The sequence below is a fragment of the Protopterus annectens genome, chromosome 6.part0 (assembly GCF_019279795.1).
Source record: "Protopterus annectens isolate FY-2018-M chromosome 6.part0, PAN1.0, whole genome shotgun sequence".
In the NCBI taxonomy this organism is placed as follows: domain Eukaryota; kingdom Metazoa; phylum Chordata; order Ceratodontiformes; family Protopteridae; genus Protopterus; species Protopterus annectens.
The window spans coordinates 1,850,798,587-1,850,870,675 of record NC_056737.1 but is presented as its reverse complement, the minus strand read 5'-3'; positions in this window follow the sequence as shown (position 1 = coordinate 1,850,870,675).

Sequence of the window (72,089 nt, the reverse complement as noted above, 5' to 3'; positions counted from 1 at the left end):
TCATTTACCTTACATCCTCACTGAAGTAGAGATTCTCTGTCACCAGTGATGACTAACTACTCCACTGTTGTAAGTGCAAATATAGCTTAAGGCCTTTCGATATTCATTTACCTTAATTCCTCACTGAAGTAGAGGTTCTTTGTCACCAGTGTGAGCACAGTACCATTGAGACCCTGACGTCCTATACTGACCCTGCTCCCCAAACTTCACTCTGAGATCTCACTACCCCAATAAAATACTATATAACTTCCTGCAATTAAGCAGAGTACTTTCCAATATCTTTAAAAAAATCCTGAGCTAATCTGACAAAGGGCTGACTGATAGTTTTTTTCACATTCAGCAGCTGCTCAGTAGGGCCCCACTCCGTTCGCCCTTGCTACGCTCGGGCTCACTTCGCTCCTCTTTCACCCCCATTCTCACCCACCCCCATATCATTCCCCTTATACTTATCCACCTGGACCACACCCCTTCCAGCTCCTCCCTTGCCCCTCCCAACTACTTCCTTACTGACACACCTCTTCCCCTATAGTACCTTCATACACCTCAACTTTCCCACTTTCTACACATACTCTATCTTCAAACAATGCCTTTCAAACCTCAAGCCTTACTCCTGATACCTATACTTTACTTCTTATACCTCCTCACATCCTATCACACACATCTACCCCCACCCTACTTCTACCCAACAAACAGTACTTTACATCCAAATACCAAACCCGAGACTCCTCTGCAAACCAGTCCTCCTAACCCAAACTATGCCACTCCCCTTCCTAAAATAAAATTATCTCCCTCCCTCCCAACCACATCAAAGCAGAAAAAGAATGTAACTGAAACCTGGCTGAAACCATGTAATATAGATAGTGAAATTACCCCACCTGGCTATAACATCCTACGACTTGATAGACAAAAGAAAAGAGGAGGAGGGGTAGCCATACTCTTCCATGACCACCCCAAGCCTCCCTCTACCCACTTTTTCTACAGCTGAACTCCTACTTACCAATATTAAACTTAACAACTTTACCACAATAAGTGTTGTAGCAATCTACATCCCCCCTGACGATAATCTTAGTATACTGGAGATATTCCTACACCACCTCTCACAGACCATCCTTAATGAAACCATCATTCTAGGGGATGTAAACATAGATTGGCTTACAATTCAAACTCCCCAAACTGCCTCTTGTATCAACCTACATGGATTTGAGCAACTAATCACTTCCCCTACCCATATTAGCAAGTCACACCTGCCACAGTCTCTCCTGGACTGGATTTTGGTGTCTCATCCCCAAAATTACCACAACCCTCACGCTCTACCAAATTCCCTTAGTGACCACTGCCCTATCATAGTAAACATACACAATCCCTATTTCACCAGACCTGTCAGGTTTATCACCTCTTGCAAAACCTCATCCTTTAGTCCAGACTCTTTCATAGACCAACTCTCTAGTATTAACTTTTCCCATCTTGCTACACCCCCCTTAGATGAGGCTGTCCACTCTTTCAACTCTACCTTTCTAAGCATCATCAACTCCCTAGCTCCCTTCCGTACTATCAGAATCAAAACAAACACCGCTCCTTGGCTGACCAAACATACCAGAGCCTTGATGAAAAGACGTGACAAGATATGGAAATTATGGACCAAAACAAAGACCCCTTCTCTTCTACAGACTTACAAAGAACTTAGAAATCAAATAAAAACAATTATCAACAAAGACAGGATCAACTTCTATGCAAACCCTCCCACTACCCTAAAATCTGACCCTAAAAAATTCTGGAACTCAATCAATCATATACTGCATCCAGGAAACCCTTCCCCTCCCAATCCATGCCCAAATAAAACTTTTGCAAAAACTGCCACTGAATTTAACAATCATTTTATTAATTCAATAACTACCATAATTAATTACCTCCCCACTAGTAAAAATACTAAAAAACCCACTTTCTCATCTTCCCCTCCTTCTCCTTCTAACTCTTTCCCTCTTACATCTGTCTCAACTAAATATATTAAACATCTACTCTCTAAACTCAAACCCTGCTCCCCCTCAGCTGATAACCTACCCTCTTACTTCCTACATATAGCTGCTGAACCCCTAGCCTATCCAGTATCCATCCTGATCAACCAAGCTATCTCTGAATCATACATTCCATCAATATGGAAAACATTCTACACATTACCCATACATAAAGGAGGTAATTGTTCTGATATATCAAACTTCAGACCAATTGCTATACTGTCTCCCATCTCCAAGATTCTTGAGAAATGCATTCACTAGCAGATAATGCAATACCTTCTCCATCAGAACCTTCTAACACACACAATATGGATTTTGACCCAAACACAGCACTACAACTGTACTAATATCCTTCATTAATACTGTATCACTGGCCCGTGACAATAATAAACTAGTCTCATGTCTATTCCTTGACCTGTCCAAAGCCTTTGACACTGTCTCCCATCCCCTCCTCCTAGACAAACTCTCTAACCTAAGATTCTCTCCTCCCACCATATCCTGGTTTTCTAGCTATCTCTCTAACCACCAGCAAGCTGTTAAATGGCACTCTGCTCTTTCTCCCCCCAAGCGTCCCAATGGGTGTCTCCCAAGGATCCATACTGGGGCCACTGCTCTTCAATATTTTCACCAACCTGCTTTACACGTCTTATCCCAACTCCACACTTCTACAATACGCTGATGATTCTACAGTCATCACCATTGCTGACAGTCCATCTGACCTCCACTCTACTACCCAAGCATCATTCAACACCATAGAGACATGGCTCTCTGACAACAAATTAATTCTCAACCCTAAGAAAACTAAGTTCCTACTCTTCCTCCCAAAAAACCTCATCAGTCTCAAAACAACATTTTCCATCCTATCTAGCAATAACACTGTCATTACCTCTGACCCTAGTAGTAAACTGCTAGGAGTCATAATAGATGATCAGCTTAAATTTGATCTCCAAATCACCACCTCTATCAAAAAGACTCACCAGAAACTCAGACTCCTTTACTGAAACAAAAGACATTTAACCAACTAAGCCAGAATCACTCTCTCCTATGCATTTCTTCTTCCCACCCTCATTTATAGCTCTCAATTATATACAAATCTTAACACCACACTCATAACCAGACTTGAAACTATGCATAATAAAGTTGCCAGATTTGCTGCAAACCAAATATACAAATCACACCATTGCCTATCTCTTAAACAGTTGCAGTGGCTTGAATTCCCTCATTTGCTGCTACTACAGCAACTGTTAATTATCCACTCCATCCTCTATCTACCATCTTTCTGCCCTAGCCTTCAATCAATTATAACTAAATATTCCCCAACCAGGACATTATGTAGCTCAGACCAAGACTTCCTACAGATCTATAAACCCAAAACCAAATCAGGGTGTTTACTTTATAACTATAATCCTACTACCCCTAAAAATTAGGTCCCTTAACCAAACAAAACATTTCAACCTAGCCACTTGGGAATATCTAATAAATAAATGGTCCTGCCATTGTAGTTATCCTCCCTGTAACTACCTAACCCTAGCTTGTCTCTCATTCCTCCTTTCTCTTCCACTGTCTGTCTTAATATCCATCTACCTCTCTGTCTTGTTGCTTAACCTCTACATTACCTTACTACTCCATCTGTACCAATACTGCATATAACTACTTAGAAATAATGAACACTCTTTTCCCTACATTGACATTGTACCTAAGTTTTTGTTGTAAAAATTCTGACATTGTACTCTACTGCTTTTCTATATGATCTGTTGTAAATGCCTTTTGCAGTTTGATCTCTAACATTTATAACCAACTGTTTTCCATAAAATGTTATTGTAAAATGTTATTTCTCTAATTGTTTTAGCTGCCAATGGAATTTTCTTGCTGACTTCATGTAAAATGTTAATACTGATTGCGGTGCTTTTCTCCTCGGGTCTCCACTGAAAACGAGCTAATGCTCAGCTAGACTAACGCGGTTAACAAATGTAAAATAAATAAAATTAATAAATAAATAAAATGTCAGTCCCCTTTACACAGTCTGACAAAACTGACCAAGTCTTATTCCTGTTTTTAGAAGTTAGTATAACTTAACATGGAATTTCTTCACCAGCAGATTCTTCTTCTTTCGGCTTTTCCCGGTTAGTGGAACACCTGTCCGCTCATGATTGGCAGTGGAGTTTTACAGTGTCAAGTTGCCAGCCCGGTGCCCAACCTTCCACAGAAGGCACACACATGCACACACTCATGCCTAGTGCCAATTTAGAGTGTCCAATCCACCTACAGCATGTCTTTGGGATGTGCGAGGAAACCGGAGCACCCAGAGGAAACCCGCGTGACCACAGGGAGCACATGCAGACTCCACACAGAAGGCACCCCAGCTGAGAATCAAAACAGAGAGCCTCTTGCTGTGAGGCAACAATGCTAACCACTGCACCACCGTGGCCAATTATGTATTCCAAAATTATTGCTCATAGTCTTCACGTAGAATTGAGCATACCAAGCTGGCAGATGTGGAAAAGTAATGAGAGGTGGTGATAACCTTAATGTTAGTACTCCCCTCCTAGCTTCAAAACTACTCTACAAAAGTACCTTTCCTCAAAGTGGATTTGTAATTGCTCTTCCTGGCCTCCTACTCCACACTATGCCATGACCTGATGTCTCTACTCTTCAGAAATATTCCTGCTCGTATACTTGCCCCACTCTCTATTTCACTCTTCTCTCTCACTTCTTATGTTTCACCTCAGCCTATCTGCCCTCACTAATAGTAATCCTTTGTAGTGAATATTCCCTTTATGGAATCCCTGTTCATAAATATTACCCTCTGCAGACTACATTTTTTTTCTATGATACATTGTAATCCTTCTGTACTCAATTATACTTTATTGTGATAATTTACTAAAAATTTCACAGAAGTCGGATACTCATGTTTACTTTTGAAATCAGTGAATTAAGTTTCATCTTAAGCTGTACATATGTTACTTCAGGATTATGCTGATTGTTTGCGTCTCTGTATCTTGTATGTGTTATGCTATTCTGTATCTTTGTATTCTACTGCTTTTGTGATACTGGAGCTTTTCTCCCCAGGCCTCCACTGCTAATGGGCTCATTCTGGCCTAGTGGACTTTCCCGGTAAACAAACAACAATAAAATAAAATAAATAAATAGTAGATGCACCACAGCGGTAACCAGCATAAACATAACAAAAAAAACTTTTGTGTGTCCTGCAGGCATAACTCATATTAAGTTAATTAATGCAATTATATTTACAACAATGATAGCAGATATTAGCCAGAGTCAACAGTGATAAACCTTACTAACCCAGATTGATGCTGTTACAAAACCATTGTGCTAAACTGTGCTAAGCCAGGTTACCCAAATAAACATACAATGGAGTAAGTTATTCTAAAACGGATTAATGGAGTTAACTGAAACAAAGGTGTGATCCTTGACAAACCAGATTGACATACTTATGCATACCACATTGCTCACCTATTGAAGTCATTTGTATTACCGAGATAACCATGCTAAACTAGAGTATGAAGTTTTGCCTACCATAAGGAAAAACCTGTAAAACAGAATGCATGATTGTCAGCCAGCAGAAAGAAGTCAAATAGCGTTGAAAGTAATGATAGTTGCTATGCCACTCAAACAAACATTACCCCGTAAAGAAGCAGTACGTAAAAGACTGGATAACCTGATTAGATAAGGACCTGTATCACTTTAAGCTGAAGAAACTTGCTGACAAGTAGAAAGAAATTGGTTAGAACTGGTTCAAACAAAAGTCAGAAAAATACTCTAAAACAAAATTCCCGTTCCTCAAGCAAGAAGGGATCACAATGAGGCTTTCTGAATTTTTGTAAAATCAACTGGTTTGAGAAATATAGACAGATATAGGCATACATAGAGAGATACAGATATAACTAGATTGATAGATATAGGTATAGATAGATGTATATGCATTTTGAATAATATTTGTCAAAAGGAATGAATTTTACAGATGCAAATAATATCAGTTATCAGCCCATCAGAACAAAATAAATAAGGATATCAGACTAATAAAGATATAAGGATGGCACTGCAAACCTTGTGATTTCTGTAGACACACACACACACACACACACACACACACACACACACACACACACACACACAGTGGTACTGAAAGTGAGAAGCAAGAACATATAAACTACAGTAATGATTGCAATGCTAGTATGCAACTTCACCAATTTGTTCAGATGGTCCCATATGTAGTTATCTGAGAAAAACAATTCTTTCAAAATAAGCTAATATTCTATTCACTGAATTAATAACTATGTCTACACTGTAGCAGTAGGTGTTATAAACTACTTCATTTATCTGATCTTAACCAGGTAGTGCCTATTTTTAGGAAACACCTAGAAGCCTTGCTCTGGTCATAAGTGAAGGATCAACCCAGGTCTGTATGATGTAGCTTGTTTATGTTGTAATCAGATATCTTGCTAGTAGTCCTCCAGTCTGGGGATGAATCTTACCACAGTTACACACATGGATCCTCTAATGATGCAATAATCCTGTCCTGGAACCAGAGGTCCAGCCACAAACAGATCAAATGCTTTCATGGGGGACAGCAGCCTACTGGTTGTGGGTTCTTTCCTTTCCCTTACTCTGTCTTTCCAGTTTAAAAAATAAAGCATTCCTTTTCAGAAAAAAATCATTCCTTGAATGGAATTGTTGTAAGAATGAGAGTGGTCGATGGACAGAATCTCACAGCTTGTGGCAGCCATATTTGTTTTCTTCAGGTATGGATGGTATTTGAATATCTTTGCACTGTTTTCCTTGACCACCACAAGATTTATGAGTGTAACAGAGACAGAAACAGAATCAATTTTGGAAGCTAAGAATCAGACATTGAAATACAGGTGCCTGTCTAGCAAAGCTGATATTTAATGGTTATTTTTCAGTTCTGTTCAGTGTCAATGGCTCAGCAAATAATACACTAACCTTCTGATGCCACAAAGTCCAGAAAGCTGTGGGTTCTATATAAAGCATGGGAGAGCACATGCTAACTGCCTGTAATGGTGGCATTTCATGTGGATATTAAAAACTCCATGACACTTATGAAAAAGAAGCAGAGATCATGCAATGATTTAAAACATAACTTAAAAAAGATCAAACAGAAACATCAAAACATTAATATAAGGGAACACAAGACTGTATAAACAGTACCAAATATAGTAAATTCTCAATGCAGTCATTAAAACCTATTCCTATTGTTCTGTACATTCATTACCAAGCTTATGGCCTAATGGTCTTCTAGAAACTTGATGTATGCTCTCTTCTGTTGAAATGTGTGTGTAACAGATATTTATTAATGTCCCTTTTAAAAGTGTGAAAGGAATGGCATTATTTTGAGGGCAGGGAAATTTGCTTAAAAGAAAAGAGTGCCACTGAGTGATTAATAAGTCACATTTTCTATTATTTAAATGAGGATTTTAAATAGGATTTCCTTTGCATGCATACTGGCCCTCCTACTGGTATGCTTCATTCAGAGTGTCTGAAAGAAGCAACGGTCTTTTGTGGCCCAGAGATAAGATATCATTCCCCTTCAATAGATTGCATAACAGCAACAGTGACAATCTTTGAAGTCTTTTTGGATAACCCAGGTTACCAAGCCTATCGATCTTTTTAGCGAGAAACCTTTGAACCAGCTCCAGGTAAAGCAGTTGCTTGGTGAAGACTATAGAAGGTGACATTATATTCAGTGATGAATTGTAGAGGGTCATTTGCAAGATCCTGAATAGTCTGATAAAAAACTTGGCCTTCTTGATGTTCAGTAGACATCCCAGGCTTTGATAAGCTTCTGCAAATATTTACAATGCAGCTTGGAGGTCACCCCTCATGTCTGCAAGAGTGGCAATCTTCATTATACTGAAAGTAAATGGCAGGTGCCCATGAAATTTTGGATTTTGAACAAATTTATCCAAGACCGAAGGACTACCTATCCATTAGGTCACTGATATTGAGCAGGCAGTCTTAGATGTGGGATAACTGCATAGAATACAGAAAACACAGTTCTAGCTTGCATGGATTTTATATATTATGAATGAGTCTGACTTTGAATGGTTAAAGAATACTGATAGTCATCTCAGCATACATCAACCTCACTGACTTTGTAGGGTATCCGATACATTCTTCAAAGACTCATGACCCACAGAGTCAAATGCCTTTGTCTGGTCACTAAGAAGCATGTATAGGTCCTAATGTTGTTCACAACACTTTCCTGGACATGTCCAACAGTAAAATCATATCTACTGTCCATGTGTTCTGAAGTCACATTGGGATTCTAGCAAGATTTTTTTTTCAACAATAGGAAGATGTTTCAGGGAATACAGGTGAGGATTGTCCCTAAAGTGAAAAATAAGAAGCTCTTCCTCTGATAACATCCTAATGTCTTTCTTTCTTTCTTTCTTTCTTTCTTTCTTTCTTTCTTTCTTTCTTTCTTTCTTTCTTTCATTTATTTATTTATTTTTTGGGGGGGGTTTTCTTGTCTAATGTCTTCCTGTACAATTGTGGTAATTTGTATAATGGGTAGAATAATGGGGAGGTCATTACAAAAAGTGCCTCAACGCTGTAGGGGATGATGCCATACATGGACAATCTGATCTCCTCTCCACCACCTCCCACATAATCTGCCACTTGCATGGCACCAGTCCAACGGGGTCTGAAAGGACAGATGATGACATCAGCAATAAAAGAAGAGTAATGTTGCTAGAAATTAATTCATCTTCAAGTCTTGGTGAGTACCTTCATGTGGAGGAGCCTGTTTTCACAAAATCTCGCCAACATGGCACTGATATATAGACTGTATCTTAGATAGTATAAATCAAGGAGAGAGGTAGGTTAAAAAATAAAAAAGACAGCTGGGTGCACAACTCCCAGGATAAAACGTGCCCAATCGTTGTGTGTGCACTGCTGCCAAGAATGGAAAAAATTACAGTGCAGAATCCTCGAGACATGGAAACATTCTTAAAATGGACTTAGTCCAGGTTTGGGGGAAGATGCCTCCCTGTTGTAGAAGGAAGCAGTAGTCCACAAAAAAAAAAAAATACAAAAACAGGTAGTCCAAAAAAAGAGCTATAAAGATAACAGAGTGGGCTATTGGTGATAATGAATACATTATGTATTGTTTCTATTGGTCAAGAAGCCCAGAATTTCCAGATATAAGATATTCAGAAAGATTTAGAGAAATTAGTGGAAAGAAAAAATACTTGCACAAGAAAAACTGTCAAAAGCTTAAAATACAAATTTGCATTCATTAATAAAACAGGTCCATGAAAAATGCTACATATTGCAACTGTGGTCCCACTTCACAAAGTGGTCCCACTTCACAAAGGCGGTGCCTCCACCGACCCTGGAAATTACCGGCCCATTAGCTTGACAAGCCTTATCTGCAAAGCCATGGAGAGGATCATAATGGACCTCATAAATAAAGACATAGGGAATTTGCAGACTTTGGATCCATCCCAGTTTGGCTTTGTCAAAGGCAGATCATGCCTTCTAAACTTGGTTGACTTTTTCGAAACAGTCACCAAAGCCATTGATGAGGGAAAGGCAGTCCATACAGCCTACCTCGATCTGGCAAAGGCCTTCGATACAATACCCCACTCGGGTATCATTGAAAAACTCATCAGCTTAAATGTTAACCCATACATCACAAGATGGGTTGCAAACTGGCTGAGTGACAGAACCCACAGGGTCAGAGTTGCTGGCGCCATGTCAGACTCAAAGCCTGTCACAAGTGGTGTACCACAGGGCTCAGTCCTGGGCCCACTCTTGTTTGGCATCTACTTTTCCGAAGTACAAGCAAACACAGGAGGGTTATGGCTGACAAAGTTTGCAGATGACTGCAAACTGGGCCATAGTAGAAAACACATCTGACACAGATATCCTTCAGAAGGGTCTCACAGAAACAGATAACTGGTGCCAGAGCCATGGCCTAAAGTTAAATGCCAAAAATGCATAGTCATACCCTTCGGGAAAAACAAGGTTACCCCTAGCTACCAAATAGGTGGCAATCCACTGAGCACAGAAGAAGTTATCAGGGACCTGGGGACCCAGGTTGATAGTAGTCTGTCATTTGACACCCATGTAGCTAAAGTAGTTAGGAAGACCTTCTACATTGCCCACCTTATCATGAAGGGATTCTCATCTAGATCAAGGGAGGTCATAGTCTCCCTATACTCATCACTCATCAGACCAATGATTGAGTACAATGCCCCATTCGGAATGTATCTGACCCGACACTTGCAGCAGCTGGAGAGGCCACAAAAGTTCCACACCAAAAGGATAAAGGGTCTCAAACATCTGTCCTATGCTGCCCGACTGAAAGAACTCCAGCTCTATTCAGTCGCTTACCGCTTGCTCAGAGGTGACCTTTGCCTAACATACAAGGCCATGTCAAACCCAGATTTGATGAATATGCTTCAGCTCAAAAAATCTAGATCCGTCAGAGCCACAAGGGTGGGAGACTTAAACCTCGACACGGCTATTAATAGGACGTGCTGGAGGGATAGATTCATCACCCAAAGACTCCCTATGCTGTGGAATAAAATCCCGGTATATGTGAGGCAGAGCACCTCGCTGGCCTTGTTCAAGAGAAATCTTGACCAATGGATGGGAGATCGCAGATATACCCCAGGGATTACCTCAGTGTCACTGCTCGACAGAGGCACAGCAAAATAATGGGTATAGTTCCCCATACTAAAGGGGTGGCGTAAGCCACAAAACTATGGGCTAGGCTTGTAAATGCCCTCGGGCAGATAGCCTAGTATGAACCTATGAACCTATGAACCTATATATGAAGAAACCTTGGGTTGCCTGAAAAAAGAAGTAACAGAGGAAGGTGAAAATATAAAGAGCAAATCTCTGAGATTTTTGAATGGTATAAAAAAGAAACAATAACATGGGGAAAGAAAAAAAAGATTTGCTGTAGTGCAATATTTATGCAAAGGAGAAAGCGAAACTAATCAATGCAAAAAACAGTCCCAAAGATATTTGAAGAGAAATATTTATTTATTTATTTATTGTTTGTTAACCGGGTTAGTCCAGCTGGGTTTGTGGCCCATTTTCAGTGGAGACCGGAGGAGAAAAGCTCCGAATACAAATACAGACATTTGCAACATTACAAAATATAAGTACAGAGTTTTGTAAAACTTGGAAAAGGCAAAAATACAGAAAGTTGCCACATTAGTAACAGATAATGTGAGTATCTTATGTCAAAATTATTATGTACAGGAAATAACAGTTTTACATTAACAGATACACCGCTTAGCAATTAAGAGGGTGTCGGTTTGAGAATATGTGTAAGGCAGGCTAGAGGGGGGCATGCAAAAGAAATAGGAAAGATGTATAATAATAAGAATGTATAATATAAAGAATAATTTGGAAAGATGTAAAGAGAAAGACCTATGACATATTGTTAAATTTTGCAAAGAAAAATGATTTAGGAGTGTAGTTAGTGGTGTGGGTGTTTTAGGTGGGAGCATGTGAAGGACATTCCCATTTGGAGGCGAGATGGGAGTGAAGCATGGATTTATAGTTGTTATGGTTTGGTATGTTACGTAGTGGTGTGAGGAGAGCATTCCACAGTTTGGCTATGGTGTGGGATAGCAATAGTTGGCCAGGTGGGTGTAGGGTTTTGTGTACATGTAGGAGGTTTTGGCCTTTGGATCTCAGGGTGCGTCCAGGTGTGTAGGGTGTTAGAGATTTGGAAAGAGAGGGGCATTCTGTTGGTTTAAAGATGAGTTTGTGGGCTGTTGTAAGTTGTAGGTATTTTAGGTGGTTGTGGAGTTCAAGCCAGTTCAGGGTGTGAATGGAGTGGCAGTCATGGGAGGAGTTCTTAGAATTGGTTGCAAATTTTCAGATTTTATTGTAACAAGCTTCGAGTTTGGAACGGAGGCCAAGTTGTAGGTTGGAGAATAGGGGAGCACCGTACAAGTGAGAGGGGAGAAGGAAGGTTGATGCAAGGGTTTGATGGGAGGAGGGAGTTAGGAAGCAGTTATGTCTGTAGAGGAGACCAATTTTCTGGTTGTTTTTTTTGATTGCAGAGAGGATGTGGGAATCGAATTTTAGGTTTTCATCAATAGTAATGCCAAGTAGCTTGGTACTATGAACGATTTCTAGAGGGGAGTTATTGTGGCTTTTGATGGTAAATTGGTCATTTTTGAATGGTGAGGTTTTGGTAGGAGTGAAAATCATTAGTTTTGTTTTGTTGGCATTTAGGGCTAGGTGATGAGACTGCATCCATGATTCTGTTTTGGAGAAGGCTATTTGGATATTAAGTAGAAGTTTGGAGGGGCAGGAGGTTGAGCAGATGATGGTGGAGTCATCAGCATATTGGATGACTGAGGCATCAGGGATGGAGTGGTGGAAATTGTTGATGAATAAGTTAAAGAGGAGTGGGCCCAGTACTGATCCTTGAGGAACTCCAGTGGATGTAGATAAGAAAGGGGAGGTTGATTCTTTCCATTGTACAGCCTGTTGGTGCATGGAAAGGTAGCTGGAGAACCAGGCTGAGGTTGAGGGAGATAGGTGCAAGTGCAAGAGCTGGGAGAGGAGTAGGGAATGGGAGATTGTGTCAAATGCCTTTGAGAGGTCAAGTAATAGAGAAGATACGTATTTGCCGTTGTCACGTGCTAGGTTGATTGTTTCAAGGAAGGAGAGGAGGGCTGTCATGGTGCTGTGGCTGGGGTGGAAGCCATGCTGGGTGGGAGAGAGGAGTTTGTGTTGGGTTAGGTAGGGCATTAGCTGAGAGTGGATGGTTTTCTCGAGAATTTTTGAGAGAGGAGAGAGTATAGCTATGGGTCTGAAATTGGTAGTGTCTGTGTTCTTACCACCTTTGTGGAGAGGGATTATGAAAGCATAACACCAGATGGTAGGTACATAGGATTCCTGAATGGATCTATTTATGAGAATGGATATGGGATAGGCTATAGATTCAGCTGACATTTGAAGAAAATTTGCTGGGAGGTTGTCAGGGGCATTGCAACATGGTTTTAGCTTTTGGAGTAGTTGTTTGATAGTTTTGGTGGAGACAGGTTTAAGGGCGAACAGGGGGGAGAAGGAGGGTGAGAGGGGAGGTTAGGGGGCAGGGTGAGGGGGTAGCATTGTTGGGTGGGCTGGGGAAAGTGGAGGATAATTTAGCTATGCAATCTATGAAAAATGTGTTGAATTCAGTGGTTGTTTCAAGGCTTGAGAGGTTAGGATTGGGGCTGGGGTTGGTATTATTACCAGGGTTGAGTATTGAGGAGATGGATGTCCATAATTTTTTTGGGTTGTTTGAGTGCTTGGATTGCAGGTCGCAGTAGTAGTTTTTGTGATCTTTTGTTATTGATTTTTTGGCTAGGTTACATAGATGTTTATATTCTTGGAGGGTGCTGGTGTTTTTGTGTTTTTGATATAGTTTCCACTTCTTGTTTCATTGATTCATTATTAGTTTAGTTTCTTGGGATAGCCAGGGGCAGGGATTAGTTTTGATGCATTTGGTTTGGAGAGGGCTAGTTTATTAAGTAAAGTAAGGAAAGTTTGGTTAAAATATGAGACAGCGTTGTCTAGTGGGAGTCTTTTCAGTGGAGACCAGTTAGTAATATTAAGGCATTCAGAGAAGATTTTGGGGTTGAAGGAAGCTAGGTTACGGGATTGCTTGAACAGGTGTTGTTTTTCTATGTGAGAGGGTAAGCGGTCTATGAAGGCTGGTAAGTGGTCGATTAGGGGGTCTGGTATTAAACCGGCTTTGGAGATATTGTTGGGGTGGGTTGTTAATATCCAGTCTAAGATGGTACCAGAGATACCTTGCTTATTTGGCCTGGTTGGGATGTTTATTAGCTAGATAAAATTGTAGAGGTTGATTGATTGAGTTGGGGTATCTAAGAGGAGGGGGGCCCAGTTAATATTTATGTCACCTAGAATGTAGGTTTCATTTTTGATGTTTGAGCTAAACCATGAGAGGATGTCTTCTAGAGTTTTGGTATTTTCTCCAGGTGGGATGTAGATGGAGTAGATGCAGATGGATTTGTAATTGTTAGGTTTTAAGAAACCCATGGTCAATTCTGCATTGGCAAAAGTCGGGATGGAGTTGGTCAGAGGAGTAAAAGTGAGAGTGGAGGGATAGATAATAGCTACGCCACCTCCTTTTCTATGAGGCCTATCATTGCGTATGATATGATAGCCTGGGGGAGGATTTCATCATCTCTTATGGTAGGTTTTGGCTAGATTTCAGAGACTGCAGTTATGTCTGGCTGGTTGTGATTGAGCCAGGCATGTAGGTTGGGGATTTTATTATGGAAACTTTGTGCATTTAGGGTTGTGAGGCGGATAGTCTTGAGTTTGTGTGGATTTGAATTTGGATTAGGGATAGTAATACTGGGGCTTGGACCTGGGTTAGGGTGGATGTCACCTGAGAGAGAGAGAGAGATAGAGAGAGAGTGAGATATGGGGGAGGAGCTGACTGAGGAGGAGTAGAGAGGATAGAGAAATATGATTTTGCTGGGGGAGGGTTTTCTTAGATAAAGCAGTTAGAGTAGGGTGAGGTGTTGGTGGAGTGGGGGGTATGGTGGGTTTGAAAAGATGGGATGGGTTGGAGGAGTAGAGCTCAGGGGAGATGTGTGAATATGGGTGTGATGTATGTGGAATGCTTGAGGTGGTAGTATGTGTGGTTAGAGTTAGGTGTGTGTTGATGTGGAGGTTAATTTGGGTAATATAGGTTAGGGATAATAGAAGTGTAGTAGTTAGTAGTAGAGTTTGTAGGGGGAAGGTAGGCATTGTTGTATGGGTGTGTGAGGAGTGGAGTGTGTATGGGAGAGGGTGAGGTGTGTGTGAATTGGTTTGTGTATGAGAGTGGGAGGGGTTTGGTATAGGGTGTTTATGATTGGTGTAGGTGATTGAGGGGGTGTGGTGTGAGGAGGTATAAGAGTAGGAGCAGTGTAGGTGGGTGGGATTTTGGGGTAGGGTAGGGGAGCAGAGTGAGCCCGTAGGGTGAACGGAGTGGGATAGAGCAGAGGGAGAACCAACAGCAGAAAAAAAGTATCAGCAACTGCTGTTTAAGTAGTAAGGTAAGCAGTGGTAAGTGGATAAGAAAATAAAAGGGAGAAGTTATTTGCAAAGATAAATGTTCTAATTCAAGTAGTTTGTGCTTTGCAGGAGGGGGCTAGATTATTACAAGCCTTTTAGAGAGTAGTTGCTGGGATTTGAGATATTCAGTCAGTTTCAGAGAAAATGAAGCCCTACTGAGAGTAATGTTGAACGGACTTGAGGTTGTTAGGTGCTGCCACCTGGTGGTAGTATGGAGATAGCAGGCAGGAAAGGTGAGCAGGTTTTATTAGTGGTGCACTATGAAATGTCCTAAGACACTATTTAATTATCTAGGACATAGAAGACCTGGAGGGGGGAGAGTAACTATTAGTCTGCGGTAGGCTGCTAAATCACTCACACAGGAAGGCAGACATATAAGGTGTAGTAGTTACAGTAATTATTATAAGGCAACATACATTCAAAAAGTTAGTTCTGGGGAGTCCTCACAGTAGCTCTATTGGCTCAGGCTAGCAGGCAAAATCCAGGGAAACTGCTGAAGTTTTGCAGGAGGTAATCTTTTGATAGACATAGAAGCAGGGAGTGAGCTTCCCGATTGAAGAAATTCAAAAAGTTAGTCCTGGGGAATCCTCACAGTAGCTCTATTAGCTCAGGCTAGCAGGCAAAATCCAGGGAAACTGCTGAAGTTTTGCAGGTGGTAATCCTTTGATAGATATAGAGGCAGGGAGGAAGCTTCCCGAGTGAAGAACGGGAGGATAAACAACAGCACTACCGCAGGAGCCAGCTCAGGGGAAGGAGCAGTATGGTCGCTTCTGACCGGGAATTAAAAAATACAGGCAAAGGCTCACAGATATGGAACATTTCACAGTACAAAGGATAAGAAAACAAAGGGGGAAGTGTAGAACAGAGGATTAGTAAAGCAGAAGGTAAACAAATAGAAACTGAAGTTATGGAGTACCTTTGAAGTGAAGGATTTATTATAGAACATCCAGCACAGGTAATGTCACAGTATGAGGGAACAACGACTCCCTAAATTAAGGAGAAACAAGTGGAGCTAGAGACATCTGAACAAGAAATACAAACATGGAAAAGAAAAAGAGATTTATATGGAACAATAATTATGCGAAGGTGAAAGCAAAACTTATCAATAGGAAAAAAACAACACCAAAGATATTTGAAGAATAATACGGGCAAAGTCACCTGGATATGGATAATTTCACAATACAAAAAAATAAGAAAACAAAGGGTGGAGTAGAAAAGATAATTAGTAAAGGAGAAGTTAAAGAAAGAGAAACTGAAGTTATGGATTAGCTGCAAAGTAAAGGATTTAGTGTAGAACATCCTACACAGGTATTATCACAGGATGATGGAACAATGAGTCACCAAACTAAGGAGAAACAAGTATAACAGGAGGCATCTGATGAGTTCCCAGACTATACACTTGATCCTTCCGTAGAAACTGGTACAAACATTCAGTTGGAGTTGCACAGCAAGGGAAGGAGCAGGAAAAGTGGCAACTCTGACGCAGGCAACATTGTAGAGTAATAAGTCAATGAGTTCCCTCATGAAGGTGGAACAAATGACGCAGGATGCAGCTGAACAGGATATTTCACAGGAAGATGTTTTGGAATTTCTGTAGAATGCCCCACAGGAAACAGAGAGCAAATAATATGTTCTCACTTTACAAGAAAATGATCTAAGGGAAAAGAAGAGTTGCTTAATATAATAGAGATGGATATACATTTTAACATCAATGAAAGAAATATATTATAGGAAGTAAGACCCAAATGTTACAGGTCTGATAAAACAGATGAACACAGCAATCAAGACTAATATCAGAAATTCATGCAAAATAAGTAAATAGGATATATTAATGTGCTTCTAAATTAATAACAGAAAAACAGATCAATAAGGGAAAGGAAGGGAAGGAATAAAATGTCATCATGAAGTATCAAAAAGAGAAAACTATAAAATAATCAAGACAAGAAATTTCAATGTTAGAAGAATACAGAAGAGGAAACAGACAGACAAAAATTGTAAAAGCAATGTACAGTATCAGAAAAGACCAAGATCTATCATACACTATTGCAAATAATAAACTAAAACTATCCGCACAGGCAGAAAAGCTTAAAATATATGCATATAGGGGTTCCCTTTAAATCATCGAATGTTCAGAACATCGAAGTTCTGATCATCGAGACCAGAACATCGATGTTCAGAACATCGAAGGTTTAAAGTGGAAGTGCCAGGTAAGTGAGATTGTTGAATGTTGGGTGTGTATGTAGGGCAGCAAGATGCCCTGCATGTTGTGTGTGTGTGTGTGTGTTTGTGTGTGTGCCATCTGAGTGTTGGCATTGGAGGTGGGGTACGGGAAATCTCCCGTTTAGCACTACCGCATATAGCGATAAACGGGAGATTTCTCTTACTCCACTGTAGTGCGATCTCGGAGTTGGAATATTAAAGTAGGGGGGGTGTGGGGGTCACCGCCCCCCACATGGGGGGTGCAGGGTGGGGCAAAGCCCCCCTGCATAACATAGTGTTTGTGATTTTTTTTTTTTTTTTATGGTTCATTTTGAATTTTCGATGTTCTGAACATAGATGTTCTGGTCTCGATGATCAGAACGTCGATGTTCTGAACATTTGATTATTCAAAGTGAATCCGCATATAGATATAGATATAGATATAGATATAGATATAGATATAGATATAGATATAGATACAGATATAAATGAAAAGTATAAAACAAAAAAATCATTGACCCCCAGAAAAGTTTTATAGAGAACTGGGACACAAAGCAAAAGGAATAGAAACATCACCAAAAAGAAGAAATAGACACATTTGGACAAATATTTATGAAGACACTGTGGAACATAAAAAAAAGATGCTGAATGGATAGACAACTTAAAAAAAAAAGAAGTCGAATGTATAAGATATGAAATGGGATGAAGCAACGGGAAGAGAAACTGAAACAAATTTAAGAAAACCTCCTAAATGGAAAACCCCAGGACCAGATACAGTACCTACCTTTTGTCTAGAAGTAGTAACATCTTTACACAAAGATTTAGCCTTGAGTAAGAATTACTTATATGTGCATCCTGAACAGATACCAACCTGGTTAACAACAGAAAAGCAATATTCATCCTTAAGAGTGAACCTGTAAGCCATCCTAAAAACTATATACCAGTCACTTGCCTTCCAGCTATGACATACTGGAATTGATGCAGACAGAGTTTATAGTCGTTCAATAAAAGCACTCCATCATAGCAATGAAACAAAAGGGTAACAAAATAAAGTTATATAAAACAAAGGATCATTTGTTGCTTAATAAAACCATAATAGAGAGTTGTAAAAAAAGGAAGAATCTAAGTATGGCATGGATAGACTACAAAAAAAAAAAAAAAAAAATTTGACAGCATCCCACATTCGTGGATAAAGTAGTGTTTGCGGATGTATAAGATACATCCTACATTGATCAGTTTACATTACAGTAAACAAGAAACAGTAGCAGATCGATTTACAGTTAAGCCATGACAAAAGGCAGGTTATTATCCTATGGATAAAAATTCAAAGGGGGATATTCCCAGGTGATTTTTTTTTTGTCACCACTGTTGTTTTGTCTTGCCCTTAACCCATTAAGTTGTTTACTTAACATACTGGGTCTTGGTTACAATTTGGCTCCCAGAAAACAAACTTGCTTAAAGACTTCTCATCTAGTTTTTTTGGATGACTTAGAACTGTATAGTTATTAGAGGAGGAGTTGAAAGCACAACTGCAAGTAGTTAAAACTTTCTCAGATTATATATGAATGTCATTGGGTCTTGATAAATGTGCAAAAGCAATGTTTAAAGCAGGAAAGTTGCAGTGCCAAGAAAATCTTATTCTGGGACAGGAATATGATATAAAGCAACTTGAGCAGGAGGGAGTGTATAAATATTTGAGAACTGATGAAAGATTTGCAATAAGACATGAACAAATGTGAATAAAACTCAGCAAGGAATACTTCAGAAGACTAAAACCAATGCTGAAAACAGCCTTGACATCTAGGAATAAAATCTAAGCTGTAAATCAATTTGTTCTTCTTGCACTATCTTACAGTTTTGGTGTGACTGACTGGTCCCAGAAGGTACTGGATCAGTTGGACAGGAAAACAAGAAAAATGTTTCATACTTATCAAATGATATATAAAAATCAGTGTATACCAAGATTATACTGTACATTTCTCACTCTGAAGAAGGTATGGGCCTCCTCAAATCTGATTACATGTATAGATCTGCAGTCATGGGACTGCATACATATCTGCTGACCTCATCAGATCCACACACAGTGACAATTTTAATACATGAGGAGAAGAAGTCTAAGATGACCTGTCTGCTTAGTTTAGCAGAACCATTCTGGTGTTAAGTGGGAACAGAAATCGAACCAGAAGTAGACAAAAAAAATCAGACTGTAACTGAATGTGCCAAAAATCAAAAGAAAGAATATAAGGAAAAGGATCAGGTGACAAGGAATGAATGTGGAAAAGACATAAATATAATGACAGGTATAGAGATCTCCCAGAACAAGCTCATGTTGATCAGGATTTGATGCAAGAATGGTTAAGGAAAGGTGGGTCAAAACAAAAAGATGAAAGGTTAATAATGGCAGCCCAGGGTAGTTGACCATGTACATGTCTTACTGGGTGTGATACATTCATGGCAGAGCACATCTTTCTATCTAGCTGTCTATATATATATATATATATATATATATATATATATATATATATATATTTGGTCAATAAATACATTGGTTGACACATACTCCATTGGCCACATTCAAAGAAAACTACACTTAACTGCATCACAACTAGTGTAAAAGAAATTATCACAAATGCATCCAACTTCTTTATATTTGTGATGAGATACTGCATGTACAAAACCCCCTTGTACCTAAAAAAACACTGTACCATTACACCACATAACTCCAGCCCTCAATATATATATATATATATATATATGTGTGTGTGTGTGTGTGTGTGTGTGTGTGTGTGTGTGTGTGTATATATATATATATATATATATATATATATATATATATATATATATATATGACACACCAAAGAGTGCACATATTATAAAGACTCTCCACAATGGTGCACAGCTATCCATTAACAAATACACAAAGAAAGCCAGCACACACTGGTGCTAGTATTTGCTTTATAAGTACTGATAAGCAGATGAATGTGGGTCAAACTGTTAAAAGTAAATTTAACTTAATAAGAAGGAAAAGTAATGGATTATTTCTCTAGGAGCATTGTTTTAATGAGGGTTAAATGAATGTGTTTGACTAATTAACATTATGTCTCTCTCTCTCTCTCTCTATATATATATATATATATATATATATAGTTAAATTTTTTATTAGTTGTGATGACAGTGATAGTGGACTGCAAAGTAGTAACAAGGGAATTCCTGCAAAAGGTTTGTGCATGGCACACAGCTGTGCAGCAAAGAGGTGATGTCTAGTCCACCACTATGGCCCATGACATTAAGGTAATGGAACCTTTACTTTAATATCGCATAGATTAACTTGATGCATGCAGTGTTAGCTGTGGGCTGTGCTGTACATAAGACGGTCTTACTCTTATGTAAGTTGGTTGTTTTTTTATGCTGAATTCATTGTATTAGTTATGTTTGTTGTAGCTACACTCTGATACCAAAATGACAAAGGACACTTGTTATTTGTGAAAGGCATAAGGACAAGTGTGATGATCAATTTAAGTGTACAGAGCTATTCAGAAGCACTATATTTTTATATCAGGCATGGATCAGGACTGTACTTCCTGTCAGTATTTCAGGCTACATTGAAAGTACTGACATAATGAATGTATATATTTGAATGTGCTGGAAAATGTGCTGGAAATATTATCATGTGAAATACTAGTCATTAATGCATGGTGTTTCCTCAGGTGATGCTGCATATCAGATTAGGTAACTCTTTCATCGACATAGGTGCCGGAACCATAGAGCGAGGGAGAGGGATTTCTCCCCCACTTTTAAAGCTGTAGAAGGAGGAGGACCCAATGGAGGACTCATGCGTGATGCTAATGTGAATTTGAACTGCGCTGAAAAACTATCTTTTTAAACACAGCCTGCTGCCAGAGTCAAGGACATGTTTTATGTGCTGTGCTCCATTTACTTAGCTGGTTAGCTACAAGTTATTGTGCTCCGTTTAGTTTATTTAGCTGGAAGGTATTGTGCTCTGCAAGAAGTTGTGCTCCGTTTGTTTATTTAGCTGCTTAGCTGCAAGGTATTGTGCTCCATTTGTTTATTTAGCTGCTAGGTCTGTTTGTTTATTTAGCTGTTTGTTTATTTAGCTGCAAGGTCTGTTTGTTTATTTAGCTGCAAGGTCCATTTGTTTATTTAGCTTCTAGGTCCGTTTGTTTATTTAGCTGCAAGGTCTGTGTGTGTGTGTGTGTGTGTGTGTGTGTGTGTGTGTGTGTGTGTGTGTGTGTGTGTGTGTGTGTGTGTGTGTGTGTGTGTGTGTGTGTGTGTAAAAATAAATTACCCAGACTCATACCCTGTATCTTAGATACAAGGGGCTGCATTCTCTACCCATACCACCACTCAGTTAGCTTTCAGTGGTCTAGATTTTCACAGAATATTTGGTTCATACTTTTGGTCTGTTGCTCTTAAAATTTGTGGTTTTCTGGCAAATCAGTGAGAATGGAATTCACTAAATAATGATAGCCCTTTGTTTGTCTTCCTAGCTTTTTAGGAAAAACATGGTAACACAAAACACTATTTTAGCAACTTTCTAAGATTATACATAAACTGTGTCCCTGGATTTGGGCCTTTGCCCCCCCCCCCCCAAAATACATTTTGGCTTTTTCCAGATTTCTTCTGCTGTGAATTGAGCAATTTAGTTGTGTCAAGTGGATGTGTAGTTGTAGTATTGTTACCTCACAGCAAGATGTTTTCTGGTTTGATTTTTGGCTGGAGTGGAGTATGTCTTCCCTGTGTTTGTATGGCTTTCCTCTGGGTGCTCCAGTTTCCTTCCATGTTACAAAAACATGTGTCTGGAGCATTTATTCCTGTGCCTCTGCTGAAAATTGGCTATGTACCAAGTCAGACTTTCCTGGTAAACAAATGTTAAATAATTGCATTTTACAAGGAGCTTCAGGGGAAGAGAAGTTTAGTGCTCCTTATTCCAAGCCTGCTTCTATTGTTAGTAGCACAACAGGTAGTAGCCTTACTTTGGATGCAGAAAGCTGTGGGTTTTACTCCCACAGCATGCAGATGGATCACTCTACTGTGTTGCACTTTAAAGGGAATGGATGCTGCAATCCTATGGATGTCCTCCTTTGGAGGAGTTACCTAGTAACTATGAATCTGTTATCTGTTTGCCATCCATTCCCTATTGCAATATTACTAGCTTATCATTTTTAATGTAACAAAAGCAATTTATTCTTCAAGGGCAACAGCCACTTTATTTGTAGATGAAACAATGACATATAAAGTTGTTTCCTAGCAGCAACCTCTTCATTAGTTAGAGATCCCTTTAATGTGGAGTTATTTAGATGACTTACTTCTGCAGGGATTGTGCATATTTACTGATATTAGTGGATTGTAATGACAGAAGTTTGAGTGGCCTTTTATGGTTGAAATTTTCTGAAATGGGTAGTTTTGTCATTATTGGTTCATACATTTTGTTTCATTGCTTACTAGAAAACTGTGCAAAATTACAAATTCTAACAACTGGTGCTGTATTATGCAAGGAATATAATTTAATACAATCAGGAAGGTGAATCAAAGAATGCATGCATGTATGCATGGCCCCAAAAATGTGTCTGAAAACAGCCCAGAGGAAAGTGTGAAAGGCTCAAAATTATGGGCAAATTTTAAGCTTTACTCTTGTTACCAAAGCAATGGATGAAGGTGAAACAGTTCACACCACATTACCTTGACCTGGCCAAGCCTTTTGACATAATCCCCTACTCAGGTGTGGTACAAAAGATGAGTAATGTAGGAGCAAACACTTGCATCACTAGCTGGATTGCCAGCTTGCTCACAGGATGCAGGAGATCAAAATAGGGGAAGAGACCAGTCACCAATGGAGTCCCCCAGTGTTCGGTGCTGAGACTTTTTCTGTTTGGCATATACGTCTCAAAAGTAAAAGGAAATACCAAATGTCTTTGGCCTGCTAAGTTTGAGATGACTGCAAGCTAGGAGCAGTTATTGAATTCCCAAATGATTTAACCATCATGCAGGAAGGTTTGTCCCAAATAATAACTGGTGTCAAAATCATGACAATGCCCTCTGAGAACTGATCTTGTTGTTTGCCATTTGGGAACTTGTGTGTACAGTCACCTAACTTTTGACCAACATGTGCCCAGAGTCATAAGAAAGTATTTCTATATTGCATAGCTTATAAACAAATTGACTGTGACTAAATCTAGAGATGGTGTTGTTCCCCTTTACAAAACTGTCATTAGGTCAATTCATTTTATATAATGCCCACTTTGGCATGTATCTGTCCAGCCCCATGCAACAATTGGAATGCCTTCAGAGATACCTTACTAAAAGGATACAAGTCCTAAACAATAGGTGTTGCATGGACCACCTCAAAGATTTACTACTATACTCATTATCCTACAGAGTGCTTAGAGGTGATGTGTCTGGCATACAAGGCATCCTCTGACCTAATACAGATGGACCTACTGAACATCAGCAAGTCAAATGGCATCAGAAATACTCAGTCCAGGTATCCAAACTGAATGTTGTGGAAAGATAGATATATATATCACAGAGGCTGCCACTGTTCCAGAACAGACTATCCGTAACAATAAAACAAAGCTCATCCACCCATATTCAAATGCAACTTGGATCTAAGGGTGGGTAATAGAAAATGTACTCCAAGATTGCCCCTCATGCCACTAATGAATAGAGGCAATTCCTAAATGATGCATCCCTTACATGGGTTCCCTCAAATTATCTATGGTATGTTCACTAGGACTACTATATAATTATCAGCCATGGGATAGTTAAGACCAATCAGAAAATGTTAATTCAAGCACCAAAAGGGAATTGGCTAAGCTTAAAATGTCTTCCAAATGAACCTATGTTGTGATATTAAATAGTTATAAAAAATTGCCCTTTCCAGATAACTAAGTACCCCTCTCACACCCCCCCCCCCCAGTCTTCAACAGCTTCCGGCACCTATGTTCATTGACACCCACTTCTGTGTTTCTTGAGAACTATAGTAGTTATTGTGCAGTGCTTAAGGTGAAGTGGCAACAGTCTTAGTTTCACTAGCAGGGGTTATGACAGTAGCAAATGCATATCCCTTGCTGTACTTCTTTACCTTCATTACACACTTAATTGTATACATTATAATATTAAAATTAGTATTTTGCAAAACTGAAAGATTCCCCCACCAAAAAAAATGTTGAGTTTTTGATATTCTACACGGTGACATCACACCTTTCACACATGTATGAAGTAGTTGTGTATTTCAGTCCTTGCCTGTGTTTTATCTATGTATTTTTTAATCTAATTACATATCATACACATTGTCCTATAATGATAGTGTTGGTGATCGTCCTAGTGATTGTGAGCAAATGGTGACATGGTAGCTTAATGTTGAGTAACTGCGATGCTGTGACCTGATGGACGCAGGGGAATGTATAGACACCAGACTGACAGTGCGGCTGGACCAAAATCTTGACTATGATGTTGTACCACATATTGAAGAAGGTTAAGAATTCCTGTCTGCCTTCTTTTGTGTTATGTCCCCCTGTATGGGGTTGTAGCATTACCTTGAGAATCACATGTTGTGCAGGCTACTCTGCCTCTGCATTTGAGACCATGCCTCGTTAACCTCCAAACCTGTTTCCTACTTGATTTTAGTAAGTCTACTAGCGTACCTATGGAGGTGGACATGGATGCTGTGTGTGCCACCATAAAGAGCATAAAGATCATCGTGGCATTGTCCCTGGCCTCTGACATAATTCTTCATGCATAACCTGCAGTACCCTAACTATCTCTACATAACTCTGAACCTGAACAGTGTCATGAAACATCTGCTGCTGGGCAGCCATAGCGTTGTGTGAGTACAAAGCTAGCTGGAACGTATGTCTACCATTGGCATGCCTTTACACTGGTGTCACAGCTGGTAATGCTAACTCTGCAATGGTAACTTGTGGTTCGCAAGACACTGGTGATGAGCAACTTGGTGTCTCCTCATTTTCATGATGTAATGTTATGTTGTTATTGAGTTAGTTGTGTGAGCCAATGTCACAATTTATAGAGATACGTACCTGCTTTGGGGGGTTCCTGCCAGTATGCTTTGCAACTTTGAGCACTAGCCTCAAGTTTTGTCATAAATATGAAAGTCATGTAATTATTATCATCAATCTGAGAGTTATGTTGTGGTGCTGCAGTGGATGTGTTTGTTTTTTGTGATGAGCCTGTGAAAGAATTATTGAAAAGACTTTTAAGCCCTAGCAACTACAAATTATTTATTTATAAACACACAAATTATTTATTTATAAACACACAATGCAGGCATTGAATTTTCTTGCATGCCCAATATAGATGGGACTCCTACTGAGGAAATATGTGATAGGCATTGCTAAAGTGGACTGTGTGTTATCTGCATTAACTATTTGAGCCCAGGGTAGGCAAAGGCAGGTCAGGTAAACCCAATGAAAGAGGAGAAAAGAGGAAATAGTAAGCTGATGGGCAGCTGCAGGGAAGGAAAAAAATTCTTATAAATGTAGCATTTTTGCTATGCCATTGTCACCAAGGTACATCAAGAATTTCAGCAAACTTTTAAGTTACATCAGCATGGAGATAGTTGAGGATGTGTCCATAGACTTTAATAGATGTACCACTGTAAGTGTGCAGGAGTGCATCCATTAAAGTATATTGACACCTCTCATACTATTCATATGGTGATGTTGTCATGGGATACAGTAAACTTTTTTCCAGCCATTTTAGAAAGTTATTTGTTAAGAAATGTCCCAAACATATCTTGATGGGGTGAAATTCACCGAGGACCCAGTGATATAAATACAGTCAGTGTTTGGACTCACAAAGAGGTTCCCACTGTGCATCAGGATTCAAGTCTGAGACCACAGCTGTTCCTTCTGTTGGATTACATTAAATTAACAATAAAGTCAGAGGGAACAGATCAACTAAGCTGCTGTACACAGATGATGTGGCATTATAAGCAGACTCTGGGCAGGAACTTCAGCAACTCAGGCATCATTGACAAACTCACCCAACTAGGCATCAACCCTTATATCGTTAGATGGGTCACTAACTGGCTCACTGATAGAACTCATATAGTCAAAATAGGGGAATCCACCTCCAACAGCAGACCTGTAACCAGCGGTGTTCCACAGGGATCAGTCCTGGGACCTCTACTGTTTGGAATCTATTTCTCTGAAGTACACGCAAAAACTAAAGGTCTGTGGCTGACAAAGTTTGCTAATGACTGCAAACTGGGAATGGTCATCGAATCTCCAAATGATGTCAATTCTACAATAGGGTCTTACACAAACAAACGATTGATGCCAAAGTCATGGCCTTAAACTCAATGCAAAAAAATGCATTATCATTCCTTTCAGTAAAAGCGATGTTCCTGCTAGCTACCACATCAATAGCAACACCTTAAGTATGCACTCGGTGGTGAGATACCTTGGCACACAGGTTGACAGCAACCTTACGTTTGACCACCATGTCTCCACAGTGGTAAGAAGGGTATTCTATAGTGCTCATCTCATAAGTAAGGACATTGCCTCCAGAAAAAAAGAAGTTATAACCTCCCTGTACTCTTCTCTCATCAGGCCAATAATTAAGTACAACACCCATTTTGGTATGTACCTTTCTAAGCACCTTCAGCAATTGGAGAAACCACAAAAGTTCCTCACAAGGAAAATTCAAGGTCTTCAGCATCTGTCCTATGGGGATCGTCTGAAATCACTGTCACTTTATTCTGTTTTATACAGACTACTCGGAGGTGATCTCTGTCTTGCATACAAGGCAATCTCTGACCATGCATTAATGAAAATGCTGCATATCTATAAGTCAAATCGTACATGGGTTACTCACCCTAAAGACTTTAACTTGGTATGCAACATTAATAAAACCTGCTGGAGGGACAGACTTGTCTCCCAGAGGTTACCACACCTTTGGAACAGACTCCCACTTCATGTCAAGCAGAGCACCTCACTAGCCCTCTTCAAATGCAATCTGGACAATTGGATAGGTAATGGTAACTTCACCTCAGGCATTCCACCTGTGTCGCTCATGGACAGGGGAAGTAGGTGCTGATTGTGGAAATAAGGGTAAGAACTTGGCTAGGCTTGTAAGGACCCTAGGGCCATTAGCCAAATAATTTCCTATGATCTTATGATCCTATGATAGGGAATGGAAGTCTAAAAGAGGAAGTCAAAGCTAGAACCAGAGATGACTCAGCCAACTGGCACAAGTGTCAGGTATATTGTGTGAAAGACGAATACCAGAAAAGCTGAATAGTAATGTATACAAAACAGTGATACAACCAGTACTTAAGTATGGTACAGAAATCTGGGCAGTGAAGATGGAGCAGTTGAGGAAGCTAGAGATGATGGAGATGAAGTGCCTGAGATGGGTGGTAGGATGCACACTGTGGGATAGATAAAGAAATAATGTCAACAGAGCATAAATCAGGGTAACACCAATTGCAGAGATCATCAAAGAGAGCAAATTAATGTGGTTCAAGTACAAGGGTAGAAAAGCAGAATATGATTTATTGAAGATTTAAAGATTTGTGAAAGAGAGGAGGAAGGCAAGAGGAAAAGATGATGTCCAGCCAAGAGATGGATGGCTGGATTATGTGAGAGAAGACCTGTAACAATCAGGCATGACTGTCAAAGATGGTAGGAAAGTTGCATTATGTTAAGAAAGATGGTGGCAGTTGACATGATACCATAACCCCATGTAAAAACAAAGAGAAAAAGAGAATTGATGAGAAGAACAATGATGATGATGATATTATAAAATCCATCCGTCAATGCACTTAAGCTATTTATGCAGGGATGTATATGTGAATGTTTGCAAGACTCTTTAATGGCAGGGCAACTCTTCTCATGAGAACTATACCTGCTTTCTTAATTAAAAAAATACAAACACCTCCAGCTTGGATCTTCATATGGCTTTCTTTTTCATACCCATTATTTTTACAATACATCCTTTCTTTATTTTTAATTTTTCCCTTAACGTGAATCATATTTTTTCTACATACCCCCTTTCCTCAAATAATTGCTAACTGTACGCAAGTTATGTCATTCACTCTACACATATTCACAACTTTTGTGTTTGTGTGTGTGTGTGTGTGTGTGTGTGTGTGTGTGTGTGTATGTGCACGTGCAAGAGTGTGCATGTTTCTTTTTGGCACCCCACTGCCTGCTGACCATCAGCTCCCATAATATAATCTTTTGCCACATTTGTTCCTCATGGAGCAAGAGACATTCTCAGCCCATTTGTTCCCTGTGAGTTAAAGCTAATTATGGAGCAGTCATCCCGATTGCCATTAGGTCATTTTTTGGTTATGTGGTTAACACCACATCCTGGTGGTGATGCAAGCTTCTGTCGCTCTGCAGAGGAACTACCTGTGCCCATAATGCAGAGGCATATCTTCTCTTTGACATGCACCCACAAGAGCTATTGTACTGGCACAGCAGACCCATGCACATCCCTCCCTCCCTCTAAACCCATAGACTATTCTCAAGGAGAGTGGCCACTCCCTTGGAGTGCCAGGTCAACACATGGGGAAGGGACACCACAGACCTTCCTCTCTCTCTATCGCTCTCCCTCCCAAGAGAGTTTGCTGGCATTGGCCATGCATCTCTCACCATCACCTCCACAGCTCTTCTAGCTTCACAGACACTAATTGATCTTGCATCATCTGGGTCACACTCTGGCCAATGTGCAGCATCCACCGCTTTTCACAAGGCCACATTTGTTTCTCTTAAAAGTTCACCCCTTGTTTTATCATTCCTTATACAGAAAATTACTCTAGTCCCTTATTAAAGAACCATGCAGCTCACCAAATACACATTTGGTTCTAATCTTCACCTCAGAAACATAAGCATCTATAGTCTCTGTAGGACCTTCCCACTTGTAAAGAATAAATGTCTAATAAATAATATTTTTGGTGGGTGTAGCAATAATTATTGAATTTATCTCAAGTGCTGCTATTTTCTGTTTCTCCTACTCAAAAAAGCTAAAACGTTGAATGCATTCATAGCTTCATGGCAGCAACATGAAGGAATGCTGCACTCTGAACTTTTTCAGCTGTTTCAGTTCATCTATGCAATGCTCAGTCAATTACATTTCTGTATCAAAAGCTTCCATTTTTCTAACAGGTTTCTTTGAAGCACAAATATTCTAGATGAGTGCAGCTGGCATATTTCCAATGAGAATTCTACTTCTGTAGTTCATAAACTTGGGATTTTTAAATGCAAATATATTCCTTCAATTCTGAAGATTCATTTCTGCAGTTCCAACTGATATGTCCTCCATTCTAAGGCACCATGTCATGTTAGGAGGTCTAATAAAATAACAAGGAGACAGCAGATGTCTTATAACCTCCAATAGGTCTGTAGTCAAACTGATTTTTCTAGACCTTCTGTGTACCACATGACATGCTGAGTCACTGTAATTGGCTCATTAGTATTAAAGCTCTATACTCCTATGCAAAATACACAGTATGGCCTGATCAGAGCACAGCAAAACAAAAGCATTAACACTTTGCTTTTGTTTGCTGCTGCGTCTGTCCTATCATTTTCTTCTTAGTGATCTAGTCCAGGTTTGCTCAATTCCCTCAGATCCACTGCCTACTGTGTTGCTATCATTTCTACTCCTGGCCCCAGATGATATTTCACACAAAGGTTTATTCTCCTTCTTCTTCTTCTTTCTTCTTTTGTCCCAAGCTGGTGACCAGTAGAGGTGGTAGACCCCATAGTCGGTATGTTGCTGTGGGTGTCACTGGATTCCAGACTTTCTTCATTATGCCTTTCCATGCTGTTCTGTCCATGGCAATGTTTTTGGCCTCCTGCAGGTCGAGTTACGAGCATCTCAAGTCCTCTTCAACCTGTTTATCCCACATTTTCTTTGGTGCAGATTTGTGAACTCTCCAGTTCACAGGGCGCTCTCTCCATAATAGTCTGAATAGTAAGTGTCGGGTTGTCCATCCTGCACATGTGTCCAGACCAGCTCAGCCTCCTGTTCTGGATCTGTTCACTGATCATTGGCTGCTGATCACATCTAGTCTGGATGTTCTCATTTCTATTGCAGTCACAAAGTGAGATTCTCGAGATTTGGCACAGGCATTGCATTTGGAAAACCTCAAGCTTGTTTGGGTCTGGCTTAAGGAGGATCCACATTTCTGATCCATAAAGGATAATTGGTAAGATCAATGCCCAGAAAAGGTGAATCTTGGTGGGAATAGAGATGTTTGTCCTCTTCCATAAAAACCACTTGAGTGAGGCAAATGTTGTGGTGGCTTGTCCAGTCCTGCTATGGACTTCAGCTGCTGATGCCACCTTCTTCAATAGGACAAGCAAACCCAGGTACTTGAATTCTTGTTTTTGTTCGATCTGAACTCCTCAAAGGTGGACGGTGGTTTGTGACCCATCTGTTGCCATCACTTTGGTCATGTCCAAGTTTATCTGTAGGCCATACAATTGGATGATGTGGGCAATGTCACAGAGGATGTCTGTGACCTCAGCATCACTGTATGTGAAAATGGCACTGTAATCTGTGAACATCAGGTCAGTCATAGAATGGGCTTCATCATACTGGACTCTGCTCCTGCCCTCAAATACACTGCCTATGATGGCATGCGCCACTATGCTGAACAGCAGTAGAGAGACCACATTCCCTTGATGGACCCCAGTATGGATGATAATCTCTGCAGACAGTTTGTTCCAAATGCACACCTGGCTGGATGAACCATTGTATGACATTTGAAGGAGTCTGATAATTTTCTCTAGCTTGTGCTTGGTCTCCAATGTCTTCTACAGGGCAGTCCAGTGGATACAGTCAAATGCAGGCTTGTAATCAATAAAGATGCTAGTTGTGCATTGTCCATATCAGATTCTTTCCTCCATTAGCTGACAGATGGCGAAGATTTGATCACAGCATCCTCTGTTTGATCTTAATCTGGCCTGTTTTTCCCTGCTGGTATTGTGTGATCTTCATAAAGACTTTGCCGATGATGGAGAGCAGGCTGATCCAGCGGTAGTTCTTACTTTCCCTGTTGATCTCCTTCTCATGGATGGGTACGATGATTGCCTTCTTCCATGTGAATGATATCTGTTCCATAACCAATAGCAGCTTGATCAGTGTGTGGAGTCAGTGGAGTAGGATTTCACCTCCAGCTTTGATTGCTTCTGCAGTGACCTGATCTACTCCTGGTGCCTTGCCATTTCTTGGTGTTCTGATAGCTGATTTCACCTCTATGACTGTTGGATTTTCATCAGTCATTGGGACCTCAAGGATATCGATGGGTAGCAGATCAACCATTGGTCCATGAGGTGGGTCATGGTTGCAAATGTCTTGAAAGAATTCCCTCCAAACTTTCAGGCATTTAGAAGGAAAATGCACAAATGTCCCATCCACTTTTTTGATGTTGTTGCTGGTGGGTCTGGTCTTCCCACTTAGTTGTTTGAGGGTGCCGTACAGGGTATGGTATTCATGTCTGGATGCCGCCTACACAATTTCACCTGCCACCTGGCTGCAATATGCCTTCCTTTCTGCTTTCAGCCTCTGGCAAACTTCTCGACTGAGCTGCTTGTATTGTTCATAGTTGACCAGCTTCACCTGCTTCCACTGGGCTACTAGATCCAGGCACTCATCAGATATCCATGGCTGTGTTCAGCAGTGGATAGGTGGGCATAACGATTTGATGCATTCCATGATAGAGTTTGATATCTGCTTTTCTGCCACATCCACATCCTCCATTTGGGCCAGTGCTGTGAACCAGTTTGACAGTGCAATCTGGAATTCCTGTTTGCGGGTGGGGGCCATCAGTTGCTTCCAGTCCAAAATGGCTGGCAGAGGTGACTTGCGCTTTGCAAGCTGTAAGTGGAGCTGCACCACCGCATGGACGAGGTAATGACTGGAGCCACAATCATGTACTCGCATAGCACAGATATCCTTGAGAGATGATTGGAAGTGAGAGTTGACCAGGATGTAGTCTAATATGGACAAGTCCTCACCAGATGGTTTTCACCATGTGAGCTGGTTTTTGTGGGAATACTGGAAATGGCTATTTCCCACAATGAGATCATTTGCTGTAGCAAAAGACAGAAGGTGCAGGCCATTATTATTCATTTTCCCATGGCCAAATCTACTCACTGTTCCTTCGCAACCGGATCTGTCCTTGCCGATGTAGGTATTCAAGTCTCCCGCCAAGATGATTATCTCAGTCTGTAGGATTGAATCTAGAATATATTGGAGCTTGTTGTAGAAGTTCTCCTTTACTCTGTCCAAACTCATCTTGGATAGTGCATAGATGGACAGAATGTGGGTCTTGATTGTACCATTGACGGTGAGTGCTGCCAGGTAGTCTAATATTGGTTAGGAAGTGATTATGCTTCTTGCAGCCTGACTATCCACCACAAACCTGATTCCAGCCTCTCACTTCTCACTGCCAGAGAAGTATAGCATCATTATTTCATCAGCTGTAGGTGGACGGTCAATGTTCCAGATCCAGTGAGTCATAACTCTGACACTGCAATGATCAAGATTTTGCATTTCATGAGTTCCTTGGCAATGATTTCCTTCTGACATGGTGTCTGGTTCACATGCCAATACCCCATTTATCACCAGCACCTTGGATTCCCAGTGCTGTCCAATCAGCTGCCCTGGATGCAGTAGCATGAGTGAATGAGTCTGTTCAAATTTCCATGTGGTTCTTGCCTGGTTTCTTAATTCTGGTCACAGCGGTGGGGTGACCACCCTCCTCCTTTTGCAGCTAGGCTTGGGATTGTCCTTGGCAGAGTTGCTGTGACTCAGTTGCAGTAATTAGCATTTGCCTGCATTGAAACACAACTGCCATCTTTCTGCCTTCTAGTTCAACCTTTTCAAATCATTACTTCCTCTTCCCCATACTCCACTTCTGTAACCATCAAACAGGCCGGTCCTGTTCTTTGTGCTTTATAAATGCATTAAAAAGCACTAAACCCCTTCCATTCTTCACTAGTTAGTTTCATTATACTTGAAACTGTCCACTTCACCACAATCATCTGTTCCCTAACTTTTATCCATGTAATAAGATATTCTCCTCACTTCTGTGCCTAAATCCTGCAGTCTTAGCAACATCATGTGAGGCACTGAGTCAAAAGCCTTGTGAAATCCAGGAAGACCTCATCTGCCAGTAATTCCCTGGAAATTCACATGTAAACCCATCATAGAGTCAGATCAGGTCTGACAGATTATTCTGACCATGATCCCATACTGATTGTTCTGTGGATTACTGCCCCCTAGGAATGCAGGCAGCCTTTCCCCTTTGCATTATCTGTGTGGCTTTCCCTTCCACTGCTATTAGGCTATCTGACCTGTAGATTCCCATTTTATTCTTGCTCCTCACCCTTATACAAGGGCAGCACACATGTCATCTTCCAGTTCTTAGGGACATCTGCACTGCCCAATAATTTGTTGAAGATCACCATTAGGGGATTTAACAGCACACTTGTTACTCCCAACAACCTTAAGTGGCAACACCTCTTTTCTCCCTCTCTTTCTCATGGTGTTTCACAACTACTTTTCCCATTATAACTTGGCTCCTTCCCATCATGCCACAGTCCTATTTTTCCCCGAAAACTGAAGTATTCTTTCAGTACCTCAGCTTTTTGACTGGCTTTCATGATCTACAGTCCATTTTACTCAGTCTGTCCAGATCTGTCCCTCCTTTCTTCCTTTCTACTGCATAGGTAAAAAGCATCTGTTTGTATCTTTACTGCCTTCATCTCCAGTATCATTTTTTTGCTTACCTCATCATGCTGTGCCTCCTTTACCTCCAAAACCACACTCTTCCACATCTTGCATAACTTTTCTTTTACAGTAAATGCTGGCCTTTCACTCATATGGAGCAGTATGAGCTTTCCTCACTTTGTTCTTAACCTTAAGTACTCCATCCCTGAGCATTTACAAAGCTTATTTACTACCTAACCTCGTCCCCAGATTCCTTCCTTTTCGCTGACCACTTAAATTAACTCAGCATAATCCACTTCCGAAAATAACCTCATTCATCCTTGTCCTTTTTTTCTTAGCCTTACATCAAATCTAAACTACATAGTGGTGTGATAACTTTATTGATTCCCTTTCCTTCGCAGACACAGAGTTCCTTTATACTAGTGGCTCATAAACTCACCTCAGGTGTTTATTTCAAAGTAAATGCTATTTACACTACTACATTTGCATTTTGTATTTTGTATACCATTTCATAAGTCTGGAATTTCTGACCCATTACTGGTATGATAGTTCAAATCACTTTAGTTTCATTCCAAGTCACCTCTTCATCTTCCTTTTCAACATATGTAATTTTAACAATACATCCTCACCTAATGTGAGGGAGATATGTATATAGCCTTATATCTTAACTGCCTTGTACTCAAGCATCCTCTCTTTCAAATAGTTCATGGTACTAGCTACAATAAACAGCAACATAGCTTAAGCTATTAAGCAAAGGATGCTGCCAGCCAATGTAGTGAAGCTACCAGCTGAATACATTTTACTGTACTTTTCTAGGGGATTTTTTTTACTTCAGTTAACGTCAATGTAACTGCACATGAACCTGAGTGGTAGCAAGAAGAATAACACTTTGTCACTGTGACTCACATTAGGTGTGTTTAGCCACACTTTCTTTCAGTAACTCTTTCCTTTGTATTCAGGTAATCTTGACTAAAAGACAAAGCTATACTAAGAGATGATTTATGGCAACTAAAGGAACATGGGATTCAGGCACAGGGACCTGCTCAGACTGTAGCTTTATTTATATTTCAGTAGTTATTAATAAAGCAGCTATTTTAAAACATCCAGATGCTGGAATAATTTACAGCAGTATTTCTCTAATTGCTAGGCCAGTGTCCCTAGGGAGGTTGAGTATGTTTCACGGGAGGCCCAAGCAGGATTGAAATACTGTAAGTTAAAACATTAACTATTCAGTATTGTTTTCATATGTGATTAGACTAAATGCAAAAGTACAAAACTCAGTAAAGAATAATGTAGTAAGCCAAAGTGTGATTACTTTGAGTGTGTTTGTGTGTGTGTGTGTGTGTGTGTGTGTGTGTGTGTGTGTGTGTGTGTGTGTGTGTGTGTGTGTGTGTGTGTGTGAGAGAGATGGGGTATGGGTTGTATGCTTCTCTGCAGTGCACCATATCATTTTCTCCCTATGTAATTTTAACAATACATTGTTGCTTAATGTGATATTGATATGTTTTTAGCCTTATATATTGACTGCCTTATGCATCAGCTACCTCTGTTTCAACTAGTTCAATGCACTGGTAACATATCCAGAAGTTAAATAATGCTTTCGTCATTTAACGAAAGCTCATAGTGACAGAAACTGAGAATCTATAGGAAAAACATTTTTGCAACTGCACCACCTCATATGAACCTTACTTTGCTGTTCCAAGCTAAACAGCTAAGTATGTGCATCATATTGCAAACACCCTATCATAATAAGCACATGGACCTCAGTTCCCATAAAAAGCATGCTCTCCAGCAATCTCCAAGCTTTAGTTATCTGGTTACATGCATACTATCATGTGTGGTTTGGATCCATACTCAAATCAAATGGTAAATGTTTGTCATTTTTAAAACAAAGTATTTATTAACCTTTTATCAACATAACAATAAAGAATAAAAGTGCATATAAATCTCATGAGCATTATTAACAGTTTGGTTTGATTTGGATGTAAATCTGTGCAAAAAATGTACAGACTATAACAAATAATGTTAAGGTAGACAGAGAGGATAGGATATGTTATTAGTGATGTTAAGATAAGCAATTGTACAAATCTCATATTGATTTTAATCCTTTTAGCATGAAGCAGAATGAGATGACTGGATATACAATTCATAAAACTGCTGCAACATTATAGCAATTAACTCTGTATATAAACTTGCTTCTTCTTGTCCCCAAATTCTGGGTATAGCTGGACCATATTAAAAGTTATGAAAATGTCCACCTTTTGTTTGTCAAATAATGCTATAGATTAAATTCAAACATCCCAATCTCTGTCTGAATAAATTTCTGAGCATCAGAAATGTGGTCCTTAATTACTGTAGGCAATTTATGGAATACAACAATGGATTTACTGATAAATTGCAAAACTAAGAGATGATATCAAGATCAGTGCGCACCAATCTAAGAATAAGTACCCATAATAGGAGATTATCATATGAAGAGGATAGACAAGATATTTTCAAAAGTTTGATATAAATGCTGCAAAAAAAGTTCAAAGTTGGAAAGTCTAAGGCCTGTTTTATCTTTGAACCTGATAATATATGACAACTAAGTCTGGGAGGTTTATCCATCCATAAAATTGTTGAAAATTGTAGTTTATTGTTGGAAATTTTTTTATCAGAATGTGTTTAATAGTGTTATTGCAGAAGTACAGTAACTTCATGAATGTGTTCATTTTTCAAAACAATGGCTGTAGCTGGAAGACTAACTTTAAAGTATATTGATCCTGTTGCTAATTACCACTCTGCCTCTAATTTTCCTTTTATTGGTAAGATTATTGAGAAAGCTGTGTATTAACAGCTTGAGTTTACTTTAAGGAAATATGAAGTTTGTGAGTCATGTCTGGATTTCACACTTTTCACTTCACTGTGATGCCCTTGCTAGTGTAATAAATGATCTGTTGATGATAGACTACTACTTCATTTTTTTTTCACCTTTGAGCTGTCTTCAGCATTCATCACAATTGTCCATGGTATCCCTTTTCAGCATCTTATGACTTTCCAGTATTATCTTTGACTGATTTGTCTCCTATCTCTCAGGATACATTCAGAAGATAGTTTTTGAAGTCAGCTCTCTGTCCTTCTCTCTTATTTCCATTTTGGTTCTATTAATGTATGATTCCCATAACAGAGTTCACATAAGAAGAGATCTTCTATGTTGTTGCTAAGCAGATGATACATGATTATGTCTCTCCTTCCCTTAGGATCATATGCCTCACTATGGACTTGGAATTCATCCAGCCTTGGATAAACTGTAATCACATAGGATTCATTACATCAAAACAGTGTCAATGGCTATACATGTCACTATAAGGAACTTTTTAAGGAATTTGAGTTGTCCAGTACTGAATCTTTGCATTGTTTATTGGAAGAAAGGTCTGACTTTGTTGATAAAATTAGAGATCTCAATGGTGTCCTTGATGAGAGACTGAAACATAGGGATGAGTTGACACCAGTGATGAAGACACTATGCTGCCATATTAGTAATATCAACCTTAAATACCTGCTTCCTTAAAAGGCCCTCTCCATGCTTAAAATGCAGTGGTCTCTTCTCATCTTTATTATTGCACTTTGGTCAACCTAGAAATTCCTAACACATATCATGATCACTTTCAGATGGTGTGGAAGTCTGCAGACTGTCTACTAAAAGGTAGCCCCATTTACCTACAACTTATATTGGTTTTATACAGTCTGCACAGGCTATAGGCCCAGTCATAGATCATCCATCCTGTCACTGTGTTAGTATAATTAGACCTACATGATTCGGGCCCCCTTATCTGAAAAAAATCCTAGTTTCTATAGGCTTATGCCCTTCACATGAAAAAAAAGTCTTATGCTTGCCAACATAGGCCACTTAAATTTTAAAGTAAGTAGTAATGCTATGACATGTGAGTGGCTGGTTTGATGTTGCTGGCTGCTTGATGACACCCAGTTATCTGCATATCTGTAGGTTTAAGGTTTGCTCTCCTGGAACTAAGGTACTTACTTATTAAGCATAATATCATCACACATACAAAACTCAATTAAATAGATATAATACTAGTAATTTAATATAAACAAAAAGTGATACTTAAATTAGTTTTATTTACACAGTAACTCTGACATCTGTTTTCAGTGGCAGTACTCAACACAGAAAACAATAGGCTAATATTTCTACTTCTTCAGATTACATTATTTGATTAATTGTCCAGCAATAAAAACATCTTTTCATTCAGCATCTTTCAAAGCTTATTTCTTAACCCATTATATGCAAAATAGCACTACTTGGTTACAATAAATAATTCCAACTGATTCCAGCATTTAGGCCATTTGACACCAATGTGTCATATTTTAAAGATAAAGTCTACCTTGGATCATATTTAATAAAAACATGATCTTAGTCCCAACTATCACCTCAAGTTCCTACAAACACCTGACGTGTATGGCAATGACAATAATTAATTATTAAAGTTCAAGTCTATAGAGCATACAGTAAAGGTACAGTGCACCTTTTTGTCAAGCCACATAACAATTCCTAAAACCTTTTAATTCATCTGCCATGACTCCAGATCTGGTTATTACCATAATATTTGAATGAGGCAATCTGGTGCTGTGTGATCTCCCAATGGCAGAAGCTCAAAAACATCACAGTGTGGGGCTGGGGAGAGTTTGGCTGTGCTAATAGGTTTAACTGTGCCATAGGGAATTTCATTGTCGTGTTTCCAACCATGTAAATGTTTTTTATTTGTTTTCTAACACAGCCCTGATGTTGGGACAAAGAAAGGAAGGGGGATCTGTGCAGTAAAACATACAACAGCAAAATACTGATGCCATAACTTATATGGGTAGACCAGCCAATACGTAGGTGGTGTAGTGTTTCTGAATACCATATGATCCTGGGATGGTCATTTGCATGCATGGAGCAGTGTGACTTCACAATAGGGTGAGACCCAATACAAAGTCTTACCCCATTGTGTAACATTCTTTATGAATTGCTTTAGTATACCATTCTATGGCATATCAACCCTACTCCGTGGGGCACAGTATTCATTCATAGGTAGGTACTAGGCTATTGACCCTAGGGCCTATATAAGCCTAGCCAAAAAGTTATCCTGGCTTTCGCACCCAAGAAAATTATTTTCCTGTGCCCCTGTCAAGCAGAGTCACAGAGGTGATCCCCAGGGTAAATTTCCTATTTCCCATTCAATCATCAAGATTTTTCTTGAAGAGTGCTAATGAGGAGCTTTGTTTGATATAGATAGGTAGTTTGTTCCAAAGTATGGGAAGTCTCTGGGACAGGAATCTACCCCTCCAGCATGTTCTGTTTATTGTGGTGACAAGATTTAGGTCCCTAGAGCGTGTAGCTCGGAGGGATTGGGATTTCTGTAAGTGGAGCATGTCCAACAGTTCTGGGTTTGACATAGCTTTGTATGTTAGGCAGAGATCACCTCTGAGTAGGCGATATGCAATGGAATAAAGCTGGAGTTTTTTGAGACAGTCTGCGTAAGGCATCTGTTTGAGGCTGGTAATCCTCTTTGTGAGGTATTTCTGCGGCCTACCAGTTGTTGTAGATGTTTTGTGAGGTACATACCAAAAGGGGCATTGTACTCTATAATGGGTCTAATGAGTGATGAGTAGAGGGGAACAATTACCTCTTTTTTCCTAGATGAGAAACCTTTTGTGATGAGGTGTGCCATGTAGAAGGATTTCCTGACTACTGTGGCAATGTGATTATCAAAGGAGAGACTACTGCCCACCTGTGTCCCAAGGTCTCATCACACTTTCCGTGTTAAGTAGATTACCACCTATGTGGTAGCTCATGGGTACAGAGTTTTTACCAAAGGGGATAACAATGCACTTTTTGGCATTGAGCTTGAAGCCATGGCTTTGACACCAGGCATCTGTCTCAGTGAAGCCCTTTTGAAGGATGTCCACATCGTTAGGAGTTTTGATTATGGCTCCTAGTTTGTAATCATCTGGGAACTTCATTAGCCAAAAACCTTCTGTGTTAGCCTGTACTTCAGAAAAGTAGATACCAAACAAGAGAGGACCCATGACTGAACCCTGTGGTACTCCACTTGTCACTGGTCTGAAGTCAGATTTGGAGTCTGCTACTTTCAGTGTGGGTTCTGTCAGTGAGCCAGTTGTCAACCCATCTTGAGACATAGGGATTTATACCTAGTTTAGTGAGTTTATCTATAATTCCAAGAGTGAGGGATGGTGTCAAAAGCCTTGGCGAGATCTAGATAGGCTGTGTGAACCACCTTACCCTCGTCTATGGCTTTGGTGACTGCTTCAAAGAAGTATATCAGGTTTAGAAGACATGATCTGCCTTTTACAAACCCGAACTGGGTGGGGTTCAGAGTTTGGATATTACCAGTGTCTTTGTTTATAAGTTCCATGATGATACTTTCTATGGCCTTGCAGACCGGGCTTGTTAGGCTAATGGGGCAGTAGTTCCCAGGGCCCGTGGTGGCTCCCCCTTTGTGGAGTGGGATAACCATCACTGTGCGCCATTCAGTGGGCACAAAGCCTGAGGTGAGGCTATGACTGAACATGGTGCTGAAGCGGGGTGCCAGTTCATTCTGTAGTTCATGTAGAATGCAGCCTGGGATGTTGTCAGGTCCTATGGATGCTGTGTTCTTGGCTTTGGAGAGTGTGGTTTTTACCTGTGCAGCCATGATTACAGGAACTTTGCATTCTTCCGGTATAGAGATGGGCCCTTTAGGGGGTGAGTAGGGGGTAAAATTAGCACTGAACCTAGCTGTCAGGATGTTGGCAATATCAGTTGGTTCTGTATATTTAGTGCCATTGTGCTGTAACTTAGAGCAGATCTGAGTGTTGCCATTGAGATTCTTGACATAGCTATAGAATGCTTTGTGGTTGTCTTTAGAATCGGTGGCAATTCTGTTTTTGTAAATAGCTTTGGAGGATTTTATGCGGGATCTCAGTTTCTTACTGATGCTGACCAGGGAGTTCCTCCAATCATGGGATTTTACTCTTTTTTGCAACAGTTTCTTTCTTCTGTTGTAGAGTTTGTTTATGGCAGGGGACCACCAGATTGACTTCCTTTTTTTGGAGGATAGCATATTGGTTCTGTTAGGGATAGCACGATCCATGCACTCATGTAAGTGCTTATAAAGTGCATTTGTGTAGGATTCAGCAGTCGTACCTCTATTGTCCGTCTGCATGGGTGTCGTGAAGTTTGCCACTTCTGTCTTAAGAAGCGTGAAGTTGGCCTTGGATAAATGTTTTATGGTGGTTTCCCTAATTGGGGTGGGGGCGGGATGTGGATGTCTAGGGTGATTAGCTTGTGGTCAGATCTGACCAACAAGGAATTGACCTCTGGTGTGGAACACCGGTCACCCGTATTGGTATATGACCAGGTTTAGGATATTGCAGCCTCTGATGGGGGTGTGGATAAGTTGATCCAAGGTGTTGGAATTTATGAATTCCAGAAAACATTAAGCAAAAGAGTTGGTAATTGAGTAGTTTTCCCAGTTAATGGTGGGATAGTTGAAATCACTCATTATTAGTGTGTTGGGATGTACCCTAATAATTTCCAGTGTATCAAGAAATGAGGAGTGGGAATCCTGGGGCATGGTGGGGGATACGTAGCAAGTTACAATTTGGATTGCAGTCTTGCCCAGAGTTAGTTGCACTTGGATAATCTCAGATGCATTATGCTGAGCAACTAGCCTGGAGGTGTGGATATTCTTAATGAATATGGACACACCTCCGCCTTTAGTGCTTCGGTCCAGGTTAGGTAGCCGAATGGTGTGGTATGAATTATAGCCTGGTAATGCAAGGGTGCTCTCTGGAGCCTTGAACCAGGTCTCTGTCACTGCACAGATGTTGTTCTCCATTTTAAGGAGTGCCTCAATTGAATACATTTTGAGTTTTAGACTTCTAGCATTGAGTAGCATTACTCTCAGATTTTGCTTGCTTGCACCTGTTACGGTGGTGAATTTGTCATTTAAACCTTGCCTAAAAAAGGCACTGTAGGGGTGGCAAGAGCCTTAGCCAGTATCTGGAATCCCAAGGCCGACAGGTGCAGGCCATCTCTGGCAAAGCATTGTGCTCTGTCGATCATGTCATCCCAGGCAGACAGATACTGGATCCCCTTAGAATGACACCAGAAGCTTAGCCAATTGTTGAAGTCAGTTATTTTGTCCTTGTACTGTGGTATCATTCTGGGTGATGGCAGGATGCTACTCAGGGCTAGGGTCATACCTGCTTGGGCTACAAGACTGAAGAGCTCCTCCATGTCTCTTTTCATGTTGTCCAGGGAGGTATGCATCAGATCATTCACACCAACATGGACAATGACAGAGTCATATTTTTACTTGTTGTGGAGTGACCTGAGTGCATGCATTATGTGGCAGATCCTGGCACCTGACAGGCAGCTGACAGTAACTTTCTCCTTGTTTAGCCTGGTTAGTGGAACATCAGTGTGCCTGACTATAGAGTCACCTATGACTAGAGTGCTGGGTACGTTGTTATGCCTTATGGGCTGTGGTTGAGTGGCACACTGAGTTTGTGGGCTATGTATCATTTGGGTTGTGTTGGGGGGGTGGAGGTTACTTGCATTTCTGCTTGGAGGTCTCTGTTGCTTAAGCAGATTTTTATTGAGAGCCTCCGCAAATGTAGGTGTGTGTTTTGTGTTGCTATGTGTGTGTTTTGGTGGTGTAGATTTTGAGGGACTATTTGATGAGTGTGGTCTGGTGCAAGTGTTTACCTTCTCCTCTTGACTGTCTATTCCAGTCTTGGGTGAAGAGATCTTTGCTTCCAGTTTGGCTATATAAGTGCATATCTCACAGGTTGTGGTGTTGGGTGGTAGGAGGAGAGGGTTGTCTGTGTACATGAGGCAATTGCTGAATTGCCCCAAGATGCGCAGATTCATCAGGTAGACAGGAGAAAACACCAGGAGCTGACCCTTAGACATGCCTGGATAGATGCTTATTTATTAAGTACTGTGACACCCATGCCCTGGCCCAGCAATCAAGGAACCTCAATCCTCACCACTAACACCAGAGAGGATGTCTCATATATGAGGAAAGGATAACAAATACACACAGTAAAGTGCAATTTCCCTTAAGAGCACACAGAGATCACAGTCAGTCTAGGGAAGGTCGCTCCCTTGCTCCCCAGGTCCCCAATAAGACTCCCCACTGGCACAGCTATAAGGTCCAGATCTCAGCCAAGCTGTCAAGCTAACCTCCAGAATCCTCTCTGTCCAACCAGTGCTTCGTGTCCCTGCCCAAGTAGCTCACACACACACACACACACACACACACACACACACACACACACACACACACACACACACACACACACACTTTGAGAAGAGTTTATACAACCACACAGACACTCCTGGGGAAGGCTGGCACAAGTTCTCCAGCTGTGTCCCCTTTTTTCCCCAGACTGTACCAGCTGCCACCACACACTATTAGCTACTCAAAGGCCCTTAAAAGGGTGTCCAATTATTACTGTGCAATATTATTATCCAATTGGTAGTGCTATTGGAGTGGCTTTGCACAATTTTACCAAAAGCATGCAAGTACTCTAAAGAGCTTAAATTATCTCTACAAAAACAGCCACAGTTGAAAGGATTTAAAAATATTTAATAACAAATACTCAAAACACAATACAATACATTTTACTATACAGTGCTAGTCAAGAGTTCAGATATCGCAGAGAAATACTTAAAATAATTCAGTAGTACAGTGCTGGTATCACAGAAAAACACTTAGTCTAATCTTTCTAGTTTCTAGCTATTTCTAAGAGAACACACAAGTCTAAGATAAACTTACATATAGAGCAAGACAGTGCTAGTGAGTTGGATGGTCAAGACAAAAATGCTTAATGCTCTCTGATTCTCTCTGTTTTTAAAATCACATTCCTGGTTCACATTACATCATTCTTCAAACTTCCCTGGGTTCCCAGGCTAAGAGAAACTACATTTACATTCTTCACCTCTGGGCAGAAACCAGAGAAATAAAGGACATTTATGCATGCAACTTCTGGCCATTAACTCTGGCCTTAAAACAATAGGCAGGATGCCCCACTCTGGACTCACTGGCTTCGAGTGCTAACATCAAAGGGTCACAACATGCTTTACTTGGTCAGTAGAGTGTATTGTTGTTACATTGTTTCCAGTTCCACATGTAACACTATTATCACCATTTAAGACAACATGTCTGTGGTTTACATTAATATTTACAGATGACATAATTATCTCCAAAATTCTATCTGGCTAGGCTGGCAGCCTTCACCTATCTTCACCCAACTTTCACATATCTCCCCCCTTGGAGAACTCAAGCTAGATTTTCAAGTGACCCTTGAGAAACACTGCTTGAGGGAGTTAGGTCTATCTAAGAGTACCTTACCCCATTCCCTGTCTTGAGAGCCCATCTGCATTGGCATTGCTAATCCCATTGTGGTGCTGTATGGACATATCATATGCTTGCAACCCCAAGCTCCATCTTAACAATTTTGCATTTTGCTGTCTGGCTCTGTTTAACCATGTTAGGGGGTTGTGATCTGTCATAACAGTGAATTTCCTTTCATATAGATAAGGCTGAAGTTTCTGCAGTGCCCACACTATGGCTAGACATTGCTTTGCTACAGCTGCATAGCATTCCTCCCTGGGTTGGAGCCTATGCCTGAGATAAACCACTGGGTACTCTTCCCCCTCTGAAGAAATCTGGCTAAGTACAGTGCCCACCCCATGGATCAAAGCATCCATCTGCACAACAAATTATTTGCTGTAATCTGGACTGGCTAACACAGGAGGTCATCCCAAAGCTTCTTTAAGCTTCTGGAATGCCTGCTCACATGCTGTGGTCCACACTACCTTATCTGGCCTGTTCTTCCTTGTCAGGTCTGTGAGGGGAGCAGCTATGGTACTATAACTGGAGATGAACTTTCTGTAGTACCCTGCTGTCCCTAACAATTCCCTTACCTGCTTTTTAGTAACAGATGCAGGCCATGCCTGAATGGCTTCCACCTGCCAAAGTGGAAGCCATTCAGACCATGCCTGAATGGCTTCCACTTTGGCAGGTTCTGGCCTTATCTTACCACTCCCCACTCTATGTCCTAAGTAGGAGACCTTTGACATACCCACCTGACATTTGTTGGGCTTAATGCTCAACCCTGCCCTCTGTAGTTTGCCCAGCACCTCCCTAACATGTTGAAGGTGCTCTTGCCAGGAATGGCTGTAGATGGCAATATCATCTAGGTAAACAATGGCAAACCCTCCTGCTCCTGCTAGGATATGATCTACCAGCCTCTGGAAAGTTGCTGGGGCACTCTTCATCCCAAAGGTCATCTTTGTGAACTCATATAAGCCAAAGGGAGTCACAAAGGCTGACTTCTCTCTAGCACTGGGAGTCAAGAGCACCTGCCAATAACCCTTAGCAAGATCAATGGTTGTAAGATACTTAGCCCCACCCAGCTGCTCTAGGGCCTCATCTGTCCTAGGCATGGGGTAAGCATCTGGCTCTGTGTGACTATTTAATTTCCTGCAGTCCACACAGAACATGGTGCTGCCATCCTTCTTTGGCACCAGCACCACTGGGGAGGTCCAGGGACTGTTGGACTCTTGAATCACCCCTAGTTCCAACATCTCCTGTACCTCCTCCATCAAAGTCTGTTTGACTCTCTCAGGCACTCTATAAGGGGCCTGCCTAATAGGCCTTTGGGGTCCTGTATCCACCTGGTGCTGTCCCAGGTGAGTGCACCCCGGTTTCTCCATGAACATATCCACAAATTCCTGCAACACTGTTCAGATTTCTCAAACCTGGGTAGGAGATAGCTGCTGAGACATTGCTACCCCTTCCACTGAGGTGTCAGCCCAAGCCTCACTGAGGAGATCATTCACCAGATCTCCCTCCGACTTCTCCTGCAATCCACTGCAAATGCACAGCACAAGGGCCTCCCTATCATGGTAAGGTTTCACCATGTTAACATGGTACAATTTGTGCCCCTGCCTTCTGCCTATCTGTTCCACCATGTAGTTAGCATCACTTACCCTTCTTACCACCTTGTAGGGTCCCTCCCAAGCTGCTTGCAGCTTGTTGTGTTTGACAGGAATGAGAACCATTACCTGCTGCCCCACAGCTTACTCTCTAGCTCAAGCATTCCTGTCATACCACAACGTTTTCTGTTGTTGGGCTTCTGTCATGTTCTCCTGCGCCAAGCCCATGAGTTCCCTCAGCCTTGTCCTGAGGTTTAGGACGTATGCCACAACAGACTCCTTGTGAGACTCGCACTCACCTTCCCACTCATCTCAAATTAAATCTAGAGGCCCCCTCACCCTATGCCCATACAGCAACTCAAAGGGTGAAAAACATGTGGATTCCTGGGGAACCTCTCTGTAACACACTTTGAGAAGAGTTTATACAACCACACAGACACTCCTGGGGAAGGCTGGCACAGGTTCTCCAGCTGTGCTCCCTTTTTTCCCAGACTATACGGTAGTACCAGCTGCCACCACCCACTAATATCTATCAGATTCTCAACGGCGCTTAAAAGGGTGTCCAGTTATTACTGTGCAATATTATTATCCAGTTGATAGTATAGCCCATGGCTAAAGCTATTGGAGTGGCTTTGTACAATTTTACCAAAGGCATGCAAGTACTCTAAACAGCTTAAATTTTCTCTACAAAAACAGCCACAGTTGAAAGGGTTTAAAAATATTTAATAACTAATAATAAATAGTTAAAAAACAGGACAATACTTATTACTAGACAGTGCTAGTCAAGAGTTCATAGATCATAGAGAAATACTTAAAATAATTCAGTAGTACAGTTCTGACATCACAGAAAAACACTTAGTCTAATCTTTCTAGTTTCTAGCTATTTTGAAGAGAACACACAAGTCTAAGATAAACTTACATATAGAGCAAGACAGTGCTAGTGAGTTGGATAGTCAAGACAAAAATGCTTAATGCTCTCTGAGTCTCTCTGTTTTTAAAATCACATTCCTGGTTCACATTACATAATTCTTCACACTTCCCTGTGTTCCCAGGCTAAGAGAAACTACATTTACATTCTTCACCTCTGAGCAGAAACCACAGCAATAAAGGACATTTATGCATGCAAATTCTGGCCATTAACTCTGGCCTTAAAACAATAGACAGGATGTCCCACTCTAGACTCACTGGCTCTGAGTCCTAACATCAAAGGGTCACAACATGCTTTACTTGGTCAGTAGAGTGCACTGTTGTTACATTTTTTTCCAGTTCCCCATGTAGCACTATTTTTATCATTTAAGACAACAAACCTGTGGTTTACATTAATATTTACAGATGACAGAAAATTCTATCTGGCTAGGCTGGCAGCCTTCATCTATATTCACCCAATCTTCACAAGTACTAAAAACTGTTTTCCTCTAGACAAGTGAGGAAAGTTGAGTGCTGTAGTAATTTGTAGCTTATTTAGTGCTTACAACAAGTTCTGAACAAGTGCTGAGCTCAAAGAAACAGATTTGAGTGCTAAAACTAAAAAACTAGTTCTAAGGGAAAATTTGAAGAGCAGACATTATGGCGCCGGGAATAGTTTAACCCTAGCTAAGCGGCGATGCATAACGTGTATAAAGTGAATTCTGTCCACAGTTACATACTCAGTATTAGATACAATATAATTACATTGGGTCATTAAATGATGTTCAAAACCATTGATGCATTTTCCACATTTTCTCAGCCGCTTAAAGTTAGTAGAAATAACATTCTCCAATGTATATTTTGCTTTACACTGTATAAATTCTTTACCTTTCTATAAAATAATTTGAGTAGATAAAATTACTGCCACCTGCTGATCACACTGCAAAATGTGGCAGTTTTTCTGGGCTACTTCTTAAACTTTAAAGGTCAGGAAATATGGATAGCACATAAAAGTAGTGCCTTCTTCACTTCTAACATCTGTATTTACCATCTTTGAACTAAATCTCTACATGATGCCTCTTAGCCTGCAGTCTTTGAAAGTATGTACAAAGGCTCTCGAAATGTAGGTAAATTTGCACCCCACCCAAAAAAATCTGGATGCCTAGTTAGCATAAAATGTGAAAACCAAATCGCACATAACTTTCCCACTTCCCATTGAATTGTGGGATACTGCTTAGAAATACAGTTTAAAAAATTTAGACTGGCAAAAATAATGCAAAAATATTAACATATTAGACACAATGTAAAATATGCAGGCTTTAATTAATGACATTGCAAAAATCTATCTCATAAAGTCATTATTTTTGGTTATGGAAAACAAAGATGTAACATGTGGGTCATCCTTCTTTAAATTATTGGTACCACCAGTATGTCAGTCATACAGTTTAGTTTCCTGTGCACTTGATAACTTCAAAATCTTGTTTGATGGGGGATGCAACAAACTGTGTGAAGGGGTAAATTTTGCCTGAAAATAAGGATAAGCATCCAGAAATAGGTATATCATATGAAGGGGTAAATCAAGTCTGAAAATAGATTATGTACCTCCAAAATAGGTAAAGCTAAGAGATCTGCTCTGCACTTTTGCATGAGCCTCTTCTAAAAATTATTGTATTTCATTACAATCAAATGTTCTGGAAGTATTCCTTCTTGCTGCAAATAATAGAAACTACAGAAGTGCCTGCAAAAGAAGGATAGATGCATACTACCTGCTGGCATGAAATGACATGTTGATGTTTCCTTAGATGGTAAACAATTTCACCACATTTTACACTCTCTGCCCAGCCTGTCCTGCAAGCAAACATCCAATAACTTTGCAACATGTCACTGGTAAATGCAGAAACATCACCTTCATGTAGAAAGAGAAGACAATTTTTAAAATTTATAACAAAGATGATGGTAGGGATTTGAATATATATATATATATATATATATATATATATATATATATATATATATATATATATATTTTATTTTTTATTTTTTATTTTTTTTCTGAAATATAAATCTATGCACATCTTAAAATATTGCACACTGGTGCATCAAGGACTAAATGCTGTGATTAGTCTGCCTTATTTATTGTGGGGATTGACAAAAGAGTATAGGCAAAGGGAAAGGGATAAGGGAGTGCTAAGTGAAAGGCCTGCACTTGTACAAATTTTAGTTGCGTCTAGAACAGAAGCTGCTGTTAAAAATAATTACTAGGGCATATAAAATATTACATGATAATTATAAGGATCTATCAGATGAGGTTAGAAAAGATTGTGAAGGGAGAATAGAAAAGTCATTTATAAATGAAAAATAGGAAGACATCTGTATGGGACCCAAGTATGCAACCAAGTCCAGAAGGATTTGGACATTTGCTTGAAGTTGTTCTTACAGGTAATGTTATACCCCAAATACACTTCAGATAGTTTTTGTCAAGTAGATAACAAATGTTGAAAATATGATGGGAAGGTGAGAGGCAACTGGGCACATGTTTTTTATGAAAGTAATGAGTTGGCAGATTTAAAAAATTCTCTACAGACTACTTTGTCAGAAATGCTGAAAGAGAAATAGTTGTAACTAAGGAAATTATTATTTTGAGCTGGGATATAGGCTCTGAATTATAGGTTCATAGGTTGTTAATAAGGTAATGACCACTAGGGCCCTTACAACCCAAGCCGTGCACCCAAAACCATTTGGGTCTCGGGGGGGCAAGTTAGTCTTGAGATAACTAAGGATTTGTAGGGGGATATTAGGATAATATTTTTCTTATTGATGGCCTCTGACCATAAGGGACATGGGAACCAGACCAGGGGTAAATTTATAATTTCCCGTCCAATTGTCAAGGCTTTGTTTAAATAGGGTCAGAGATGAACTCTGTTTTACATGGATGGGGAACATATTCCATTGTGCAGGGATCTTTTGGGGAACATATCTGCCTCCCCAGCGCATTCTGCTTATGTCACAAGCAAAGTTCATATCCTTGGATCTAGTGTTTCTGGTTCTGTTTTGTTTTGCGTATGTGCAACAGATCCTCTTTCAGTAGCCTCTTGGGAACTGAATACAGAGACAGACTGTTTAAGTAATCAGTGCTGTACAGGGTATCCATGCCCTGAAGTCTCCTGATGAGAAATGTTTGTGGACATTCTAACTGTTGCAAGTATCTTGTAGGATACATGCCAAAGGGGAAATTGTATTCAATGAACAGTCTAATAAGGGCTGAGTAGAATGATATTATAACTTCCTTGAACCTGGATGCCATACCCTCACCTATAGGTTGGGCAACATAGAATGATTTTCTTACCATCTTAGCTACTTGTTGGTCAAAGGCCAGATTGTTGTCTACATATGTTCCCAGATCCCTTATTACCAGGTTGACTCGTAGGCGTGTTTAATTAATGGAGTGATTAACTTGGGTTGACAGTTTCCCAAAGGGTATTATAATGCATTTTTGTCACTGAGTTTTAGGCCATGGCTTTGGCACCAGTCATTTGCCTCTTGCAAGATGTTGGTGTCTTGGGAGAAAATATACTAGCTCCAATTTTCTCTCATCTGTGAACTTGGTGAGCCAGAGGCTTTGAACAATAGCCTTGACCTCCAAGAAGTAGAAGCCAAACATAAGTGGGCTCAGCATGGTGCCCTGGTGTAATCCGCTGGTGTCCTGTTACTTGATGGAGGGGATCTCACTGATCCTAACTTCTTGGGTTCTGTCTGTGAAACAGCCTGCAATCCAGCAAGTTATGTAGAGATTTATACCTAGCTATTTGGTGCTAGTAGCTGTTGTTATTTGATGCTATTAAACTATGTTTCTTACCAATTTGCAATGTCTCTGGTTCTCTGAATTCATTTGTAACTAGCCCAGGACTACGTGGACCCTGTTTTGGAGCTTGTCAACAATGCCTGAGTTGGGTATTGTATTGAGTGCCTTGGCTAGGTCAAGATGAGCAGTATGCATTGTTTTACCCTTGTCCATTGCCTTAGTGTCCCTGTCAAAGAAGTCTACCAGGTTAAGTAGGCATGACCTTCATTGGAATGGGTTCAGAGTTTGTGGGTTACCAATGTCCTTGTTTATCATTTCCATGATAATTCATTCCATGGATTTGTATATTAGCCTTGTTATGTAGTTCCCTGGCTTGGTTGATGGTCTTCCCTTGAGGAGGAAAATGACTGCTGCAGCCCTCCATTCACCTAGAATGTAGCCTGTTTCAATGCTGTAGTACAAGAGTGCCTCAAGTGGTTCTGATAAGTTGTGTTTTAGAATGTTCAGGAGGCAACTGGGGATGCTGTCAGGACTCATGGAGATGGTGTTCTTAGCTTTAGCAAGTGCTGCCAGCACCTGGTCCCTGCTAATAGTTGGGGGGCATTATGTTGGAGGGAATTTTATCTGGTGGAGCTGGGAGGGAGTGGGGGTGAACTTTACACAGAAGTGCATTCTTTTTATTATAAGCCCTTCAGTGTCCTCTAGATACCAAAGAAGAGTGTTATAATGTTGAAACATGAGATAACCCAATAGCAGCCAAATTTTGCACACAGCAAATCACATTTTGTACAAGCCAACCCACTTTTGCTAGGTCAGGAAATCCACCTGCAATGTTAGAGACAATGTTCAAACAGAGCCCCTGTGCAAGAAGGCCAGAGGCAGAGTTTGCAGTTGCTGGCTTGCATGCTTCACCTGGGAAGAGGGTGTCAAGTCTTATCATTATGATGAAGAAGCTGCAAGAAGTGCATCTAAATGGTGCAGATCTTCCCCATGTATCCTTTGCAAGAAGAATGTTTGCCAAGGAAATGGGGACCTATGGTGGTGAGGTTGGCAGAAAGAGACCAGGGATAGTCCTAAAAATATGACAAATACTATAATTCACTCCATCACATCTGACTTGCTCCATGTGGAAAAGAATGGAAGTTATATGCATTAAAAGCAATTACCAGATTACAGGTTGCAAATACAGAGGATGATTAAAAAATGGATATAAAGAATACTTTAAAAATCCCATTTATTCTGACATGCAAAATAACCTAATTTCCTTCTCTTTTTTATCCTTGATGTCAGCTTTTCAAACCCTACCCAAATCTCCCCATGTCTATGTGGGTTTTCTCTCAGTACTCCAGTTTCCTCCATCTCCTAAGAAACAAACTGCTTGATTGGTTATTCTAAAGTGTTCATACATTTTGCATATATCCTTCATTCTTGCCCTTGAGGCCTAATCATTTTTGAAAAGGGATCTTGGTGATTGGTAAATTACCTGGTTACAAATTAATAAAGGTTCCCTATTTAAATCTCAAGACTCATATTGCCAAGTCCTGACAGCCCTCCAAAACAAAAAATACAACAGAAGAAAGAATAACAAACATCCCTTTAAACTTTTTTGAAGGGGTCAAAACCCCCAAATTCCTTTAACTTATATATATATATATATATATATATATATATATATATATATATATATATATATATATATGGTTCCCATTCAGAAGCCTGAAACATCATAAGCCTGAAAATCAAAATCCTGAAACCAAAAGCCTGAAAATTCAGAATCCTGAAAACTCAAAATCCTGAAAGCCCAAAATCCTGAAAGACCAAAATCCTGAAACTCAAAATCCTGAAAACACAAAATAGACATACTGATGTCATTGTGGCTTTGCTATTGTTAGCCCTGTGGTGTTAGGTCATGCGTTGGGGTCAGGTAAGTGTGCGGTTGGTTTTATGTTAGGGTTACGGCCGGTTTAAGTGAGTTAGGGTTAGGGACAGGTTAGGCATGTATGCAATAGTGACAAATATTGGGGTTAGGGGGGGTTTAAGTGAGTTAGGGTTAGGGCGCGGGTCAGGTGAGTGTGCGATAGTGACGGACCTTAGGGTTAGGTTCAGGGTCAGTTGGTAGATATTAGTGTCTTTATAGTGACATATTAGCATTATTTGTGTTTTCAGGATTTTGAGTTTCAGGATTTTGGTCTTTCAGGATTTTGGGCTTTCAGGATTTTGAGTTTTCAGGATTCTGAATTTTCAGGCTTTTTGTTTCAGGATTTTGATTTTCAGGCTTATGATGTTTCAGGCTTCTGAATGGGAACCATATATATATATATATATATATATATATATATATATATATATATATACCAAATCCAAGATCTCCATACCTCAGAGAAAAGGAAATATTCTGAGAAATGTCAGTCTCAGACTTACTAAATGTAAGCCAAGATTTTCAGCCGTTTGGTTTTCACATTTTAGGACTTGGCAATGTGAGTACCAATATTTTAAACACTTAATACAATAAAAAGAAAAGATTAAACTGGCAAGTAAACTAAAAATCTCATCCTGCAGTTCAGCTCTGGCTTCACCACTGCAGTCTGTTACAATACTTGCAATACAGCACCCACTGCACAATTCTGTTCATCAATCTCCCAGTCCGTTCTGAGCCAAAACTCCAAAAGTGTCATGAGTTCATTGTGATTCTCCAGCATTCACTAAATGAGTCATCTAGTTTAATCATGGACAAGGTGGTTGAATGATCCTACCCTTCCTGCTGTTACACAGTACACTATAGCCACAAGGGTCTGCAGATTGTTCTGCGGTTTGCCTGTTCAGATCTTAGCAATACTAGCAGATGTATATTCCATGTACTGCTGGGGAGTGGGTGCTACAGCTTAATTATTTACTTGCTGATAAATCAAACTAAATAGTGACATTTCCTGAGTAATTCACATGTTGTTACAAATAGCACCAGCAACTGTTCAATGCAACCACAAATGCATTTGCAATGTATTTTTTTTTCACTGAAGAAAAAAGTTACATTTGTCCTGAAGTAACTTATACAATATTCCAAAACTGAAAACAATGTCAAAATATTAAAGAAGGAATATAGCTCTTAGGAACCATCAGCATTACAAAAATAGAATTTAAGACAAAACCATTTAGAACATTCACACCCTATGTCAGATAGCATTTCATTATAAAAAGCACAACGGAGCAAGATGAACAATGGACAAAATTTCCATGAGTTCTGAATAGTTAATGTTATTCCATAATATGGACATTCTGAAGGGTACACAAAATCACATTTATAGAAGATTTAACAAAGAAACATAACCAATGAAAAATTTAAAGATGAAAGTCTACGTTAGAGGTGGTGTACTTGAGGAAACTGAAACGAACAAGCATAAGTTCAACTTTAAAACTAGTGAGCAACATGTTATATGTAGCCAGAGTGCAGTCAGGATACATCTTCATATGTACCATGGCTTTACATTTTGCTGTTATGCTAATAAACCACTATAAGCCCTGTATTGTATCCAGTGTTGCTTCTTCTACTTTACGTAAAACAGAACCAGATATAGTTATAGACTTTCTTTGACGTTGTTTAACTGACCGGTTCCTTATGTGCTGTAAATTTATAGTGCTACTTTAATGTTTATTGCTTCACTTATTTCTTCTCTTTTTTATTTTTTGAAAATTCATTTTTAATGAAACATTCAAATAAGACAGTGAAGGAATGTATGTGTGAATGTCTGAGGAGATCTGGAGAAAATTGTGCATGCTCCACTTGGAGCTTGGCGACATGACTTATATTTTCCTGTTGGAGCTCTCCCTAATCTCCAGCCAGTGCATGTAACTTCCCTTCCATCTCATATACAGACAATCCCACATTGTGCAAATTTTTGTGAAAGCCCACTGTAAAGTCCATCTATGCTTTGGGACTGCTCGAACAGCTAGACCATGTCCTCTCAGGGGTGGGGGGTTGCTGCTCAGTAGATGTCCATAGTTCCTGGTGTTCGACTGCCACTTCCTTCATTTATGCCTCATGCTGATCTTGTTGCCGTCTTCCTCCTACTGATCTGAAAGACAGAAGCACAAAGACAAACCATAGTCATCTAATAAGGAAACATAGAGCAGCACTATACAAAGTGAAAAGCAGTTATATAATATTGTGTAGCAGCATTGCCACATTGCCATTTTGCATGACTGAATCATGCAGATGTGGTAAACGTGTAAATCAAAAAACAGCTACATAAAGCATGTTTTCCATGATAGTAAGCTCTACATCAGAGTTCATGAATGCATGCACATGTGTAATGTAATAGTTCATTACATACAATGTGCATCAACATTGACATAGTTACTCATTAATGGCATGTAGAATGCAGGTCACACACTGTGTCAAATGTCACACTAAACATGCATACTGCACATTGTGTGCACACTGGATGCCATATGCCAAATGTCCACCATCATAACATTTGAAAGTGTGGTGACACAACCCAGTTATGAGCAGACACATGCAGTGAGTAACATATCAAACTCCCTAGCATGATAACTGTGATGCCCATGCACTGGCCCAGCAAACAAGGAGCCTCAGTCCTCACCACTAACACCAGTGAGGGGCATCCATATAGGGAAAGGATAATAAATACACACACAGTAAAGTACAATTCCTCTTATGAGCACACAGAGATCAGAGTCAGTCTGGAGCTGGTTTCTCCCTTTCTCTCCAGATCCACAGTAAGACTCCTCACTGGCACAGCTATAGGGTCCATATCTCAGCCTAGTGGGCAAGCTAAAACCTCCAGCACCCTCTCTGTCCAACCAGTGCTTTGTGTCCCTGCCCAAGTAGCTCACACACACACACACACACACACACACACACACACACACACACACACACACACACACACACACACACAATTTGAGATAAGAGTTATATACAACCACACAGACACTTCTGGGGAAGGCTAACACATGTTCCAGCTGTTGTCCTTTTCTGTCCAGACTAAAAGGTAGTACCAGCTGCCACCACCCACTAATATCAGCTACTCAAAGGCCCTTCTGAAAGGGTGTTTAATTATTACCCTGCAGTATTATTATCCAAATGGTAAGTGTAACTTAACAGGCAAGGCTTATCAGAGTGACTTGGTACAGTATCACTATATACATACAATGTACTCTTAGAGCTTAAATTATCTCTACACAAAACAGCCACAGTTGAAAGGTTTAAAAATATTTAATAATAAATAATAAAAACACAAGACAATACTTCTTACTACACAGTGCTAGTCAAGAGTTTAGAGATCACAGAGAAATACTTAAAATAATACAGTAGCAAAAGTTCTGACATCACAGAAAAACAAATTAGTCTAATCTTCCTTTTTCTTAGCTATATCTAAGAGAAAACACAGTTCTACAATCCTACTTACATCTAGAGCAAAGCAGTGCTGGTGATGTTGGATGTTCTTAAGACAAAATGCCCAGAGCTCTCTGATTCTCTCTCTTTAAATTGATAACACAGAGCTGCTTCACATGACATCATTCCTCACACTACTCTGGTGTTCCCAGGTTAACAAAAACTACATTTACATTCTTTACACCTGGTCAGAAACCAGAGCAATAAAGGACATTTATAGATGCAAATTCTAGCCATTAACTCTGTTCTTAAAACAATATGCAGCATGCCTCCCTCTAGATATATTGGCTCTGAATTTTGACGTCAAAGACAGTCATAAAATGCTTGACTTAGCTTTCTTACAGCACAGTGCACTGTTATTACATTTTTGCAGTTCAATATTCAATGCAGTCTTTTCATATTTAAGAGAACAAGCCCGTGGCTTACATTAATATTTACAAATGACAGAATTATCTACAAAATTCTATCTGGCTAGGCTGGCAGACTTTACCTGTCTTCACAATAACATTAATGTGAAATGCCTGTGTTGCATGTCCAGACCCATGCTGGTATATTTCTGAAACAATGGTATGTTATAATAGGAGAAAATCACCCATGTTCCCAACATATGTCATGTTCATTGACTAGGTCACTGAAGTCTATCCAGCCAGACATTGCCACATTCAATAGCCAGCATGTTACCTTCATCAGTGATTCCAACATGTAACTGCTCCACAGAGAAATGTAAAGGCCTTGCATGCATGCGTAAGGCAATAGGCACAGGAGCATCTCATAACAGTGCTTCCTTTAGGCACACTCAGCATAGGCCTTAGGGATTGAAATTCTGCAATATTAACCAGGAGTGCACCTTAGTACAGCAGCATGCATATATGGCACACCCAACATAAGGCTTATAGATTGACTGTCCAACAGAGTCACTAGCAGTGTATTGCACGATACAGGCATGCATAATCAAGTCAGCTTTAGGGAGGGATATATACCTGAGTCATCAGTACTGCAGTGGTGGATACAAGTATGCACAGTACATATACTTAAATGTAGGATTAAGGAAGGATGGCACCTGAGTCCCTAGCAACACACAGGAGAATGCAATTGTGTCCATGCTGCATATTTAAGAAGATTTAAGGCTGATGGCACAATTGATTTCCCAACACTATACTATGGGATAGCTGGAACAACCACACTGCACTACAGTTGTAAGGACTTAAGCAGATGACAAAGATACACATAGAACATGTATGCAATAAGTGTATAATTGTAAGCTCTACACAACTGAGAATGTTCTGCAACCAGTGTGATTACTGTGGACCCTCAGAAATGCTGCTTTCAGGCACAGTATGCCTGCTGATTCTTATACATGGCTTTACTTTTTCCATAAAACAATAATACAGATCAACAAATCAGAAGATTATATACATCACTATGTTTCATTCCTCCCTCAAAAAACATGCCCCGGGATTCAGTAAACTTCTTGCAAGAATAGTGTTATTCTTGCATGGAGTGGTTTTGTGTCCATGTAGGACAGCAGCATGCCTTGCATATTCCTGAAGGTACGCTGCTGCTTATCCTACATGGACACAAAACAGGAACAAGTGCAGGGGGCATGTCCGAGCAGTGCTCGCACAGTAAACACACCCCCTGCACTCTAGAAGTGCCATACGGCACTTTAAAAGCAAAAAAGTGTCTGGAGACACTGTTATGAAAGAATAACAATGTCTGCAGATGTAATGTAAAGAAAACAAACAGGCAAACCCCCAAACAATAGGCCAACACAGAGAATGTCAGAATGGTATGCCAGTGTACATGCTGGCATACCAAATAAGTAAGCATGTTCCCGAGAGGAACTATAAAAAAAGTGACCCTAGTTGTGGCCAGAGTCCCCCAGTGTATGATGTAGTTGTCCAGATGTCCTGCACTAAGAAGCTGAAAGCAATGTGCATACCCCTAAAGTAAATAAAAACAAAACACATTTTTTTCCCGTCCCCAATAAAATGAAAGCATATCTGAGCGGGTGTGTGCGTCGTGCAGCTGTGCTCAGCCTACCTTACACATACCAAGGAGATAAATAGACATATACAGCCAAAATACCCAAAGTGAAATAGCATATTGGTTACAGCTTCTGCTTTGCATGCAGTCATTCACGGTTTGAGCTCCAATGAAGGTTGTTCACTTTTATATGTGAAAGCAGTGCTAAAATCTTTTTTTTTTTGTATAATTAGGTAGTAAATAATATATATTTGTCAACCAGAGTAGTGTAGCAGGTCCACATGTGAGGTGTTAGTCTAATAAAGTTGTGAAACCCCCATATAAATACAAGTGTCCCATACAATATAGTCACACAAGAATAGAATGTAATGAAAGCACATAGGGGATGTTATGGAAGGTAAACATACATATCATAATATGTTATTAATGAGGAATCAACTCCATAATCCTGTTGTCCATGAAATGAAAGCTGAACAATGCTAAGTTGTGCTCAGCTATGCTCAGCTAGTGTAAGCATTGCTTGAATGTAAATGCTAAGCAATAGTTAGCCCAGCTAAGCGGATTTGTGCACTGGTAAGCAGTGCTTAGCATCTACCCCTTTAAGCAATGCTGACCTTAGCCAAGCAGGTTTGTGCGTTGGTTAGCTTAGCTCAGCATATTCAAAATCATCCAATCATGGCAAAGTGCAAGAATTCAGCCCTATTTAAACCTCGCAGGTGGGAATACAGCCATAACCAGTTGTAGCTAATCACTGCAGGCACTATGGCTGGCGTTGGTGAGGTTATGTGCTTTCGGGTGCAGCGTTGGGGCATTCAGGAGTCCTGGGTCATGGTTGGACTCCTTGTGAAAGACTATGAAGGGAGACTGCTGCAGGACCACTACCAGGGCTCACAATACAAAGCAGAGGCCTAGGACCATCTTGCATATGATCTCACCAGTGCTACTGGCATCCCTCGAAGAGGTGAACAGGTCCAGCACCATTATGCTGACCTCAGGCATAGGAAGAGGGAGCTCTTGGAGCAGTGGACCCAAGATGCACAGGCATGGAATGTCCCAGAAGTGTGTAAGTATCAGTGTCACTTATTGTTCCCCAAAGTTCAGCCTGAGTATGTGATTGATAGGTATGCATAAATGTTTCTTTATCTCCTGTACAGCTGCAGATAAGAGGGTCACGAACATGGACACACATGCAAACAGGCAGTTAAGGCTGCAACAGGAGGCTGGTGAGTACAAATCTAGCTTGCAGTATTCAGGGCAAATAAATAGAAAGTAGTAGAATGTCAACTATTTACCATGTAAAATGTGTACTGTGTGTAATTAATAAATGATCATTAGCAGATTAATAGTGATGTACAGGATATTTAACAATAAAGGTTTCCGTAACTTTCAATAAAAGTAAAATCCCCAGACTGTTGTGTTTACTTTGTTATGTTGTGGTAGGAATATAAATGTGTACAGGTTCTGCACTGCAACCATGGCTCTGAATGAAGTGAGGCTCATCTTACAAAGATTGTGGATCTGTAAAACAGGTGAACAACTAATATGAAATGTGCTATGCACCAAAATCTGAACCCTAAATAGTAAGCTGTAAAATCTAATCTTTTATCCCCTGCAGCAGTGCTTTGTGCTAACCATTGCTTTCCAGATTGTAATATGTCAAAGTATGAATACACAGTACAAGAACTATGTGCCATGCATGAATGTCAGAACTACAAGGTCAGAGTGTGCAAACCAGAGAGTAGTAGGGAGTAAAAAGTCAAGCAAGAGTTAGCAATTCCTCAATAGCTCATTGTGATGAAACACAAGTGTGATGTACCTTTTTAGCACAAATAGACATGGTTAGAATCCCAGCAGTGGTAATAAGCTGAATGCATATTGTCACACAAGAATATATGTAGAAATAGTTAGGTACTGTTAACATAAATTTCCTCCACAGGTCTGCAGGTAATGAAATGTTTGTAGTATCTGTAGGAAGGCTTTACTAATATATGGTGTACAATACGTCCACTGTCCAACCCAAGGCTGCAAATGACAGCAAGATAAGTACACACGGCAAGCGCTTTTTTCTGATACATGCCCCTCAACTGCCATGCTGTCATGGCTAGTGGTCACTGTTGCCAATATCCAGGGTGACAGATAGAAATCCCAGCAGAATATGTCAGTAGCACATCCACACAGCATGAGTGCAGGACACCCCATTCAGTGTTACATATGTAACTCTGAATAAATTAATATGTGTAGAAAATGTCAAGTATTGTTAACAGAAATTTCCTCTACAGGTCTACGGGTAATGAAATGTTTATAGTGTCTGTAGGAAGGCTTTACTAATATACTGTGTACAACACTTCCACTGTCCAACCCAAGGCTGCAAATGACAGTAAAATAAGTACATACAGCAAGTGCTTTTTTTCAATATATGTCCTTCAACTGTCACGCTGTCATGGCTAGTGGTCACCGCTGCCAATAACTAGGGTGACAGAAATCCTGACAGAGTATGCCTGTAGCACACCCACACCTCATGAGTGCAGGACACCCCATTCAGTGTCACATATGTAACCCTGAATATGTGAATATGTGTAGAAAAAGTCAGGTATTGTTAACAGAAATGTCCTCCATAGGTCTGCCAGGTAAGGAAATGTTCGTAGTAGCCATAAGAAGGCATTACTAATATGCTCAGTGTACAACACTTCCACTGTCCAACCCCAGGCCATAGGTACATGTAAAGTGAGGTCAGACCTGGAGAGTAATGAGTAGAATACTGATCAGTATACTTGTGAAAAATAGAAGCCTATACAGTTGTTAATTGTCATCTTTCTCTCTCCCCCACCCCTATTCTGCATCAATAATGTATGCACATAAATAATGGGTATGTCTTTCTCTAAACCTACTTTTGGCACTTATGTTTTATTGTTCTACAAATATTGAATTGCTTGAATATTAATGAACCTCATTCAAATACTATAATTGGAGGCCTGTTGCTATGCTTTGGTTCTGTTCCACTTGCATGCCGTTATAATGCCTACTGTGGTTCCATATATGCATGTGTTCTGTTTGCTATGCATCTGTTTCAAAACTGTTTTATGGGGTCAGTTGGAACACCCATGCATGCTGTTATAATGAATCTTGAAATGTGTCGTTTATGACGAACCAAAATATTTTTTTAAAACCTGAACAGCATAGCATGTCTGGGAAGGCAGATCCCAGCAGATCCATCTGTCCCACCTCATCTGGCCATGGCACCAGACCCCAGCATATCTGGGACCCAACCCTTGCCTTTCTCTTTCATTGGTCCTGCACCACCTTCAGATGGAACTGCCCCAGGGGATGGGGCTTGCCCCGCCCCTGGAAGCGGGCATGGAGAGGAGACCATCACCCATAGTCAGGTCCGGGGATTGGTGCTCAGCATCCTCCGAATGGGTTCGGTGATCAGCTGCTCCAGCTTAAGGGCCACCTGGTGCATCTTGAGGGTCAGCCTGCCCCTCATGTTCAGCCCCCAGCACAGCCACTTTCGGGGCCGTGAAGGTGCAGTGGTGACTCTCCATGGGTGAGGACATCAGTGCCACTGTATCCATTTTATGGGCTCATGTGCATCTGATTCCCAGCCACCCTCCCCGTCCAAGGTGTCTACCCCCACGTGTCATATACCACCCTTGTCTGCTGTCTTGTCTGTCTTGTCTGTCTTCCTACCCAACTTACCTCCCCCAAATGTACCTACTATCCTTCCCCAACATCCTACTCTCACCTAAAAAAAAAAAGGGGCAATCTGTTCCCAAAAAGAATTACGCCCCATACGTAGCTGTCCATTTTGCACACATGTCCACTGGACACATGTAATCTGGTCCAATTGACATAACAACACATTACTGTTGTCCTCACCCCTCTCTCAGGGGTTTGAGTGTCCAAATTCACTTCCAAATTCTGTAGACATTCACAGCTGTTGCTGTAGAAGAAATGGGCAGCTATGGACCTTTCCTACACCCGCCTGCACATCCCTAGCTACCTTTCATACAGTACTTCCCTCTGCATGCCCCTTTTTTCACCACTTTCCTATCACCCCTTTTTCTTTTCTTTCAAAGGAATTAGTGTGGGGTAAGCAGGAGTAAGCACCGCTAAGTGAAGCTAAAACAGATTAACCATGTTTAGCATTGCTTAGCTTTGTGCAAACCTGCGCAAACCCACTTACAACTGCTTAAAAGTGCCTTAATCAGTCTGTATCCAACACGCCTTGTTCTGCCCAGCAACAAAATAATGAGCGCTGCTAAGTCTTGAACTCAGGATGCTGTGCGCTATATTTACAGCAATGTACCATTACACCATCTGAACTGAAGCAATTATTGCTGCCTTTTCAAACTTATCATGCAGTCTGGTCATTTAACATTAATGAAAAAAGCATCAATCCCAAGTCTAGAACCCAGGACGTTGTACACTAGAGTGAGAGCAATGTACCACTACACCATCAGAGCTCTAAGAATTACTGCTGCTTTTTCAAACTTATCATGCAATAGAGGCATACAACAATAATGAGAAAGCTCTGTGGAATCATTTGTGCGTTGTATATAGATACACACACACACACACACACACACACACACACACACACACACACACACACACACACACACACACACACACACACACACACACACAGCTACCCCTCATCTGTACAGATTTTTGCAGAATGTCCAGATTTTTGGCTCATACTTTTGGCCTGTTCCTCTTTTTTACTGGCAAATCACTGGAATGATCTCAGGATTTAAGTCACTAAATAATGACATACATTTGAGTTTCAGACTTCAAATCCTTCAAAAAATGTATATTAGAACAAATCCTGTTACTCTAGCAATTTCTAAGTTTATAAAAGCAATATTTTAAATATTTACCTATTTGTACCTCCATTTTGTCAAGGTTTGTCCAGATTTTTTGCATTAACAGGTTGAGAGGTAGTCACACACACACACACACACACACACACACACACACACACACACACACACACACACACACACACACACACACATGCATATGTATATATATATATATATATATATATATATATATATATATATATATATATATATATATATATATATTCTGTTGAAACATATATATGAAATTGTAGATACATAATATACATATATAAATATATGAACGAAGGAATTATATATATAATATATATATATATATATATATATATATATATACACACACACACACACACACACACACACACACACACACACACACAGACATATATATATATATATATATATATATATACATACATACACACACACACACACACACACATATATATACATGTATTTATATAACATGCAGTGCAGCCATACCTCAGAACCATACCTATCAACCTCTTAGTGCAAGAAACCTGTACAAAGGCTGTACAAAGTGTGGGGGGGGCGCATATAGGGACATATTCCAGATATTGCTGTCATATGCAAACATTTGTACAGCAACAGGGTGCGTTTCAGCAGAATCATCTGAAGGATATGAGGATGGGAACTGACATGTTATGTCATTATTCACTGACATAAATCCTTGGATCATCAGAGTAATTTACCAGACAAATACAAATAAACTGTGGAACAGAACCAAAGCATGGGCCAAACACCTGGACATTCTGTGAAAAACATGGCAGTGAAGAGGTACGCTCAGAACCCCTTAGTGCAATGAATCTGGACCAAGCCTGACAAAGTGGAGGGACAAAGGCATGATAATAGAGACATATCCAAAATATGTGAGTAGATAAGCTGAGAAAGTTCCTGTACTGACACTGTTAGCCCTAACATATATTGACTGAAATATCGCAGGTCTGGGACTCAATTGCTTCTCATTAGTTATTGACTCCAATCCTCCCATCATTTCACTGATGCATCAGAATACACAACAGTTATGGGGACCAGACCAAAGGTATTGGCCAGACAATGGTACATCCTATGAATATGTGGACATAACACAACAGTAGGGAAACTGCATTAAGTTACCAAGCACGGTCCAAACTACAAGCAGACTGACATAACACTACCCAAATCCAGCTCTGTGGCTGTACACATGCATTTGCAAATATAACAGGCACTACACAGATATAACACCAGTGGAAAACAGACACTGGTTTGAAAGTGCATACCCACAAATTGCACCGCAGTCACAGTGACCTACCAGTAAGCAAACTGAACACTGCACAATAATGACAGTGTGAACACATATATCCCGTTTCCACTCACGCATTACCCCTACATAAACCACCCCAAGCCACAGTGTAGTGGGAATCTGGAGGTGTTACAGGACATGTCACAGTCTGCCCATACAAACATATAACAGCTGATAGGGAACCATAAACTAGAGCAGCATGCACAGTCAGATATAAAGGAGTCATGACACTCACATGTACCCCCCTCCTTACACAGCCCAAATAACATGTACACACTACACTTCTACACAATCCTGACAGTCTGTTAACAATTGCCAGACATACACAGACATCTCAAATGTACGGTTTATTTCAGAATGTACAGGCTCAGGACTCATATCGATGGCCTCTTCCCTGTAACATGTCTGTGGGTCTCCTACCTCATTGGGATGGTAGCAGGAATGAAGGAAATACATAATTATACTAAATACCTATAAGCCTCTTAGTGCATGACATCTGGACAAAATCAAACATAATTTGGGGACAGAGGCCCAAACACAAGCATATATTGGACATATTTCTCTTATACATTGAGATGGTTGCTGGTGTTAATGAGTTTGTTGTAATATATCCTTTCTGAGGGATATGAAGTCAATAATAGCAATGGATGTTAGTATTTAATGACTGCATTCCCCAGAGTCCCCTGCTGATTTTCCAAGGACAACTACTGTCTGGGCAACAGACCAAACATAACAGGCAAAAGTCTGGCCAGTCTGTGGACAGCATGCCAGTTGAGAGGTATGTCAGAGACATATCACTGTCAGATGTCAAGCCACTTAATAAATGCATGTCCAGATGAACCCTGTCAATCTAGCAACCCTCCATGTGTATAACAGCACTACTGACATACTATCTGTATCCAGTTCTGGAGCTTTGTCCCCCATGTTGTTGGGCTGTCCACACATGTCCTGTCCTGTGTAGCATTCCCACCTATAGTCTGTGAAGCTGTAGCCCCCACATCTCTGTAATGTCCCTCGCACAGACAAGGAAAAGGGGGAAGGCCCACACGAAGAATATAGGTGACCGGCTGCAGACAGGTGACATATAAACATCACCCCACTGCCTCCCCATAAGTACACATGCAAATGTACAGCACCTGCACCCTACCCTCATAATCACAAAGCAGGTCTGTAGTGCCCTCTCAAAAGCAACACATAGAGGTCTGTCCATAGGACTAATACCATTCCTGGCTGCATCCTACATGAACACAGGCATGGCGTCTCAGACACATTCTGCAGTGTAGTCTACCATAGCCTGAGCACTGGACAGAGGACAGACAGAAAGTAGATCAAAAAACGGTTATGCATTAGCATGAATGTTCTGAAGGATAGAAGTCTGAAACTGAAATGTATGCCATTATTACATGACAGCAGTCCTCAATGACATTGCCAAAAACACAATACTCTACAGTTAATATAATAATATGATATTAATATCCAGTAGGAGATACATAAAAATATATAGCTCAAATCCACAGAATAGGATAGTGCAGTGCTCAGAGTCCCAGCTTTGCATGCATGGGTGCGTGGTTTTAGTACTACAACAGCCAATCCAATTTTAAATGGAAAAGCAGTGTTAACAGTACTATTTTAATAGTGAAATATGCAGTAAATGATTTTTGTCAATTGGGGTACTGTAGCTGGTCTAACATAGAAGTGTGAGTTCATATAACATGTTAAATCACCCATGTATACCCAAGTGTCCCATACAGTATAGTCACACCCCTTGCTACTGTAATGGCAGCACATACAGGCATATTATGTAAAGGAAATCATATACACTTACTAAATGAAGTCATTACTCTGCTATTTTCTAAGAATGGAATGTCAGCAATGGTTATCAATGCTCAGCTAAGCTTAAAAGGTTTAATCATGGCTCAAATGTGAATGCTGAGCAGCAGGTAGCTCAGCTAAGTGGATTTGCACACTGGTAAGTGTCGCTACCGAAGCCTACACAGGTTAAGCGCCTATTAATTTAACTGTGTGTTGGCATCGTTTAGCATCGCACAAACCCACTTACAGCTGCTTAAAAGTGCCTTAATCATTCTATATCCATCAGCCTCTGTTCTGCCCAGTAACAAAATAAACAGTGCTTACAGGTCTTTAACCCAAGATCCTGAACCCCATAGTCACAGCAATTTACCAACAGGCCATTTTAGCTGTAGGAGTTTAGGATGTTTTTTTCAAAAATATCATGCAGTACAGTCAGTTTTCCTTACAGAATGGACACTGTGGAATCACTAATGATTGGTCTTTACAACAGCCCACACCTAAATCCAATAGAAAATCTGTGGGTTGACCTGAATAGGGCTATGCACAAGAGATGCCCTCACAAGTTGACAGATTTGGAGCGCTGTTGCAAGGAAGAGTGGGCACCTATTGCCAAGTAAAGATATGCCGTGCTGATAGACTCCGACCAAAGAAGACTCAATGCTATAATTATTTCAACCGGTGCTTTAACTAAGTATCAGTTTAAGGGTGTGCACACTCATGCAACCAGCTTATTATATTTATTTTAATTTGCATATGTTTTCCCCTAACAGATTGTTATGTTTTTCAATTGAATTGTACAGACTATAGATCACATTAAAGGTGGGAATTGTTTTGAAATGAGTTGTTGTGGTGTCATATTTGGATAGCACAAAGACCAGATAACAAAAAGACCATTGTAAGAGGGTATGTACACTTTATAATCCACTTTAGCTGTATGGACTCAGCAATACCTGACCTGTAAAACCCACCTCCACCAAGGTAGAGTAATTCCCTTTGGTGGACATCAGCAATACACAAACCACATCATAGGTTGCTATATTGGCTGTATAGGGCCACATAGGTGCAGGCAACAACTTGGATGCATGTCCACCTCATTCTGAACAAGCATATAAGTTCAAAGGTGAATCACTGTAAGGCTAACTATGAGTACAAATCAGTCACATCCACACCACCAAGGCCAATCACAAGGCTGTCTCCACATATGTTGTCAGTCTCAGAGCCAGCAACACAATTCATCCTGTATTAGTGGTCAATTACACCTCATACACACATGCCATGGCTATAGGCAACCTGCATCAGACAGGTTAGGTGGTAATGTCACCCCCCTGTCCCCCCATCTGTATAGGTGGATATGCAGATCACCTGCACCCCTCCCCTCATCAACTGTGATCAGGTACATATTGCATACTGAAAGGCAACAACACTAAGTCTCCATGGGGCCTAATAACATCCCTGTCTGCATTCTACATGAACTCAGGCATGTGCTTTCAGCTTCATCACACACTGTAGTCAAACACAGCCTTGGCACCATCAACACCCCATCCACATGGAAGATGGCCACTGTCATCCCTCTAAACAGAAATGAATGATGACTAGAGGATTATGCAGTTAACTGTCCCCCATTGGGGGGAATATGACACATCAGGGCCAGGAGTGCAATGTAAGCTGATACTGTGCTGATAGATTACAGGAGTATGGTGTGGTTGTGAGTGGTGGCTACAAATATCCACTGTTGATGTGCAATTCTGTCCATACTGTGGCAACTGTATGAGGGCCTGTGATGTGTTCCCTGTTTATGTCTTCCAGGTGAAATGCAGCATGCAAGGCATCTGCCTTTCACAGAGGCAGAGACAATTCTGATTATCGCAATCATCATCGAGAACCATGGTATAATGTTTGGCCATACACAACAACATAAGTGGGAGAGGACTGCCCTGTGGAATGACCTCATCCACAGGGTAAACGATGTTGGCCTGCATGCACGAACATACGAGCAGGTCCGGCAAAATGCAACCGACCTCGTACACAATGCCAAGTTAAGGGCTGCTGCAGTAGCCAGGGACCGCATAGCCACAGGTGGGGGCCCAGCCATGCAGGCTCCACTGACACCCACTGAGGAGCTCCTCACCAACTTTGGGGCACCCACCCCACCCTAACATCAGGATGCAGAATTCAACATTGTGGAGGTGAGTGGCAGCCACACAATGGACGAGGAGTGTGCAGGTAAGGCCCCAGTGAGATTACTAGACTACTATAGCATACATAGTTGTATCTGTAGAGTATCTACATGCATTTGTCAGATCAGATAACAGTTTTGGATGGGGTTTGTAATGGTCAGAAGTGCACATCTATAGTGATGGGCAGCATATTTTGTAGTATTGGGGGTTATACCGTTAATGTGCAGAAATACTGCATCCACCCTGTACCAAGGCCACATGTGAGTCTGCTGACAATACCTCTCTCCCACAACTACCTAGGTCCCTCTGGTCTGCATGTGGAACAGCAGCCTGTAGCTGGTGAGTAGGGAATTGTTTTGTTGTGGTTTGCCAATACCCCAGGCATGTTTAGGCCATGCTATTTGCCATGCACACAACTGTCACTCCTAGCCATATTGCTGGATGTGCATGTTCACTTGTGGTGGTGTTAATTGCAGTGCATCACAGTGGTCATCACAGGGGCCTATGTGAAGGGTATGTTACATTCCTGTAGCATACCTCACAACCTGTCAGTGCAAGACGTCTGGACAGAGACCAACAAAATGGGAGGACAAACAGCCTAAGGTAGGGACATGTATGAAACATTAATCTTATACAGTGGATACAACAGTGTACACACCCCTGTTAAGATGCCAAGTGTTTCTGATATATATACAAGAGACCACAATATTACATTCCACATCTTTTCCAGCCTTTAATGTGCCCTATAACATGAACAATTCACTTGTAAAACAAAAAAATAATCTGTTAGGGCACCAGATATGGAATATACAAACCTTACAATACGCTGAATGAATATGTGTGCACACCCTCCAAATTACATATTGTTGAAGCAGCTTATGATGTACTGACAGCATTCAGTCTGCTTGGGTACACACCTGCCATCAAGTACAGGGACTCAATGTAACACCAAATAATGGTTTGTTGTCTGAGCAGTACATTCATGACATTTGCTCAGTTGCCTGCAACAGACACAGCCATGGCTTGCAGACATCTTACAAAGCATCAAAAGGATCTCATATTTGAATAGTATCAGTCAGAAGTAGGGTACAACAACATTACCACAGCATTGCATATACCATGGAACACAGTGGAGACAGTCATCAAAAGGTGGATTAAATATGGGACAACAGTGCTGTTGAAATGAACCAGATGTCCCTCCAAGACAGATGAAAAGACATGTCAAAAACTGGTCAGAGAGGCTGTCAGGAGACATACAGCAACACTGAGGGAGTTGCAGGAATCTATGACAAGTACTGTTTGTGTACTACATGTGATAATCTCCCGGATTCTGCATAAGTCTGGCCTATGGGGTATGGTCAGCAGATGGAAGCATTTACCCACACCAAACACCATCCAGGGCTGTGTACAAGTAGCAAAACAAAACATCAAGTCTCCCAAAGGCATGTGTGGAAATGTGTTATGGTGTAATGAGACCAAGCTTCAAACTTACAGCCACTATCCCTAAAGGTATGTCTGGTGCACAAGCAACACCTCACTTCACCTGAAGACCACCATCCACATGATGAAGCATGCTGGTGGCAGTTCCCTGTTTTGGGGTTGCTGTTCATTAGCTGGAACTAGCCCTGTAGACACAGTGGAGGGAATTATGAACAGTTCTAAATAACACTCACATGTGGGCCAAATCCATCAAGCATCTGCAAGATGGCTGAGGATGGAGTGGAGTTTCAGCTTCCAACACGACAATGACCTGAAGCATACATCTAAAGCTACCTACGAATGTCTACACCTGAACACAATCAAGGATATGAATTGGCCCAGCTAGAGCCCAGACTTAACACAGATAGTAAACCCCTAGTGTGACTTCCAAAGGCTGTGCACATGAGCTGGCCTTGCAATCTAACAGAGTTGGGGGCCCTTTGCAAGGAAGAGTGCCCAAATACTGCCAAGTCAAGATGTGCCATGCTGATATACCCCTTCCCAGGAAGAGTGACTGCTGCAGTTCACCTAACAGGTGCTTCAACAAAGCATCGGTTTAAGGGTGTTCACACTTATGCAACCACAATATCGTACGTATCTCATTCAGTATATTTCACAACTAACACATTTGTTTGTTTCTCGATTGGATTGCAAAGGTCATATGTCACATTTAACGTGGGTAATGTTTTTGAATGCAGTATTGTGGTCTCATTTTCTATAATACAAGAGCCTGGCATGTTAACAGGGGTGTGTACACTCATCATATCCATGGTAAGCTTAGAGGGTTGTTGGTGTAACAGGATTTGTTTGAACATACATTCACTGCTGATTATGAGGTCTGCCAATCAAATATATGTCATTAATTACTGACATCTGTCCTGATATCATCCCAGTTATGCATCAGAGAAACATATAGGGGTTGTGAGGAACAGAGCAAACATATGTGACAGACATCTACACATTCAGCAATGATTTGTACAGTTATGAAGTATGGTCTAAAGTAGTTGCCACTGTGCTATATAAGTGAACAGCAATAATGTGTACATGGGTGCAGTGTGGCTAGGGGAAGGGATGTCACCTACTAACACTACTCATACATCCCAGAGATGTATATTGTTAGTAACAAGGATTAAGAATGGCTGCAATGCATGTTGTTGAAGGCCATGTGTCATGCATGTCACCTTTTGGGTAATGTGAGGTCTGTGTAATTGCTTTGTGCCACCTCACCTGTAAGTGTCTGTGTGCATATCTGTGTGTGTGTGTGTGGGGGGGGCAGCCAACCATAATGTACAGGTATTAATTTACATATATTGTCTTTCCCTTACAGGTAGCAATGGGGGTCAGGGTCCCTCCCACTTGGAAACTAATGTCAGTGTCTCTGCAGACTCTGGCAATGATGATAGGCATAGTGAGGCACAGACGGGGTTGTCAGGGGCTGAATCTGTGCCATTGGTTGACAACCCACTATTGTCCACCCCATCCCGGACACAGTCACAATGCACACACATACCCCATCACCAGTGGCCATAGATAATAGACAGTTGACATGTGGTGGCATGGGACAGGCAAGTGTGGTGACTATGGCAAGTGTTTCTGTAGTCATCAGCCATAGCCAAATAGCAGGCGAGGTCCCACACAGGTGGACATACAGGGTTGAAGGAGGACTGTTGCCCATCATGCTCCTGTCATAAGTGCCACAGCAGGTGTCACCAGATGCATGGTTCTGACCATCATGGAGGCACAGGTATGTAATGAACATAACACCAGACAGATTCTCAGGAGTTATGAATGCAACTTTTCCTGCTATGCGTGACAACATCCATGATCTTGCTGATGCTGACCATTATTATGTCGTGGTCATGGATAGACGGTTGGTTGAGATGGTGGCAATCCTCAACCCTGAAATGTCTGTGTTAGAGCATGTGGTGGGCGTTGGCTGTCAGCCATGTGGATGTAGGACAGCACCACAAACAGCTGAGGGTCCACATGGCCATGCATCTTCTTGATCCCATAGTGGCAGCACCAGCAGCACGGCTGCAGGGGGGTTGCTGTCCATGCCACAATGCAGCAGACCATGGGCACGTGGTCCTAGGACATGGATTCAGCAGACACCAGTCACCATCGGCAAGTAGTACTGCATCTGGCCTTGGGCCTGGTGGTGCCAGTGGGACCCCTGACAGGCCCATTCCCATGTCCGTGGCTGGAGATGATGAACTGCACACCCTGCCATGTATAGTCCACAGCTGTCCAACATACCCCTGTGTAGGGCAGCCACATGGTGTGAATGTGTGCATCCATACACACACACACACACACACACACACAC